This window comes from Heteronotia binoei, chromosome 14 (genome assembly GCF_032191835.1).
Source record: "Heteronotia binoei isolate CCM8104 ecotype False Entrance Well chromosome 14, APGP_CSIRO_Hbin_v1, whole genome shotgun sequence".
NCBI classification, from domain to species: Eukaryota; Metazoa; Chordata; class Lepidosauria; order Squamata; family Gekkonidae; genus Heteronotia; species Heteronotia binoei.
The window spans coordinates 34,903,976-34,964,923 of NC_083236.1; the positions used below are offsets into that span (position 1 = coordinate 34,903,976).

General features: G+C 44.7%; 2 protein-coding genes across 2 annotated transcripts in view; one reads left to right on the plus strand and one right to left on the minus strand.

The window, feature by feature from the left end:
- Positions 1–16,497, minus strand: part of LOC132582479 (dipeptidase 3-like) — a 21,114-nt gene extending 4,617 nt beyond the window's left edge. Inside the window, exons 1-8 of the mRNA XM_060254068.1 lie at positions 16,396–16,497; positions 15,618–15,744; positions 11,056–11,185; positions 8,282–8,429; positions 6,983–7,052; positions 4,532–4,708; positions 2,505–2,592; positions 1,757–1,832 (exon numbers count right to left, since the gene is read on the minus strand). Of these exons, the coding sequence (XP_060110051.1) occupies positions 1,757–1,832; positions 2,505–2,592; positions 4,532–4,708; positions 6,983–7,052; positions 8,282–8,429; positions 11,056–11,185; positions 15,618–15,744; positions 16,396–16,421 (842 nt within the window). The 5' untranslated portion in view covers positions 16,422–16,497. The remainder of the gene's footprint in view (positions 1–1,756; positions 1,833–2,504; positions 2,593–4,531; positions 4,709–6,982; positions 7,053–8,281; positions 8,430–11,055; positions 11,186–15,617; positions 15,745–16,395) is intronic.
- Positions 16,498–23,143: 6,646 nt separating this feature from the next.
- LOC132582643 (dipeptidase 3-like) lies at positions 23,144–58,493 on the plus strand. Its single transcript, XM_060254311.1, has 10 exons — positions 23,144–23,480; positions 25,635–25,761; positions 39,647–39,776; positions 41,321–41,468; positions 42,546–42,615; positions 42,809–42,985; positions 45,409–45,496; positions 46,818–46,893; positions 55,873–56,008; positions 58,257–58,493. The coding sequence occupies exons 1-10, from the start codon at positions 23,344–23,346 to the stop codon at positions 58,359–58,361; spliced, it is 1,194 nt and encodes a 397-aa protein (XP_060110294.1). The 5' UTR covers positions 23,144–23,343; the 3' UTR covers positions 58,362–58,493.
- The last annotated feature ends 2,455 nt before the right edge of the window (positions 58,494–60,948 follow it).

Consider the following 60,948-nt stretch of genomic DNA (forward strand, 5'->3'; position numbering starts at 1 on the left):
ACCCTATTGCTGACTGGAACATCATACTCAGCTCATATTATTCCAGGTCTGCAGCAGCTGAACTGGCTACCAGTTAGTCTCCAGATTAAATTCAAGGTGTTGTTGTTAACCTTTAAAGCCTTTAATGATCTGGGACCCTCATACCTATGGGACCGCCTCTCCTAGAGGCCTTTTGCAGGTGCCTGGCCCCAGGATGGCTCACTTAGCTGTGTCCAGGGGAAGGGCCTCTCAGTTGTGGCACCTACACTGTCGAATGCCAGACTTGTTCAGTTACCATAGGGCATGCAAAGCAGAATTGTTTAGGTTGGCTTTTGGAGAGTAACCACATGTTTGTGCTGCTTTAATAGGGGTATGGTGATAGTCACATATTTTAATATTTTAAAGTTAGTATTTTATATTTATTTGTTTTTATGTTATTTTTACCTTGTTGGTTTTAATATTGTAAGTTCTTACAACATGAGTGGTGACTAAAAAGAAATCAAATAAATGCCTTCCAAATTGGAAATTTTAATAAAATGGGGGGGGGGTCTTCTGATGAAACATTTGCTCTTTTAAAATGAGGAGTAAAAAGGCAAGATTTGAAAATATTGCTTTAGTTGCCCTTCACTCTGTCAAAATGTTTGCTAATCACTCTGTATGGCATTCTACAGTTTTTGATAATTACTACTAAAACGGTAATTACCGACCCTCTTGTCTGGTTCAAATTCCTCAATCCACTGCTGCATGAGAAGGAAATTGGTCTGGGTTTGGGAATAGACACAAATCCAGGAACATGCTAACAATTTAAAGTGCACTGAAAATTGCTTCAATGTGTGTAGTTCTCTAGATAAAAATAGAAATGCAGAACTAGATGTGTTATTGAGCTTTTAGAAACTGATTCTGGCATGGGAATAAACTCACTTTTGAAGCATGCATCGCATTGCACACATTTGTTGGTTTTACATTCACAGTTTGTTTTAAACCAAACTATTGTTTAAAAAGTGACATTTGTAGAGGGATGGGATCCTGGCCCTCCCTGCCCTTCCCATATCATGTCAGAGGGACAGAAACAAGAAGAAGAGAAAGAGATTCAATTTATACTCTGCCCTTTGCTACCCAAAGGAGTCTCAGAGTGGCTTACAAATCTCATTCCTTTCCCCTCCCCACAACAGACACCCTTGTAAGGTAAGAGGGGCTGAGAGAGCTTTCCCAGAACTGCCCCTGAGCAGAACAGCCTTAAAAGAACTTGTGGCTGACCCAAGGTCACATCAGCAGAGGTATGTGGAGGATTGGGGAATCAAACCCAGTTCTCCTAGATAAGAATCCACACACTTAACCACTATACCAAACTGCTCTCGGTGATATCTGGTTCTTCCTCCTTTCTCTGACATCCTTCCTGCACAGCCTGGAGTGGGTAGCCAGAAGACTCATCACTGGTCTCCTCCCAGATCCTCTTAAAATTAGTGCTATACGTCATGTGTCCCCCCCCCCCTTCCTGTTGTGAGGAACATGAGGGTTGAGGAGTTACCTCAGTGGCCAGTGCCCCCCCCCCCCGGATCTGCCCAGCTAAGCCCTGCTGGAAACTGCCAGCCAGCTGAAAGATGGGTGGTGGCTCTTTAAAAGGGCAGAGTCCTGTGGTGATCATTCCCTCACCCCATGGTCATTGTCCATTTTGGACCCTCCCCCCAAACACAACACAATTACTTTTTACCCATACCAGATCTCATATCAGGATAATGAGCAAAGGAATGAAGAACAATTCTAAATCATTACTAACGGAAGCTCTCCGTTGTAGCCGCCGCTAAGTCCTATGTTTTCTGAACCCACAGTGCTCCGGATGTAGTCAAGATTTTCTAAGGAACAAAACAGAATGAATGAATACGTTGCAGAGAAAGGGTATCATAAAAGTCAGGGGGGGGAATGGCATTATGTCAGATCAGTGTGGTATGTAAGCTCAGAGGACAGAGAGCAATATAAATTAAATCAATATATTGGTTTGGCTGGCACATTTATTACCAGTGGTGTTACGGGAGCCACAGCAACATGGTTGCTCTCACACCTCTCCTGGTAGCATCTGAAGGAGGTCAAAGACATGGGCCCAGTTTAGAATGCAGTTATTGCGATGTCACATCCCTACCAAGATCCACCCTCCGAAAAAAAAATATTCTGCCAGGCACTGCCCCCAAGTCTCCAGGAGTTTCCCACATGATCATCAGACAAAGGTATCTAGCAGCTCCACTCAGCATAGTATAAAGCCTTCCTTCAACTTAAAGTGGCTCTTCTTCATCAGGAGGAAGGAAATGGCTCTTGAAGGAAAAGCCACTTAAGCTGAAGGAAGTCTCCTCGGGGGGGGGTGGGGGGGAGGAAGGCTTCCCACTTTACTGGGCAGAGTGGTAGGCGAAAGGCCAGAGTTAGGAATGCCTGCTGCCCAAGTGGCAAGAAGATCTGAACTACAGGAATCCACAAGTCCCTAATCCTGCTCTCTCTTTCCCAACACTGGAGAAATGTACAGAGTAGCAACAAACCTATTACAGTGGAAATACCAACAGTTTTGCCTCCACAGTCTTCTGGCTTGCCATGAAATATGACCATCACAATTCCATTGTTTTGTCTCTACAAGGAAAAGGACAAAATGAATAGCTCCTGAACTCAGCAGTGACAGGTAATAGCGCAACCTGTTGTTGCTGTTACGGGCTGTCACAGGTCTTAGCACCTGCTCAGTCAAACCTAACATTAAAATGTCACAAGCTGGACCTCTTGCATTTAATCACCTTTTGATCCCATTGTTTACAATTCATATACCTATACATATCTCCTGGTTGAGAGGCATGGGCACACTGTGTATCAGATGAAGGAGGCTCTAATCTAATCCACAAAACTTCTGCCACGATAACTGTGCAATCCTGTGCAGAGTTATGCCGGTCTTAATCCATTAAAATTAATGGGTTTGCACTGGATCAATTGAATAAAACAAAAGTCCAGTGTAGGGATGCCAGCCTTTTAGTGGGACTTGAGGATCCCCTAAAATTACAGCTCATCTCCAGATAACAGAGATAAATTCCCCTTGAGAAAATGGATGCTTTGGAGGGTGGAATTTATGGTCTTGTACCCAGGGCTTTTTTTGGGCGGGAGCGCACAAGAGCAGAGCTCCACCTGGGCTGGCCAGGGCTCCAGTTTGGGGAAGACACGGGGAGGCATTTTTAAATGCCTCCCAGATGACTTCAGCCTTCCCCAGCATGCCCGCTGGGGAAGGCACAGAGGAGCTCTTGCTGGGCTTTTTCTACAAAAGAAGCCCTGCTTGTACCCACTGAGGTCCCTGTCCTCCCCAGGCTCCATCCCCAAATCTCCAGGAGTTTCCCAGCCTGGATCTAGCAAACTTACTGCCCATCCCCCACCAGGGGCCAGGGAACACCTGGCAACCCTAGTCCTGTGGCACCTTAAAGACAATAGTTATTGCAGCCTGAACTGGAACAGATATTGTCTTTAAGGTGGTATTGGACTTTTATTTCGCTACAATAGGCTAATTCAGCTGCATCTCTGGAATTATTACAGAAGTAATTGCAGGACTGCACTGACAGCTTTTCTGTTTTGCTGCAACAAAGCTAATACTCTGGGATTTGTCAAATATTAATAGGCCATTGTGTGCCTGATGCTAAATACTGAATACCATTATATGCAATTATCACATTGTCACATAGTGAATATGGAACTCAAATGTCACGAGATGTCAAAACATATTCAGCCGATATTTCAGCGTACCTTCAAGAGCAAATGTCATAGATAAGAATTATTTAGGAGCAAATTTCAGCTCTCAAATGATGTTGACTCATGTTTAGAAAAGGCTCTTTGAATCTGGGCAGGGCAGGCAGATCAAGAGGGGCACTGCAACTGGCGTCACCATTTGAGCTGTGCTTTTGTTGCTCTTCCTGCCTCAGGTATATATTTTGGGGGTGGCCAGGAAGCATGAGATGAAGACCCAAGAGCAAAAGGGCTCTTAGCGCTGGCTCTCCTAGCCTGTGGCTTGTGCCTGGTCAGGTAGGGTTGCCAGCTGTGGTTTGAAAAATTCCTGGAGAACTGAGGGCAGTGCTAGGGGAGAGACTTCCTAAACTCAATGGTATATCATACAGTCCAGCCTCCAAAGCTGCCATTTTACCCAGGGGATCTGATCTCAGCTGAAGATCAGTTGAAATTCCAGGAGAGCTTCCTCTCTGATCCGGAGGTTGGTTACCCTGAGCAGTGGCCTGAATTCCTGCCCTGTTAGATTCTAGACCATCCCTTGGATATTGCACATTTTTGTTTTGTTTCCTGTATACATTTTTTTAAAAATTAAACCCTCTGTATTTATTTGTTGTAAGCCATTATGGGCCCTCCTGTTACAAAGAAAACAGGCCAAGAAACATATTAACTCTGGGCACTCTTGGAATTGGCCCAAAGAGGGACCATTCCCTCCCACTGAATTTGCAAGGGAAGAGGGGAGTTCATAGCCTAGCCCTCTACCATGACCCTCTTTTGCACAGTTTCTCATAAGGTTAGAGAAATAAACAAGACCCACCAGGCGCTGCAAAATATCATCAGGAATGTTACGCGGGTGTTCGCAAACCGTAAGCGCTAGCGAATGGCTGAAAATGACTGGTGCTTTGGAGATTCCAAGGACATCCATGGCAGTTGCTTGACTGGCATGCGATAAATCTATCATCATTCCCAGGCGATTCATCTCTTTTACCACTTTCTAGCACAACATGGACAGAAAGGAAGATAAGAGTCCTATTGAAGCAGATCAGCCTAGTGTGCCATACAGTAGTCAACCAGTTGCCCTGGAGGGCCAACCAACAGGACACAAAGGCCAAGGCTATCCCCTGATGTCGCCTTCTAGTATTGCAATTCAGAGGTTTACTGCCTCTGAATTTGGAGATTCCATTTAGTCACCATAGCTGGTAGCCATTGATGGATCACTCTTCCATGAATCTGTCCTATCTTCTCTGAAAGCCATCCACATCCATAGTCACTGCATCCCCTGGCATAAATTTCATGATTTAATAGTTCATTGAGTAAGGAAGTATTCCACTTTATCCCAGGACTCCTTTTTTTGGGGTAGGAAAAACCCAGCAGGAGCTCCCCCATGCCTTCCCCAGTGCTCCTGCCACAGTGGGCACACTGGGGAAGGGTGCTGCATTGGGGAGGCATTTAAAGATGTCTCCCAGGGCCTTCCCAGTGTGCCAGCCAGAGCCATGGCCAACCCAGGTGGAGCTCCGCTCCTGTGCGTTCCCACCCCAAAGAAGCCCTGCTTTATCCCATCCTGAATTTATCACCCATGAGTGTCACTGGGTACCTCCCCCTACACATTGTAACATTATTGAATGGCCTCATCCATTTTGTTCCTCTGGCCAAACATCATGCTTAACATGTATTCCACTAAAACACCTTCTCAGGTATAGATATTTTTTTCAACTTGCAGCCTGAAAGTGCCTGCTGATGGGTGGAGCATCTACAGAAAAGAGATGTGCATCTTTGTAATAGAGAGCTGATCAGAGGCAGAAGCAAAACTCCCAGGATTGCATCTGCACTTTAGGAATCTCAGATTAGGACACATACATGTAAGAACAGCAATAGTGATCAGAGGCAGTTCACTTGTTACACAGACCTCATCCCTCCCAGACTCATGTTCATATTTTCTCCTCATGACTCAGGCACACAGGTAGAAGTGGCTTGAAGAGCAAATGTGTTCTTAGATGTAGTCAACACAGCCCCATTTACGGATATTTGCATCTGCAGTTTGGGGCTATGTTGACAGATCGGGAATTTTTCCCTCTGCAAACTTGGGGGACACCCCCAGGTTTGCAGAAAAATCTGAAAAGTTATAAGAAGGAAGAGGAGTTAAATCTCCCCAAAATAGTTTAGTGTTGTTTGTGCATGAGCAGAAAATGCTCCTCTGTTGGTTGCCAAGATAACTGGAGGACACAGAGCTGCCTTTGAACAGGGGAAGGAGAGCTGGCCCCCACAACTGGGCTGGGAAAGTAGTGGGAAAGGGAGCGGTGGGGAGCAGGGCAGAGCAACAGAAGAAGATGATGATGACGACAACAATGACATTGGATTTATATTCCACCCTCCACCCTGAATCAATGGGCGTTTTCACACTGACCTTAATCGGCAGCGACGCCCCTCTTCACCGCGCAGGATCTGCGCGGATTTCACACTAATTGCCGCGGAGCACCCGGAAGAGCCAGAAAGTCCCACGGCTTTTGCGGCGCAAATGGAAACTGGTTTTGGCGGTTTCCATTTGCGCCGCAAAAGCCGCGGGACTTTCCGGCTCTTCCGGGTGCTCCGCAGCAATTAGTGCGAAATCCGCGCAGATCCTGCGCGGTGAAGAGGGGCTTCGCTGCTGATTAAGGTCAGTGCGAAAACGCCCAGAGTCTCAGAGCGGCTCACAATCTCCTTTATCTCCCTCCCCCACAACAAACACACTGTGGGTTGGGTGGGGCCCTTTCAAGGACAACTCTGTGAGAGCTATGGCTGACCTAAGGCCATTCCAGAAGCTGCAAGTAGAGGAGTGGGGAATCTAACCCAGTTCTCCCAGATAAGAGTCAGTACACTTAACCACTACACCAAACTGGCTCCTGTGGACAGGGATGTGGACAGGAGGCCCCAGTGATGGGGAGGGGGTGGGCAAGTGGAGTGGCAGGGGAGGTGGCAAAGGGTGATCAGAGTATCAGAGAAGCAGATGGCTTGGAGGCCAGAGTTTGAGGGGGAGCAAAAAAAAGCAGAGGGGAAGAAGAAGTGTGATTCCTCCTCCATTACAATTTCTCTCAGGACCTTCTGAAGGATGAGTGAAAGACAAGACCAAAGTTGAAAGAGCTAGTGAGCTCTGGGGAGAAGGGTGGAACCCCTTCCCCCCAGTCTCCTGGGTCCTTGCTTGTATCAAGAAATATTTGATTGTTGCAGGAGGTAAGATACTTTGGATGCTAATCAGAGTTGACTATGTTGCAAAAGGTATATTTTTACTTACAATGCCAAAGGAGCTCAAGCCACTAGTGTCAGGATGCAAGTGGTTCTCTGATTGTACGGCTGATTGTGCCCTAAAAAAAGAAATATCCAATTATTCACACAGACAAGATCTAAGAAGAATCATAAGGTGGACTTTAGTGACCACTCTATGGCCTATTATGCATGGGTGTTTTCCCTTGCTTTTACTGTGATGCCCATTGGGTTTTCTTTCTCATTCTGCATTGATTTTCCTCCCTTCAGCACCAGTTAGTTTTCTGGTCGCTGTTTCCCTGGGGTTCCTGAAAGTGATTTTGTGCCGGTTTTCCCATTGTTTTGCTTCCAAGCTTAAGGTAATTCAAAAGTGTACAGATTCCTTCAGACTTCCCCCTGTTCTTTTGACACCCCTCAAAGATCACTCCCCCCACCAATATTGAAGTTGTTCCACCCACTCTGTACTATCCACCATCTTCCCCCTTCATCGGTGTAAAAGTTCTATTTCCACCTCTTTAGAAAAAAAATTTTTTTGCAAGAGCCATGAGTCTAGCAATAGGAGACTATTACTAGTCTTGGTTCTCTGAATTTAAAAAAAAATGATGGGGGAAAGTTTAAAAGGAGCTGCCCAAAGTTAAGTACCCTGCTGGTATTGACTTGAAAGGGGGATTGGAGAGGAGGCAAATAGCAGCATCCCAAGTGCAAAAAAAATGGATTTCAGTGCTGCATGCAAACAAAATAAAGAAAGGGATCATCAGACTGAAATGAAATTAATATGAGATGTAAAGAGAGAGAAAGAGAGACACTGGGATGGGAAGCCTAAACCTTCAAAAACATTTTCCCTTTAATGCTTTAGTGAACAAAGTTTGGGAGGGAACCATTTGGGAAGTCTCTGGAAGCCTAAGATTAAAATGGGGACCGAGCCACATGAACCTCCTGCAAACTGCCAAACTTAAGAATCGCTTGGGATCAATTCATTTGGAAGACAGAGGGCAACCTGCAGAGGACTGGCTCTAAAAAATTTGCCAAGATCATGACCTGTGTGCACGATCAAATTAGAGAATTACAAAAAGAAAACCAGGGGGTTTTTTGAGGGGGGGGGGAAGGAAATTGAGTTGTTTTAGTTCAGCTTTTGTAGATTCATGAAGCAGATGAGGGGAACAGGCTTTAGTCCCTTTCATGCTATTTTTCTAGGAAACTATTTGCTGCATTCAGCAAATTTGTTTACATTCAGTAAACCTAGGTGTGCCCCATAGATTCATGTGGAGCTCCCAAGGATATAGAAAGCTGATGGAGAAAAAAATGAGGACTATCTGCTTGAAGGAGTTACCAGGGTGTGTTGCAGGCATTTGTTAGTGCCATGTATCGGACGCCCAGTTCGTAATATATCCTCAGAGCTGCAAGACTGCTGTCGATGGAGTGACCCCCGTGGATGCCCATCAAGCAAGCTATCTTATCATTTGGAAGGTTTTCAATGCCTGGATTTAAAAAGTTCAGATGCAAGGTTCAAAAGGTACATTATGGCAGAAGAACATGAACGGAGCATCTAACTACCGTATATGGGTATGCGGTAACTATGGACATCTTGTTACATAGAATGAATATGGTTGCATGGCAGTCATTCCCTTTTAATAAGGTCCACGACAGTTAACACTCTGCAAAAGTGCTAAGGACCAACATTCTGAGCACCTTGCCAGCAGCAAATCTGAGAAAAGCTCCAGGTTTGCAGGAAAAAGTGAAATCAACACACACACGCACACAACCATCATAGAAGCAGCACCAGTACCCAAGAAGTGAATGTCCCTGAGATCTCAGTGGCTATTTTGAGGGGTTCTTAGGCAACTACTTATAAGAGCCCACTGGCGGAGAGTGGTAAGCTGCAATACTGCAGCCCAAGCTCTGCTCATGACCTGAGTGCAATCCCAGAAGAAACTGGGTTCATGTAGCCGGCTCATGGTTGACTCAGCCTTCCATCCTTCCGAGGTCGGTAAAATGTGTACCCAGCCTCCTGGAGGGAAAGTGTAGATGATTGGGGAAGGCAATGACAAACCACCCCTTAAAAAGTCTGCGGTGAAAACACTGTGAAAGCAACATCACCCCAGAGTTGGAAACAACTGGTGCTTGCACAGGGGACTATCTTTTTTATCTTTAGGCAACTACTACACTATTGCCAGTCTTCAAACCATGGTTTCTGTCAGTAAAAGACAGAGGTAGGGCCCTTTTCAGAGATATTTTGGCTTCCCAGTTCCTTTCTGACCTGGAAGGAGGACTCATCAGGGTCAACCCCAGCAGCAACCGTTGGGCAACTTGGGTTTGTGTGTGAAGTGCCATCAAGCCACAGATCACTTATGAGGATTCCAGCAAGGGGCTTTTGAGGCAAGTGAGAAGCAGAGGTGGTTTGCCACTGCCTGCCTCTGCAGAGTCTTCCTTGGAAATTTCCCTTCCAAGTACTGACCCAGCTTCACTTCCAAGACTGAACAAGATCAAACTATACCATGCCAACTTTCCTCCAGCTGGGAAATTTATTACCATGCAATTTTCATAATTCCCCCAGGTGTGGCAATGACTATGACTGGGAGAGCAGATCAAAGGAAAGGTGGTTGTGAGTGGGAATGAAAGAAGGAAGGAGGGAAAGGGGAGAGGCTATGGAGGCTGTCAGGAGGAGAGAAGGAGGAAAAAGCATGGGGAAGGTGACACAGAGAAAATGAAGTGACTCCCTCAGGCCCTTGCAGATTCCCCATTTGTCAAACCATATTTCCCAGGATTCTTTGGAGAATGAATTACAACTATAGCAGCATAAAGCCAATAAAAGCTGATAATGTTAACTCACCCTAACATGTTAAGGAATTCTTTCTTTCTGATGTAGGACCATAGGCTGTGCCCACTTGGTGAGGATTCTCTGTTTTGTAATCTTTGCTGCTGCAAATGCAGAACCATCTGCATTAGCAACAGAGCATCTGCTTAGGAGTGGACAGTCTGTCAGTTGCCATTTTCTCCGCTGCACAGCTGGAGGATTTTTTTAAGACCTCCGGTGGCACAGTGGGGAAATGGCAGCTGCACGTGGTTGACAGGGGGAAATGGTACCAATGTGGATGGAACCTGGACCTATTCCCAACCAGCCTTGTCCAGGTCTGTCAGTTGCCATTTTCTCCACTGCACAGCTGGAGGATTTTTTTTAAGACCTCCGGTGGCACAGTGGGGAAATGGCAGCTGTACGTGGTTGACAGGGGGAAATGGTACCAATGTGGATGGAACCTGGACCTATTCCCAACCAGCCTTGTCCAGGTCTCACACTCCTCTTCTCTATGGGGCTTCTGTCCAATTTTGCACAAGCTGCCCTGGGGCTGCAACTCACTCCACCTCTTTCATGCGGCAAGCAAGGTCCTCTAAAAACTGGTTTCTGCTTGCTGCACAAAAGAGGTGGAGCGAGTTGCAGCCCCTGGGGAGCTTGAGCAACAGAATTGAACAGAAGCTGAGTATGAGACGGGGACAAGGCTAGTGGGGAATCAGTCTTACAGTTGCAACAGCAGGCTGGGGAATTCCTGGAGATTGGAGGTGGAACCTATGAAGGCTGGGTTTTGAGATGGGGACAGACCTCAGCAGGGTACAATGCCACTGAATCAGCCCTCAGACAGCGCCATTTTCTCCAAGGGAACTGATCTTTGTAGCTTGGAGATCAACTGTAATTCCAGGAGATCCCCAGGCCCTGCCTTAAGGCTGGTAGCCCTAATGGAATTGTTGGAAACATGTCTTTCCATGCAGATGGTGTGCTAAAACACTTGGGCAGTGTTTCTTCTGAAAAGAACTAAACCCAATTGGAAAAGGAGCGTGTTGAAGACAGAGAAAACTTGGAGAGTGGATGATTAGAGGGCAGCATCATATGTCTGTCCCCCAAAACAGCACTCCAATCTGGAAGCAAAGACAGAGAAAAACAACTATGTGGAATCAGCCACAACAAAGACGTGTTATAAGTGGCAAGCTTAATTGAGTCAGATAATGGAAAACAGTGTTTCTGAGTATCTGTCTACCCAGAAATAGCCTTTTGCAGCTTACAGCATTACTCTAAAGGCACCATGAATATAAAGAGTGGTTAGGACTTGCTACCTTGGGACGATGTCACCATCTCAAATTCGTCATAGGTTTTACACAACCTATCGATGATGTCAATCTGCTCCAAGGTTAGACGAACGACATCTTTGTTCTGAGCACCACAGGGGACAAACACAGACCAAACCTGGTGTGGAGGGGTGGGGATGAAAAGTAATTTTCATTTATTTATTTGAGAAATGTACAGCCTGACTTTTTGCAGCAAATAGCCCTCTTGACGGGTTATGTATAAACTGAAAATAAAATCACAAAAACTCTTTGTGATAAAAAGAGGCTTTTTTAAAAAAAAATCACAAATATCCATAAAACAACTACAAGAGACAAGCATAGGAGCCTACAAAACCCTAATTAAAGTGTGCGTGAAACAAATTATTTATTTTTAAGGACATTTTTATGCCACCTCTTCAGGAAACACACCTGAGGCACTTTACAAAATAAAACATAATAAAAGCAAAGATTAAAAGTTATTAATTAAAATCCAGCATGAAAAAGCCACCCACAACATAAAAACATAGACAATTGAGTAGCTTAGAATATTAGTTTTCAGACTAAAAGCACATTCAAATGGTGTGAAAAGACCAACCTCTGAATTAAAAACTTGGGTGAACAGAAACATTTTGAATTGGCACAAAGGATGCATGAACCCAGGAAGATACCTTGTTCCAGCAGGACTCCCAAAGCTAGCGGGCTAGTTACTTTTGGGAAGGGTGGCAAGAGGAGACTGAGATGAGGCTGCCAATTTTTAAACTGGTCCCTTTAATATCAGTTTGATCTGTAAATACCTGGGGATTTTATTTACCTCTATGCCACGGGAATCTTCATTTCCAGACATGATGACTCTGTTAAAGGGACATAATTTTCTCCAGGCCTGCTGGCAACCTTAGACTGGGAGGCAGTGTTGCCAGCTACCAGGTGGGGCCTGGAGATCTCTAGAACATATGAACATATGAAGCTGCCTTACACTGAATCAGACCCTTGGTCCATCAAAGTCAGTATTGTCTTCTCGGACGGGCAGCGGCTCTCCAGGGTCTCAAGCTGAGGTTTTTCACACCTAGAATTACAACAGATCTCCAGACAATGGAGCCCATTCTCCTAGAGAAAAACGGCTGCTTTGAAGGGTGGGCTGTATAGTGTGATACTTCACTTAGGTCCCTCCCCAAACCCCACCCTCTCCAGACTCCACCCCCAAATCTGCAAAAATTCCCCAACCCAGTGTTGGCAGCACTATGCAGAAAGAGCATTCTGACTTCATTTATCAAATTAGGTATTTATTCTCTGCTTTTCTTTTCCATGGGGACCCGAAGTAGCTTCCAACGTGGTTCTTCCCTCCCCTATCTTGTCTGCAATCATCCTTGAAGTAGGCTAGGCTGATTGAGAGTGAATGGCTCAAGGTCACCAAGTTAGCTTCCATGATAGAAAGGGGATTCAAATCTAGGTTTCCCACTAATTTGTTAATTATTGCATGGCCCTGTGTGTGTGTAGAATAGCCAGGAGATCCTAAGATTGTCTGGAAGCCAGAAGTTCTAGTTATTTTAGCATTACACACCACTAGGTGGTGAGCTAGAGTTGTTCTTAAGGCAAGAGATGCTTCCGAGGTGGTTTGCTATAGCCTGGCTCATGACCCTGGTATCCCTTGGAGGTTGCCTTCCCAAATGCTAGCCAAGGCTGACACTGCTTAGCTTTCAAGATCTGATGGGATCAGGCTAGCCTGGGCTATCCAGATCAGGTTTTTCACATCCTAGCCTGATGCTCTAACCAGTATACACTTGTAGTCCTGAATACAGCTCAGAGACCCAAGGAACTTATTTTTCTCCAGGCCTGTTGGCAAACCTACTTGAGGGCTAATATGCCCTGTCCCTCTAATAGGAGTTTAACATGTGGAAGCAGCCAGTTGAATCTTTCCATGGCATGCAGATAAATTACATCACCTGGTAAATTACGTCCCAAAAGGGACAGGAAATTATTTCCTTCAGGCAGCCAGGAACCCTATAACCTCCTGCCCTGACCTTGGGAAGTGATTGGTGGACTTTTAAACCAGCGAGTCATTGTTGTTGGTGTTTCCAAAAATTAATCTGCCAAAGGGATACATAGTTGAGAGCTCCTTCTTGAGGGACACATCTTGATGACTCAGTTCAGGGACTGGGGCAGGTGTGAGGGGAATGGGCACCTGGGCTGGCTCACAGTATTTTGTTCTCCCAAGCAAAGTATATTGCCTGTTGGTCCTTCTCACGCAGCTGTTGGCTGGCTGCCCAACAAACCCCTGCAGCCACCATCCATGCGCTCAGTGTGGACCTGCCCAGTGGCAACATGGCTCTGAAAGGCAGGGCCCATTCCCCTTCCATGCTGCTGGTGTATAGGAACATTAGGTATCTAAACTGAAAACAGGTGCCTGGTTTCCTTCTTCCTGTTTGAAAAAGCCTTCTTCAGATCTACTAGCAAGTCGATATGTTGTCATTGCCTGAAAAGACTACAGTTAGCCATTAGCAAGGTAAAGATGCTTACAATTTTTTTTTGTAGGCCAAAAGATCCAAATCTAAGAATCTTTACCAACTTTAGAATTTGAAGACTTTGCTCCTCTGCTAATTTTTTTGAGTGGTGATTCCACTATCTCTTAACGTACAAAAACATAGGTAAGCACCTTTACATTGTGAACGGCTGACCATAGTCTTCACAGGCACTGACAACATATCAACTTGCTAACAGATCTGAAGGTGTACAGGATCAGGCCGTGTCCCCTTGGCGTGCTGCCTCAGTTAGTTGCTTGGGTGGCTCGGCTGGGGAAGCAAGCTGTCGGCGGCACCATTCCGTGTTTCTGAACACAGCTCAGAACACAGTTCAGAAGCGCTAACTGCTTCAGCCCACTCTGCTTTCCAATCACAATCTGCGCAGATGGTGGGGAATTACAGGAAAACAGCGGCACAGGCTGGTTTCCAGCCATGAGTGTGAAGGTATCATGCTGTTGGATCCAGATCCAGCCCAGAGGGAGTGGGGATCAAAGTCAAAGCAGATTCTTCCAAATAATGCCGAGTTATTTTTTTTAAAAAAACTGATAAAGCTTGAGATGGAACTATTTTAAGCTCAGCTGTGACTTTAGCAGAGCAGACTGAGGGAGTTTTCAGTTTGCAGCTGAAGAGGAAGGTTCAAATCCTCACCCTGAGCCAAACTAGATGTTACAGCATGCGCAGGTCTGACCTGTGGATACCAATGCTGTTTCAGAGATGGATTTGGCTATTTAAGAATGCCATGAGACCGTGGCACTGTGGCACCAGGCAATTCTGCTTCCCCTCTATATGCCTATGAAACAGCTGGTTCTAGTACTTGAAAAGGCATGTGGGGGGGGGGGACATCATCATCTGTTCCCTTCACACTGCGGGCCAAGAATTAGCATGAACTGGAGGCAGGGTTCTTATCTCACCACAGATGCTAAATAATCTGTCCCTAAACATTTCTCCTCTTCTCTGATCAAACTGATTATGATGCTAATTGTACCTCTGCACATAAAGACTTTGAAAAAATTAATAATATCCCAGATAGAAACTTCCTCAGAGTACTTTGTCTTAGCTCACTCTGTATGCCATGGAATCAGCTCCCGGAGGAAGTGCGGGCCCTGTGGAATCAGCTCCCGGAGGAAGTGCGGGCCCTGCGGAACCTTGACCAGTTCCGCGGGGCCTGCAAGACCGCTCTTTTTAGGCAAGCCTATGCTGATATCTGCTGAGTTGCTAAGAATAAGGAGCCGCCATCTACTATACGATTATGGAACCATCTAAACTGGCAGAACCAGCGCCAAACAAGTTTACTGCTGCCAGATTTATTCTATGTAATGAATTATGTATTTTAAATATTTTAACTTAATTAACTGGTTTTTATGTTTAATTTCTTTAATTGTTAAATTTTAAAGTTTTATCCTTTGTTAAATATGTGAAATGTTGTTAGCCGCCCTGAGCCGCCTAGGCGGGGAGGGCGGGATATAAATGTAAATATAAATAAATATAAAAATAAATAAATTAAAGGTTGGTTGGTTTGAGTGAAGATGAGATTTCCCCATACTTAGTCAGTTTGAATGATCATTAACGAGAGTCAACCTTTGATTAATTTGGCAGAAGTCTGTATTACTGAACCCAATAAATAAATCAATAAATAAATAAATTAAAGGTTGGTTGGTTTGAGTGAAGATGAGATTTCCCCATACTTAGTCAGTTTGAATGATCATTAACGAGAGTCAACCTTTGATTAATTTGGCAGAAGTCTGTATTACTGAACCCAATAAATAAATCAATGTACACTGGAGCACCCCTGAACAATAGTTTTAATGCACTGGTGTTATCTATGCATGGTTCTCATTTGCATTACTGACACTTGTGCACCTCCATCATTTGTCTTCCTGTAAAACATCTCTAAGGAACCCCTTTTGCCATTTCCTTCCTGCACTGGTTATTGTAGCATCTTATCTACCCTCCACTCCACTGTATCTTCACTTCCTTTTTTAAAGAGCCACATTTGGTTCTGGAGCCATCCATTGCCGACTGTGCACCCTTAATTTCAACCCCCACAGTGCCTACCTGAGCTCCAACCAGGCCAGCTTGGAGTTTCTGGATGTTTGTGTGTGTGGTGGTAAGGGTTCTTAGATCAATTTTGCTCAGCTTGTTTTGGTAGAGCTGCCTCAGCTTCAAGGGAAGATTATTGTGTCTGAACAATATAAAGACAGAACAAAATCACCACGTTGATAGGCGTCCTTTGACCCTGAGAGGTTGCCAGCCCCCAAGTGGAGATTGGAGACCTCCTGCTTTAAGAACTGATCTCCAGCTGGCAGAGATCAGTTCCTCTGGAGAAAATGGCTGCTTTGGAAGCTGGACTCTACGGCATTGGACCATGCTGAGGCCCCTTCCCTCTCCAACCTGCCCCCTCCTGGATCCACTTCCAAAGTCTCCAGGTATTTTCCAACTCAGACCTTGCCACCCTAGACCCTGATGAAAAGTTTCACCTCATCAAATGTCCTATTCTCAAGTCTGGATTTGATCCATTTTTTTTTTTGCACTACAGTAATTAATAATAATTAAGTGCCATCATGTTGCAATCAACTCATGCAAGGAGTGAGCAGAGATGGTTTGCAATTGCCTGTCTCTGCATAGCAACCTTGGGTCCCCTTGGTAGTCTCCCATTCAAGTACTAACAATAGCCTCCTGCTTTTTAGGGATTTCCTCCCCACCACACGCAAGTCTCAGGGGACTCCCACTTGTTTTGTTCTCTTTGTGGGCAGAGTTTGAATGCATTGGGGTTCAAAGTGGAGTGTTTTGATCCAGATGCATTTGTGAGACGAAGCAAGATATTTTTACATACCCGTCAATCATGCGGGCCTGCGTCATGAGCTCCCTCGCCCTCTCGTTCTCAGCCCTGCAACTCCGAAGAGCATCCAAAAGGAGGATCAAACACCACAGAAGCAACTTCAACAGAACCCTCTTGGAGTTCACAAGCATGTTAAGTCAGCAGATAGATGCTGGAGTTTAGTTACAGCTGGTGTTTTGATCTCCCATACAAGGTTAACGTTAGAAAATAATAAATTGTAGGGAAAGATGTATGCCTATCCCAGGTAGGGAAGTCTTGTCAATCTGTAGGCTTGTTTATAGACAAAAATGTTTGGCTGGATCCCAGAAACAGAAGGTGCTCCAGTAACTTTCATCTTATATCGCTTTTTCATCACCATGATGCTTTCTTCCCACATAGAAAGCACACCGAGATCCCATTTTAAAGAAGCACAATGAAGCCCCTTTTTAAAAAGACTCTATCTCCCTGTCAGAAAATAGCTGACATCCCACCAATTCTATTTATATAAATGCTCGGTGTTTACGTAGGAGGCCTCAAGTGAGCTTTCATCTCCAGGGAGGTAGTGATGAGAGAGGAGCCATTTCTGAAATGGATGAGGTAGTCTGGGCTAGGCTGCCATAACATTTTGTGCATCAGGCTTCCCTTGGAAACTTCTGGTTGTGCAGAACACCGTGGGGTTCATCTTCCATTTCTTTTAAAAATGTAATTCTCCTTGAATCTCATTGAGAATGATGGGCTGTGAATGATGTATGTAAGCAAATAAATTTTTAACAGCTTTTGATGATATGGCCCCAGTAACCTTCCAAAACGTGCACCTTGAAAGCACCATCAGTAATGATGCTGTATAATGAAAATGATATATTTTAAGGCACTTCCTCCACATTTTTTTTGCGTTGGATTCTCACAGATGTTTAGTAGGCACAAATAACAGCATGAAGCTCCATGTGTGCAGAGTGAGGAAATATATTTATCCTTGTTGTGACATGAGTGCAGAGTGCACAGCTGGGAAGCAGCTGGAATGCTGTCTGGAACATTTGTAAGACTGGGCTGGCATTCAAGAATTAGAATAAAGTTGGCATGAAGAAATTTAATTTGATTGGGTAATAACCATGATATCTCTAATGAGTGTCCAGCTTTATACTTTGAAAGTGATGTCTTGCTTCTTTGAAAAGTTGCTCACAGCAGGGCTTTTTTTGAGCAGCAACGCACAGGAACACAGTTCCAGTGTCAGGGGGTGTGACCTAACATTCAAATGAGTTCCTTCTGAGCTTTTTCTACAAAAAAGCCCTGTGTAAAAAAAATGGAGCCATCAGAGGGTGGGCCTAATATACAAATGAGCTCCTGCTGGGTTTTTTTCTACAAAAAACCCCTGTGTGAAACAATGGTGATGCCAGGGGGTGTGGCCTAATATGCAAATGAGTTTTGCTGGACTTTTTCTACAAAAAAAGCCCTGCTCACAAGGTACTTCCTTCTCTACTTCTGCACTCATTTGCCTTTGCAGGGGAGGGGTAATTATGTGTGAGTGTGCCTGGAAGTCATGGTGCGCTCTGGTGACTGACCCTTACAGAGGCCCTGGAGAATATTCAAGGAAATGTTTGAATAAAGCCTGCCTCTGCCTTCCAACTGCTGGTATTCCAAGGAGGTCTCCCATCTAAGTACTTGCCAGTGTCAGCCCCGCTTAGCTTCTGAGATCTGAAAAGATCGGGTTTTCCTGGGCTATCCAGGTCAGGGCCTCATTTACTTTTTTTTAATTGAAAGGATAAAGAGCAAACACGTTTTCCACTGCAGGAAAACTATCCCAGGCAGCAAGATTCCTTTCCCAGTTTCCTCTCTTATTTGAAGGCCACTTTTCTGAGTGTGGGATCAGGGCTAGGTTGGCATGTCCTGATGTATGTTCCCAGTAAATCACTGTGGCCCCGTTTTGCAGAGGGAATTTCTCCTCCCATGTATGGCAGTCCAGTCCCGGTCTGAACTGTAAGTTTCACAGGGAACTCCAGTTTGACAGGACCTGGGATGGACACAGAGTGGACTCAACCGTAACCAGGAAAAGATGTAGTTAGGCCTCAGAGGCCATACTACATAAGACAGAGCTGATTAGGGCTGCCAATTCCAGGTTGGGAAATTCCTGGCGATTTGGGGGTGGAGCCTGGAAAGGGTTTGGAGAGGGAAGGGACGGAGACATGTCATAGAGTCAAATCTCCAAAGCAGCCATTTTCTTCAGGGGGACTGATCTCTGTAGTTTGGAGATCAGTTGTAATTCCAGATCTCCAGGTGCCTCATGGAGGCTGGCAACCCTATCTCACTGGGGGAGGACATATGAATCAGGGTTTGCTTAGCCAGAGGAGGTGGAACTGTTCTTTCCTTGTTCGCAGATGTAGTGCAATGTTACACATAATACACAGAGTAATAAAACTGGGTTACAAAATTTGAGAATGTTGCGGAAAAACTCAGTGAAACTGCACAATATGCACAATGAATACTACTTTAAATTCCGCAGATGATAACTACAAGCTTATTCACTTGTTCATCCTCCTGAACAGTTCCATTTTACATATGCTGCAGAACAACAGGAGCATGTGATCCTTCCTGGCAGTAAACCCAGATGGAAACACATCTGTTGCAAAGTTCAAAGAATCACAGAGTTGGAAGGGAACTCCAGGGTCATCTAGTCCAACCCCTTGCACAATGCAGGAAATTCAGAAATATCTCCCCCCCCCCCCACACACACACACATATATCCCAAGTGACCTCTGCTCCATGCCCAGAAGATGGCAAAAACCTCCAGGATCCCTTGCCAAAATGGCCAGGAGAAAAATTGCTGACTGACCCCAAAGCGTCAATCAGCATTTCCCTGGGCTAGTAAGAAAAGGGCACAAGAACCAAGCACTGATGCAACCCTTCCTGCCTTCCTCATGATCTAATTCACAGAAATCAGCATTGCTGTCAGATGGCTATCAAGCCTCTGTTTAAAAACCTCCAAGGAAGGAGAGCCCACCACCTCCCAAGGAAGCCTGTTCCACAGAGGAACCGCTCTGTCAGGAATTTCTTCCTGACGTTTAGCCAGAAATTCTTTTAATTTAATTTCAATCTGGTCCAACCTTCTGGGGCAACAGAAAACAATTCTTCACCATCCTCTATATGATAGCCCTTCAAGTACTTGAAAATGGTGATCATATCACCTCTCAGTTGTCTCCTCTTCAGGCTAAACATACCCAGTTCCTTCAACCTTTCCTAATAGGACTTTGTCAGCAGACCCCTCTGGATATGTTCAAGCTTGTCTATATCCTTCTTAAATTGTGGTGCCCAAAGGTGAACACAATGCTCTAGGTGAGGTCTTACCATAGCAGAGTAAAGTGTGCCAACTAATCCTCTTTATGGGGCAATATCCCTTCACTCACCAGGCACAGGATATTCCACCTCTTCTTCTATAGCAGAGTCTGTAGATGAGTCAAATGTATAATCATATCATTTAGTACACGCATTTGCTTTAGTAACATTGAACATTGTTTATTAACTATATACAGTGAAGCAAAAATTAAGCTGAGAGAGAAAACACGTTCTGTGCGGCAAAAAGCAGCAGTTACTTCTCTCAACTGACAGAAAAGAATGTTCACCCACAGCAGGGAGGGGCCAGTTCAATAAGAAGAGATAAACACCATACAACGCATCAGCCCCCTTTCCACCTGCTGTCACTCTTTACTCTTTCTATTCAAATTAGGCCACAGTGAACTATTCCAACAGATACAGCCCAAAATTGAATTCATCTTTTTAGCTACCGCAAAACACAGCTGACCCATGTTCAGCGTATGGTTCACCTAGGCCATACTAAGATCATGGGATGGTATATCCTGACCTGGATATCCCAGGCTAGCCCAATCTTGTCAGATCTTGGGAACAAAGCAGGGTTGGCCTTGGCTAGTATTTGGAAGGGTGACTTCCAAGGAAAACCAGGGTCATGATACAGAGGCAGGCAATGGCAAACCAGCTCTGAAACTAACTCACCACCTAGTGGTACATAATGATAAAAGGGCTGGAACTTCTGGCTGCTAGACAATCTTAAGATCTCCTGGCTATATTACACACAATGCCATACAATAATCTTAAGATCTCCTGGCTATATTACACACAATGCCATACAATAATTAGTTAATTAATCATGGGTACAGTTTGGCAACTTTCCTCAGAACCAAACAATAAAAGAAAACCAGACAGGAAAAAGGGAAAAATAAGATCCCCACTCAGTTTCGAGAACAGGGGTAAATATAATTATTATAAAAACTGAGGAGGAGGAGTTTTCCTATCTTCTTAAACAGAAGCAAAGGGCTTTGGATTCTTTAAAATACTGCAAGTTGCAGATAGAATGCCCTCTTGTAACCTTTCATACCATTAAGCGACCCATGACAACCTGTGCTTGAGATAAAATTAACATTTTGAAAAGTTCATACTGAACTTTGCGGCAAGAGTTCTTAAGAGGGGCAGTGGAACAGGAGGGGTGGAGCACCTTGTAATTATGGAACTAATCCTCTATTCTGTTTCATGTCTCACATGTTTTTATTTATGCCTTTATTCATAAACTAAAATATTTAAACTCTAACTTTCTGTTGTGGTTCAAGGTATCTAACAGTACCAAGATTATTATTTTTTTAAGAAACCATACAAAATACCACCTTCTTTGGCTACACAACCCTGATTCATATGTCCTCTCCCAGTGGGGGGCTGGGAGGATTGCCAGCCTCAAGGTGGCATCTGGAGATCTGGAATTACAAGTGATCTCCAGATTACAGAGATCAGTCCCCGACCAGGATTGGCCTGGTCGAACCAAGGGGGCCATCCGGGGAATGTATATATGCGGGACCCCAGCCCGCGTGCACCATCCCTTGTAATGTGCTTCCATTAAAGTATGTTGCCTTCAAACCGTCTCGGTTCTCAGCACATTACAGTCCCCCTGGAGAAAATGGTTGCTTTGGAGGCTGGACTCTAGGGTATGTATCCTGATACTGAGGTCCCTTCCCTCCCCGAACCACATCCTCTCCAGGCTCCAGCCTCAAATCTCCAGGTATAGCCCAACCTGGAATTGAAATACCCCCCCCTCAAATGCATAACTCCCCCTCAAGAAAACATCAGTAGCTTAAGCCCCATTAAAAGCCCTCACAAATAAAATTACCTTCAGCACCTCCTAAAAACATCTGAAGAGGCCCCACCCTACCCCCTCAGGAAGTCCATTCCACAAGGTGAGAGTCACTGTAGAAAAGGCACAGGCTCACGTAAATGCCAAGCAGGTCACCTTAAAGCGGGAACAACTAGCAGGTGACAAATATAAAACCACAACAGCTGGTGCATGGGGACAGATGGTCCTGCAGGGCCATTAAAGGAGGGGATCCATAAATAACCCCAAGGAACTCACTCTCTTTCTGTGTTTCAGAGGGAAGTGGGCTCCTCTCCTGTATCAGTGGATATTTGTCTTATTGTTCTACTACACCAAAGGCATCCAACACATCACCTTCAGGCCAAATGTGGCCCATCTGAGGTTTTTAGCAACTTTTTTTAGCTGTTCAGGTTCATGATAAATACATAACAAAACTGGGCCATTATGGAGAATTACTGAGTAAAGGAAAGCTGGTATGAAGAAAACCTCCAGCTCACTTAACTCGCATTTGAGTCACGTCTAGCACTCATACACCAAGTGTGGATCCCACTTAACATGGTTGCTGTCATGTATGTTGGATCCTCCGGTTTCAAATTGAGGCTTTCCTTCAGTGCACTTTAGCAATTGTTTGCAAGTGGATTTTTGCACAATATTAAGTGCATTATCCAACAGGTGTGAAAGCAGCCATGTGACATTCAGTGGCAATGTTGCCCTGTGGTAATTATTGAGCATATAAGATTTGGGACAGATTAGTGGCAAAGTCCCATAGATTACATGACCTGCTACTGAAAAAGATTTGGATGCCCCTTTGGACTTGGAAGAGAGGAGTTCACATCTTGGTCTGGTCAGGTATTTGCTGGGGTGGGAAGTCCACTCTTGTTTGCCAATTCTATGCCCCCTATCTTTGCAGCACAATGCTAAGCAGAGGAGCACCCATCTAAGCTTCTTTTTTATTATTTCAAAATGTTTTTTAAAATTGATCTCATAAACAGCATATAATGAATAAAGTGGGCTTTGGAGAGAGTAACTCTGCACTCAATATCTGGCTTTTTGACTATTTTGAAACACTGATGGTGGAAGAAGGAGGAGGAGGCGGAAGAGGATAAGGAGAAGATTTTAGAAAAATGAAATAGGTTTGTTCATGGAATCCAGGACTAACATTACTACAGCTTCTTGGACTCAGGTACCGAAATGTGAAAGAGACCTTAATGCAACAGAGTGACTCCTTCTTCACCTTTTCTTCAGTTGCCAGTATACACAGCCACATGTTCTCCTGAGATAAACACAGCAACTGAATGAAGAGTAGATGCTTGTAAGGGCAGCACTGAGTTGAAGACACTGCAGTAGTCCAGTTTAATTCACCTCAAGCTTATCAGGGCTCTCTCCACTCTTCCTTGGAAGGACAGCTTATCTGAGGCCTCACATATGAACATGCCGTGCAACTTTTATATAAATAGATGATGAGCCGTATGCTGGTTCTGATAAGGGAGTAGGAGGGATGTTTTCAGAAGAGACTGAAAACAGGACCTCAATGTACCTTCTGTGTGGGAAGAACAAAGAGGCCTGATAGTGGTGAATAGAATATATAAGGCATCCAGTTCCAGGTGTCCTTGCTGTGCAAGCTTGTATGCTAAGAGCCAGCCTACAAATTTTGTCTACGAACAAGTCTGTGGACTGACAAGACATCCCTACTTTAGAGTTGGGGTATCCCCCTTGTATTATTTTTAATGTTAAACAAGCGAGAGGGATAAAGCCGGCAGCTGTGTCTAAACATCGGCCTCTGTTTGTCAATTTATCAGCATCTCCATCCTGTGAACATGCTTGTGACCTCCAAGAGGGTTCTGCTGACGTTTCTCCTGCAGCTGTTGGTGCTCCTTTTTGATGTTCTTCCGACGTGCAGATCTGACAACGAGAGGGCGATTGAGCTCATGACAGAAACCCGTTTAATTGATGGGTATGTACAAACAGCAGATCTCTAATACAGAAAAGCATCTTGCGACTGTGTTTTAGCTGCTGTGGCCATATCCCCACGTTGTGAGCCACACGCTAGCTCAGATGAGGAGTTCCCTAGGCCAGCCCTTGATATGGGCTTACACTGGAGTTACCAGGCAGTGCCTGGCAAACAGCAGGAGGTTTTGGAAAGGGCAGAATCCTGGGAGAATTTTTTTTTAAAAAGAAAAATAAGATCACACCTACTCACATGAAGATATTACAACAGAGTTTAATAGTGATTCCTAGAACTGCCAGGAACTCTGTGGTGAGAACTTAAAATGACCTCCTACCATGCAACAGGACCTGGGGTGTGTGGGATCCCCCACCCTCACCTGGGGCTTGTTAGCCCTAGCTTACCAACAGTCCCTGTCCAGGGAAGAACAGGTTTGGTGGAAGCAGAAATTCTGGACATGAACCCCAATGCTCTATGTTATGCAGCTGGAAACCTACAAGATAGGTTTGCCAATCCCCAGTTGGGAGCAGGGGATCCTCTGGTTTGGAGGCCCTTCTCCCACTTCAGGGTTAGCAGAAAGTGGAGGAAGGGGAGGACATATCCACTGGGCACTCCATTATATCCTATGGATACCAGTCCCCTTAGGATATAATGGAGAATCAATCTGTGAGTATCTGAGGCTCTGGGGAGCTGTTTTTTGAGGTCGATGCACCAAAATTTCAGCATAGCTTTTGGTGCCTCTCCTCAACTCCCCCCTCCCCAGTTTCAAAATGATTAGACCGGGGGTTCAGTTCTATGAGCCCCAAAATAAGGTGCCCCCATCCTCCATTATTTCCAATGAAGGGAAGGCATTTAAAAGGAGAACAGTCCCTTTAAATGTGATGGCCCATAATCTCTTTGGAGTTCACTTGTGATCGTCACAACCTTGCTCCTGGCTCCACTCCCACAGTCCCCAGATATTTCCTGAGTCAGACCTGACAGCCCAACTACAAGACCTGCCTTCGCAACGGCTTCCAAGGTCACTAGGACCAAGTCCCACTTGCCAGAGACCCAACAGAGGACTCAGGTGCTTATCAGATTCCATATGTGAGCAAGTATGGGCACTCTAAGAAACATTCCTTGCCCCCTGTGGGGAGGGAGTAGGGCCAGGCTGGATCTGTCTGAGCTTGTTCCTGTGTTTAAGAGTTCATTAAGAGTTCATGCTGTCTCTGTCCAGTGATGGAACAAGACGGAGCTATTCAAAGTTCTGCAGCCTGCCTGTAGCAGAGCGTGACTACCCACCCTTGCTGCTGATCATAATCCCATGAACATGACTGTGCCCCAGGGGCACTTAGCGGAGCCTGGGCATCATCTCCTTTCTATTTCACCCAGATATCTTCAGTCTCTGAATTGAAAGAAAAATACAAACCTTCTCTAGCTTTTCTATCTGCTTTCTGAATCCAGGTGTTCAGGTTTTGGCACACTTTTGGATTTGGGGCAGGGCAAGAAACAGCTAAAGAAAATTGCTAGAGGGGAGGTTGAATGAAAAACCTCTTTTGATGTCCCCTTTCCTGGAAAGGGAAGGTGGCCTGGAATAGCTCAGTCTCATCAGAACTCAGATGCAAAGCATGATCAGTACTTTATCGGAAACCTCCAAGGAAGACCCTATGGAAGAAGGTAATGGCAGACCACCTCTGTTTCTCATTTGCCTCAAAAGCCTCTTGCTGGGGTTGCTATAAGTGGGTTGCAACTTGAAATTGCTGAGCAGTCAAGTTAAAATGGATAAAAGGAGGTACTTCTTCACCCAAAGTGTGATTGACATGTGGAATTCACTGCCACAGGAGGTGGTGGCGGCTACAAGCATAGCCAGCTTCAAGAGGGGGTTAGATAAAAATATGGAGCAGAGGTCCATCAGTGGCTATTAGCCACAGTGTGTATATATAAATTTTTGGCCACTGTGTGATACAGAGTGTTGGACTGGATGGGCCATTGGCCTGATCCAACATGGCTTCTCTTATGTTATGTTCTTATGACAGCATCGAGAGACATAAATGATTTCTTCCCAGTATGGTTTCCTAGCAAAAAGATGATAGAGTGAAATCTCATATTGGGAACATGCTTCCATTTGGTGACATGCTTCCATTGTCCTCCATGATGAGGTTGTTCTATCTCTCTGCTCTCCAGTCACAATGATCTGCCACTGAAGCTGAGATGGCTGTACAACAACCAGCTGAAAAAGGTTGACCTCAGGACCCTTGATACCACTGTGACAAATATTGAGAAGCTTCAAGCCAGCCATGTTGGTGCTCAGGTAGGTGGTGTGGGATTGGAAACCCAGACTGCAAACCTGGGGTGCGGTCATACGTCACATTAAAAGCGGGTGTGTAGCGCTCAAATTTGAACCGCTGAATATTGATTTGATGCAGGGCTGATCAGACGAGCATCCAATAATGTGACTCATCCTGTTGTTGAGTGATCAGACATCCAATACATCCAAACAGGAGAGCCAGTTTGGTGTAGTGGTTAAGTGTGCGGACTCTTATCTGGGAGAACCGGGTTTGATTCTTCACTCCTCCACTTGCACCTGCTAGCATGGCCTTGGGTCAGCCATAGCTCTGGCAGAGGTTGTCCTTGAAATGGCAGCTGCTGTGAGAGCTCTCTCCAGCCCCACCCACCTCACAGGGTGTCGGTTGTGGGGGAGGAAGGTAAAGGAGATTGTGAGCTGCTCTGAGACTCTTTGGATTGGAGGGCGGGATATAAATCCAATATCTTCTTCTTCATCATCATCACACTCTTTTCTTGGCGCATGCGTGATCAGATGGTGATTCCTGGGAGGGGGGGGTCCATTGAACATGCGCCCAACTGTTTGGAGGTGGGAAATCAAACATTGCTTCAGAGGTGGGGGGGGGAAGGGGGAAAGGTTTCTGAAATTATTGTTGCCGATTCAAACCAGGGGACTGCCAGGAACTACTTTCCTAGAAATTGGCAGTGACAGTGATATCTGGAAATCCTCCACATTGAAAAAAAAGATTTTTTTTCCTGTTCTGAATAGTCGGATAACGTTTTCCCCTCCCCCCACCCTGATCCTGTGTTGATCGGAGAAGCAGAAGTGTCACCTCAGATTCCCGGATGATCTGGCAATGCGCATGTCTGCTGGGGCTTTTTTTTTTTTTTTAAAAAGGAGGGAGTGGCGGTAAACATTCCAAGGGGTAGTATCGCGCGTGAGCTGTCCAAACAGGAAAAAAATGATTGTGTGCCGCTTCTGTGAAAAAGGGCCAGACTTTCTGCGCTATCAAATTAACGCGGCATTGATCCGCAGCAAGCCGGGATGACCCCGGACGATGCTCAATTGCCAGATGTGGATGTCTGGATGAACATATTTAATTTGTCAGCGAGACGGAGCTGTGTCACCACTAATGGTACATCTGAATGCACCCCTGGATAGATTTTAAAGGGGAGGGAGGCATGGCGCACTGGTAGAGCATCTGCTTGGCATGCAGAAGGTCCCAGATGCCATCCCTGGCATCTCCAGTTGAAAAGTCCCAGTAACAGGTGATTTCCAGCCTGAGAACCTGGAAAGCCACTGCCAGTCTGGGTAGACAATATAGTCCTTGATGGGCTTTTTTTGTAGCAGGAACTCCTTTGCGTATTAGGCCACACACCCTTGATGTAGCCAATCCTCCAAGAGCTTACAGAGCTTTTAGTGCAGGGCCTACTGTAAGCTCCAGGAGGTTTACCCACATCAGAGAGGTGTGACCTAATATGCAAAGGAGTTCCTACTACAAAAGAAGTCCTTGGTCTCGTTCAATATAAGGCTGTTTCATGTTCAAACGGCTAATAAAGAAAACAAGGCTCAGTAAGCCAAAAAACCCCAAAGGCAACCTACCTGCTACAATTGTGGCTTATTGGGTGAATGCAAACATGTTCACTGCAGCAATAGAACTACTTGCAGAGTGATTTTCTCTGTGCTTTCTTTATCTGGCTCACAGCCCAAATGAATATATGAGCCAATTTTATAACTGTTACTGAAGTGGCAGGTTGATATGCCTTTGGTTTGGCCATGTGCCAAGAAAGGAATGCAGTTTGTATCCCATGGAGAGCAGATCTCAGTCCTACAATGGTTGTGGAGCCTAGCACCTGGGGGAGATTGGCAAAATCCCAACCCGTGTAACACCTCTGGACCAAGGATGGAACTACAGAGAAACCAGAAAGGGATACCTGCTAACAGTTGGCCCAAACATATGTTTACCCCAAATCTTCTGGTTCAGGATTTTTCTCAGCTTTCTGAAAAGCTAGATGAGTTTGATGCTGTATTTACTCTAACACAGTGACTCAGTTTTGCTACCCACTTAAGTGAAAATAAATAGGCAGTCTATCCAGTAAACTGGGCCTGACTGAGGAAGATTCTCTGGGCTTGCAAAGTCTCTCCTAGCAACTGGCAGGGGATGGGGGTGGGTAAGGTTGCAGATCCAGGTTAGGAAACTCATGGAGATTTGGAGATGGAGGCTGGGGAGGGTAGGGACCTCAGCAGGTACAAGGCCATACAGTCCATCCTCCAAAGCACCTATTTTCTCCAGGGAAATGATCCTTGTGTTCTGGAGAGGAGGTGTAATTCCAGGAGATCCCACCAGGAGGCTGGCATTCCTAATACCCTCATATTTGTTAAAGGAAGCTGGTCCATCAGCCATTGGGTTTGAAATGGGAAACCAGGGTGGACTGGAGAAGCTAGTGTTTCCGAACTGTGTCCTGGGATTGAAAATGCCCCTTGCCCCATCCTTGACCTGAGACCCATCAAGATGTACCCCTGGAAGAAGACAGGTTCTCTAGTTTTAATTGTTTTATATTTATATAAATATAATGGAGGCCCAGGTAGCAGCCACTACTAGATCCGCCTTTTTTCAACTTCGGCAGGTGCGGCAGTTGGCCCCTTTCCTGGAGCATGACGACTTAGCAATGGTGATCCATGCCACGGTCACCTCAAAAATAGATCGCTGTAATGCTCTCTACATGGGGCTACCCTTGACACTGACTCGGAAACTACAGCTAGTGCAGAACGCTGCGGCACGGCTGTTAATGGGGCTCCCCCCAATGGGAGCACATTCTGCCAATGCTGAAAGAGCTGCACTGGCTACCTATTGTGTTCCGAGTCCGTTTCAAGGTGTTGGTATTGACCTTTAAAGCCCTTTAAGCTCAGGGACCTGTCTATCTGTGGGACCGCCTTTCTCCACATGTTCCCCAGAGAGCACTGCATTCAGGGACAAAAAATCTATTGTCCATCCCTGGACCAAAGGAGGCTAGGTTGCATTTGACGCAAGCTAGGGCCTTCTCAATGGCAGCACCAGAATTGTGGAATGCTCTCCCAGAGGCCATAAGGGCCCTGCGGAATCTCTCAACTTTCCTCAGGGCCTGTAAGACCAAATTGTTTTGACAGGGCTTTGATATCTAACCGAGAGAGAACTGCCACCCGACATCATATAGAGTTCTAGGTGATCACCGTCAGGAAATAAGAACTCGCTTATATTGTAGTGACACAGCACCATGAAATGGTTTTTAAAAGTTTAAATTGTAATTATGTTTTATTGGTTTTAACGTGAGAATATGAATGTTGTCAGCCACCTTGAGTCTGCTTGCGCAGAGGGCCGGATAGAAATTTAAAGTAATAAATAAATAAATTATAGTGTATTAATTTTATGTTGTACACTGCCCTGAGCCCCACCTGGTGGGGGAGTGCTGTCTAAAATTGAATAAATAAATAGCAGATGAATGAATGAATACTCCCCCTCACTTGCCTGGCTTCCATCCTACTCTTTTTTTAGGTACCAGGCCAAAACAAGTCTTTTTACTCAGTTTTTTTGCTAAGGGTCTTTGACTTTCTATAATTGCTTTTGTTGCTCTGCTTCTAACCTGAGAACAGAAAGAATCTGATTGCATATTGCTGATTTCTTTAATATCCCCAGATGATTTATTTGGTGTCCCCAGATGTTCCATGCAGTAGTCTTCCTAGTTGTACTGCTGATCTGACTGCTTTTCACTGGAGCAGGATGTTTGCTAAAGGTGCTATTCCCAGGCAGCTGGGAATGGGTAGATATTGGTGGGGGGGAGCAGGGGGGTGAAAGTTGAATGGGGAGACATAACTGAGCTTGCTGTTAACCTAGTCTCCATTCCACCCTGAGAGATGCTTGTGCAAGGGTGTCTACTGCCTCCACTTCTTCGCTATTACTGTGCAGCAGCAAATTGGTGAGGGAAAAAGCTGTCTGAGTTGATGGAGAAGAAAATTGATCTGGCTTGTGTGACCAAGACCAGATTGTGATGTGTTGCATCTGTGATGTGTAATGCTGCCTGGTTATGTGACCTTTCATCAACCCCCCACTGGAGGTCAGGGAGGGTAGCTCTCATTCTCTAGGAGTCTTTCAGATTCCTGGTGCAAACTATACTTGGCAATTTGATTGTCTGTTCCTTATGTTAGGTTCCAGGGACAGACTGACATTCTGCTTATTCACCAGCTGTCTAGTTCTCTCCAGGCACCCTGTCTGACCTAACAGAAGTAATCTTGGGGTCGTTGCTTGAGATAGCCAAACAGATTGTTCTGGGATATTTTCAGCATTCATGCTAACAGTACCTTCGTCTGGGTCACCTCAGGATTTCACAGCCTTGCTGACCATGATGAACAACATAGGACATATAATCTATGTTTGCCAATCCCCAGTTGTGGGCAGGGGATCCCCCAGTTTGGAAGCCCTTCCCCCATTTCAGAGTCATCAAAAAGTAGGAAGGAAATGTGTGCTGGTCACTCCATTATAATCTATAGAGACTGATTCCCATAGGGTTTAATGGAGAATTGATCCATTTGTATCTGGGGCTCTGTGGGGGCTGTCTTTTGAGTTAGAGGCACCACCTCAAACCACCTTCCAAGTTTCAAAAAGATTGGACCAAGAGATCCAATTCTATGAGCCCCCCCAAAAGGTGTCCCTATCCTTAATTATTTCCAAATGGAGGGAAGGCATTTAAAAGGCTTGCGGTCCCTTTAAATGTGATGGCCAGAACTCCCTTTGGAGTTCAGTTGTGCTTGTCACAACCTTGCTCCTGGCTCCACCCCCAAAGTCTCCAGATATTCCTTAAATCAGAACTAGCAACCCTAGAGATATCTTAGGGGTTTTTTTTAACTAAATCTCTGAGGGGGCTGAAGCTGCCACCTGTGCCAAGGTCCAAGCATTGCCCCCTCAAGACATGTGGCACCAGCACTCTGCAGGAATATATGGTTGATTAAGATGCTCCTCCCATGGAGACCAATGGATCCAACTGGTTTCCAGAATGTTCTGGCAGATTTTAAGACTAACAATTCTGTTGAGGCCACAATAGGAGCCTGGAATGAGAGGCTTCTGGAAATTATCAACATGGCTGCCATCCCCCCAACTCTTCCCACCTTTGAGGTGGCATCTACCACCTTGGTTTATTATGGAGCTGGGTGAGTTGGAGACATCCAGAACAGCACTGATGGAAAACCCAAACCGAATCTGACAGAGCATGCTAAAGGGCTCCTTGTAGGGTTGCCAGCTCTGAGATGAGAAATACCTGCAGGTTTTGGGGGTGGAGCTTGAGGAAGGTGGGGTTTGATGAAGGGAGGGACTTCAGTGGGTGTAATAATACCAGTGTCCACCTTCCAAAGTGGCCATTTTCTCCAGGTCAAATGATCTCTGTTGCCTGGAGATCAGTTGTAATAATGGGAGATCTCCAGCTACCACCTGGATGTTGGTAACCCTAGCTCCCTGGCAGATTTGTGAAGCAGGGATGAGACTGAGCAGCAAAGAAATCCTATGTCACTGCTATCATGTCATCAGCAAGCGCACATTCAGCTGACTTGTTTGAAATACTTGTTGACTCCAAAGTCTGTCTTTAAATGCCTAGGGCAGGGGTGGCCAACGGTAGCTCTCCAGATGTTTTTTCCCTACAACTCCCATCAGCCCCAGCCAGCATGGCCAATGACTGGGGCTGATGGGAGTTGTAGGCAAAAAACATCTGGAGAGCTACCGTTGGCCACCCCTGGCCTAGGGACTTATGATTGGTTGAGACATTTTTGCTAAGAAAACCTCTCCTATACATTCTGATTTGGATACTGGATACAATACAGCTGATGTGCTAGAAATGTCCAATATACCCTCTGGTTCAGTTAGAGATCATTTTGATTCAGCTGCTGACAGGTTACTGGGATCTGCACTCTGAATCCTTGTCTGTCCTGATTATTGAATTGGTGCAAACTGGGATTTCACAGGGCTCAGTTTTAGCCTCCATGCTGTTTAGCCTCCATGCTGTTCAGTCTTAGGGGAAATCATTTGTGGTTTTGGACTAGGCTGACATCAGGAAGCTTATGACATACAGGCACTTTTATCATTTCACAGATTGTACAAAACAGAAAATGTTCAGTAGAGTATTTATAAAGGGAATAGAACTGCAGGACAGTGGAATGGCTTGGGGGGTAGCTTAGGTTTGCCAGAGTCCAGATGGGGCCTGGAGATCTCCCACTATTATACCTGATCTCCAGACAACAGAGATCAGTTCCCCTGGAGAAAATGGCTGCTTTGGACGATGGACCCTGTGGCATTGTAACTGCTGAGGTTCCTCCCCTCCTTTAACCTGCCCTCTCCAGTCTCCATTCCCAAAGTCTCCAGGTATTTCCCCACTCAGAACTGGCAACCCTAGGAACAAGTGGGCACCAGTGTTCCCTTTAAGCTGAGTTAGTGTGAGCTAGTTTAAAGTTTTTAGCCCCCGGATCACACTTTTTTGTCTTAGCTCAGGAAAAATAGCCCCAGAGCAAACAAATTTATGCAGTAGCTCACAATTTTAATGCCAGTAGGTCACAAAGTAGATTTTTTGCTCGCAAGACTCCAGAGCTTAAAGGAGTCTTTTGTGTCTTCCATTTCAGTCACGAAATTACAACACAGCGGATGCTACGGAGGTGACCAGTGGAAGTCCACTGGTCCCCGGATGTAGCTCCACAAATACGCTCCGCCAATCAAGATCTGTGGAGGAAGTTTAACTGGCCAGAATTGGACCTGGCCAGACTGAGGGTTGTTCCGGGGTATGTATATAATTGGGACCCGGCCTGCGTTGCCTCACCTTGTGATGTACTCACTAATAAAGCATGTTGCCTTCAACACGTCTCGTCACTCAGTACATTACAGTGGAGACGAAGGTGGGATTCTAGCCAGGTAACTCCCCAAGCGGAATGTTGCTGACCTGGCCGGAGACGAGGAAGGCATGCATTCAAGGGAGACGGAAGCACCCGCTGCCGCTGCCGCCATGGCTAACCCAAGTGGGACGACGGGCCACCTTGCAGAGTTCGACCCCGCCAATCCTGATAGGTGGGAGACCTACACTGAGCGGGTCGATTGCTACCTACGAGCGAACATGATTACAGATGACAGCCATAAGAGAGACGTGCTCCTGAGTGTCTGCGGGGAGGCCATATTCGAGATCGCAAAGGGTCTCTCGGCCCCCGCGAAGATCACAAAGAAAACGTACGAGGAGATAGTCAGACTCCTGACCGGGCTCTTCTTGCCCCAGCCTTCCATCATCGCCTGCCGATTCCTCTTCCACAAAAGGGATCAAGGGGCGGGAGAGACAGCCACTGTCTACCTGGCCGCCCTCCACCAAATCGCGGGGAACTGTAGCTTCGACAAGCTGGATGAAGCCCTGAGGGATCGCTTCATCTGGGGCCTCCGAGACAAAAGACTGCAGCAAAGGCTCTTCGCAAAGGAAGAGCTCACCCTCCAACTCGCCTTCAACGAAGCCACCGCGTTTGAGAGAGCAACCAAAGCTTACAACAACCCGCAAGTGGAAGCCGTCCACCAGGAGGAGATGGCACCGGGCAACCCAGAGGAGGAGAAGGCAAACCAGCTACGTCGCCAACCAGGAATGGGGCCGAGATCACCCATTCGGCCATGAGCGACAGAGAGACCAGCCAACACCAAGTGAGCCAGCTGTGGGGATCCACAAGAGCGCCGGGACTGCCCCTATCGCAACGTGGACTGCAGGAACTGTGGAAGAGTGGGCCACATAGCACAGGCTTGCCGAACCAAGGCCACCCGCAGACACCAGTCCACCAACCACGACTCGACCAATGCCTACTCGACCGCATCGACTAGCCTGCAGGTAATGAACTTGACCCTCACCACCCCACATAAGGTCAGGGTGTCGGTCCTAATCGAGGGTGCTCCATGCCTAATGGAGCTGGACTCGGTCTCCTCCATCTCCATAATTTTGGAAGCGTTTCTAAGAAAACTTTGTCCCCGTGGCCAGCCCCAGCTGTGACCGGCAGACTTCATACTGCAGGACTTCCAAAAAAACCCTGTACAGATTTTGGTTGGGCCACTGTAAGGGTAAAGTTTAAGAACTTTAAGGGCAAGCTGGACATTCTCGTGGTCAAACGCCAGCTCACCACATTACTGGGGCTGGCCTGGTTTTGACCTCTGGGTATTCAAATAGTGGGGGTGCAGCAGATGCGAACGCAAAATTTTGAGCATGTGTGCCGGGAATTCCCGGAAGTGTTTGATGGATTCCTGGGGTGCTACAAGGGGCCTCCCATCACCTTACCCCTTGATCCCCACGTGAGACCGATAAGGCTGAAGGCCAAGCGAGTTTTGTTCGTTCTTAAACCAAAAATAGAAGCGGAGCTGGACCTCCTCACAGCCCAGGGAGTGGCAGAACCAGCATCCTATGCTGCATGGGAAACACCCATAGTCACTTCAGTGAAGCCAAATGGAGATGTGCGCATATGCGCTGATTACAAGTGCACAATAAATAAGGCACTTCAGGACAACCCATACCCCATTCCGGTGGTCAGCCACGTACTGGCAGCCCTAGCAGGCTCTAAGGTTTTTGGGAAACTGGACTTGGCCCAGGCATACCAGCAACTCCCAGTGGACGCCAAGACAGCAGAAGCCCAGATCATTGTGACTCACAGGGGAGCTTTTCGGGTGTGGCGGTTGCAATTTGGGGTTAGTGTGGCTCCGGGGATTTTTCAGAGCATTATGGATTATCTTCTCAAAGGGATCCCCAAAGTGCAACCGTTTTTTGATGATGTTTTGATTGCCACCCCGGACGCTGAGGAATTCAGCAACCATCTGCGCGAGTATTCCACCATTTCCAGGCAGCAGGACTTAAAGTAAAGCGGGAGAAGTGTTCCCTCGGGGTGTCGAGGGTAGAGTTCTTGGAGTTTGCAGTAGACACCGCAGGAATCCACCCAACGGCCGACAAGACCAGGGCTATTGTCCATGCCCTGGCCCCCACGTGCAAGATGGAGTTACAAAGTTTCTTGGGATTATTAATTGTTACCATTCATTTTTGCCCCACAAAGCGGCCATCGCAGAACCCCTTCTTAGGCTCCTCGATAAAAATGCCCCATGGGTCTGGGAAAAGAAACAGGCCGCTGCTTTTCAGGCAGTCAAGGACCTCCTAGTTTCCAATGATGTGCTCCACCATTTTGACGAATCCTTACCAGTGATTCTGGCTTGCGATGCTTCCCTGTACGGGGTGGGTGCCATTCTGGGGCACCAACTCCCGGACAGGAGGGAGGTTCCCGTGGCCTATTATTCGAGGACCCTGACCCCCGCGGAGCACAGCTATACCCAGATAGACAAGGAGGCCTTGGCAATAGTGGCGGGTGTGCATAAATTCAATGACTACCTGTACAGTAGGCGTTTCACGATCGCCACGGACCATAAGCCGCTACTGGGCCTCCTTGCTCCAGACTGCCAGACACCGCAAATTCTATCACAGCGCGTCCTGCGGTGGAACCAGTTCCTCAACTCGTACACATATGCCCTAGTCCACCGCCCCGGCAAAGCTATGGGACACACGGACGTCCTCAGCTGCCTGCCGCTGCCCTCTATGGACCCGGATCCCGCCCCCGCCCACCATGTGATGCTTATAGAGACTCTACCAGAGAGGCCCCTCCACTCTGCTGAGGTAGCTAGGGCCACGGGTAGAAACTGCATCCTCGCACGCATTTTAGTCTAAGTGGGAAGGGGGTGGCCCGCGGGCAAACTGGACGCAGAATTCAGGGCATTCGCATCACACAGAGAAGAACTGTCCATGCACAAGGGGTGCCTTCTCTGGGGTAGCAGGGTGGTGGTCCCCCCCACACTATTGCAGAAGCAAGTGCTGGAAGCCCAACACGAAACACACTCGGGGATAGTGCGCATGAAGGCCCTGACACGTAGCTATGTATGGTGGCCGGGGATGGACGAGGAGATAGAAGGGTGGGTTCAAAGGTGCCAACCCTGCCAAGAGTCCCGACCTGATCCGCCCAGTGCCCCTATCCACCACTGGGAGTCCAACAGGAGGCCGTGGTCCCGGTTACACCTAGACTTTGTGGGGCCATACCAGGGCCAAATATTCTTTATCTTAGTCGATACATACACCAAGTGGTTGGAAGTGATTCCCGTAGCTTCAACCTCCACTGCGGCAGCGGTCAGAGCCTTGCAAAGGGTCTTTTGCACTTATGGGATTCCTGAGACCCTCGTCACAGACAATGGGACCGCTTTCACCTCCCGGGAATTCCAGGAGTTCTTGAATCAGTACCTCATCCAGCACATTCGGTCCGCCCCTTTCGATCCAGCCACCAATGGCCAAGCAGAGCGTATGGTGCACACCACTAAAGAGGCCCTTGGTCGCATTGTACAGGGAGATTGGTATCCGCTTGGCAGCTTTCCTATTTGATAACAGAATCACCCCCAACCCCGTCACCGGGTTAAGCCCTGCCGAGTTACTAATGGGGAGGAAGTTGATCACGAGGCTAGACAGGTTGCATCCTGACCGGGCTATGGACCTCTGCAGTTCCCCTGAAACCAGGGAAGCTGCTAGGGGATTCTTTCCAGGGGATCCGGTATACGCAAAGAACTTTGCAAGCTGGCCAGAGTGGTTAGCCGCCCGGGTGCTGCGAGTCACCGGGTCCCGCTCCTACGAGGTCTCGTCGGAGAAGGGCCAGATCCTAAGGAGGCATACTGACCAACTGCACCGTTGCACATTGCTGGAAGAACCGACAGCGATCGGGGGAGCGGGAAGCGGGGGAGTATTAACAGCAACACCCCCGGAAGCTGCCCAGCCTATGCTGGCCGCACCGACTATGCGGGCGGAAGAGCACCACAGCGGAGGGAGCGGCAGGAAGTTTAACGGGCCAGGATTGGACCTGGCCAGACTGAGGGTTGTTCCGGGGTATGTATATAATCGGGACCCGGCCCGCGTTGCCTCGCCTTGTGATGTACTCACTAATAAAGCATGTTGCCTTCAACACGTCTTGTCACTCAGTACATTACAGAGTCATTAGTAGGCACCTGCAAGGATTTGCAAGTGACATCTTATTTCCCCCCATATCTTCTCCCTCATGATGGCTTTTTTTTTTTTTAGCAGGAACACACAGGAATGCAGTTCTGGCTGGCTTGGTGTCAGGGGGTGAGCCCTATTATGCAAATGAGCTCATACTGGGCTTTTTCTTTTTAAAAAAGCCCTGTGCAAAACAAAGGTAATGTCAGGGGTTGTGGCCTAATATGCAAATGATTTCCTGCTGGTCTTTTTCTACAAAAAAAAAGCCCTGCCCCTCACTGTTTTCTTTTTCCCTTCCTTGGCAATCCCCATAGGCTTTTTCCTTTTCTCTCTTTTCCTTCCCACTTACCAGGCAACCTACCCTTTTCTGGTCCCTGTCTTTATCACTCCCTCTTTCCCTACCCAAGGCAGCAGCTTCCCAGGAAAAAGTTGGGTGAATTGCTCTCCAGCCTGCAGCACTGGGCTGGCCCCAGCTGCATGGTGGCATGGCTGTCACTGCTGGGTCTACTTCCTTCTCTAACTTGGAAGCAGCAGTGGGTAGTTCTAGGAATCACCAGACGCTCAATGGTAAAACCTTAGACAAGTTTTTTTGTTTGTCTTCACTGTTTTTCAGTTCTGTAATCTTAATCCAACTACACTTTTATACAGATGCCAGGTTCCTCTGAGTCCCCTTCAGGGGACTTTGGGGGCAGTCTAGGAAGGGGCGGGGAAAGCCCCAATGTGATGACATCACACAGAAGTGACATCATTGTGTTGGGGACTGGCAGCAGTGCTCCAAACTGCAGACACGCACTGTCCCTCACCCCACTTCTTCCCCAAAGCATTTAAAAGACCCCTTTAAATGCTTTGGGGGGAAAATGAGGGAGGTGTATGTTTGTACTCCAAGCTGTGAATTCGTGGCTTGGAGTGCAAAGGTACATGCCATCTCCCCACTTCTTCCCTAAAACATTTAAAAGTGGCTTGGTTCCAAATGCACCTGGCCCCTCTACCTCTCTCCAGCAAGGTTTAAAGAGCCCTCCAGGTGATCTGTGGTCCACCTGCTCCCCGCGATCAAATGAAGGGGCCTTTAAATCTTCAGGGAGGGAAAGGGGTGGCTGCCTGAGGTTGGGCTTGGGGGCAGGGCTTTACCCCATTGGCCAGCTGGCCACCCACAGATTGGAGCCCCCAAACCTGGGGGGAAACCTACCGGGACCTGGGAGATGGCAACCTTTCTGATTGTCTTTTATGTTTTGTAATAATCATCCTTGAGTCTTAATGAGAAAAACAGGCTATGAACAAAGTAAAGAAGGTAAAATGTTTTATGCTGTTTCTAATGGTTGGCTTTTAGTTTTGTTAATTTTGTTAATATGTTTGACTTTGTGAGTTGCCTGGATTAGGTCATCCAGAGAGGCAGCACATACATTTTCTCAGTAAATAAACATAAAGAGAGCAGATGCATTCAATCATGTTAATTAACCAGCCTGTCTCTGTATTAAAAAATAATTACAATTAGCACTTGGGCGTCTCCAGGTATAACTGCAGCAAGCCAGCCAAAGTGATCTCTTTGGCCATTCAAGCAATGGTTAACCTTCATCTCACCTCCTCTTGTTGTGTTGTAGCCTTCATCTGAATCCCGTGCCCCAAACAGCTTTGCTAACCTCCAGGTGGGGCCTGGAGGTCTCTTTGCATCCAATGCGATGGGTCATTAAACTTTAAACTCGTGAAGCATTTTAAAAACAAATGAGCAGACTTTCCAACCAAGAAAAAATGTGCTCATTAAAGCCTCCAGTCCCTGTTTCTCCCACTCCTTTGAAGGAACTGATTAGGAATACATTCAGCTATGCTGGGGCACCAAGTGTGAAAAGGAACCCTGGAGACTTGCAGGCTGTTTTTTTCAAATAACAAAGCCAAAGAGAATCTAGTAGAGGAAGAACAGCCAGACTACCAATGAATAGAATACTAGTGGGAGGAGAAGCTGGCTGAAGGGGCTGGGTGGGAAAAGCATGTCATTTTGACTTTCCCCACTTCTGAAACTCCCACCCACTGACCCACCTCATGTCCAAATAGGAATATTGTACAGGTCCTCCAAGTACAGCCTAGAGTTGTCCCAGAATTGCAACAGATATCCACAGGGGTATAGCAAGAAAAATTGGGTGGTGGAGCCTTGGGAAATCCTATGCAGCAGAGAAGCTGGGTGGGGGGGAGAGAGGGGGGGTGCTCTCACTGCGCCTGCACCAGCCCAGTCACGTGACCAGCCATCATGTGAGGCCATCAATGCCATAGGGTTGCCAGCCTCCAGGTGGGGGCCTGGAGATCTCCCACTTTCACAACTGATCTCCAGCTGGCAGAGATCAGCTCCCCTGCTTTGGAAGGTGGACTCTATGAGACATTGTACAATGCTGAGGTCCCTCCCTTCCCCAAACCCTGCCCTCTCCTGGATTCACCCCCAAAGCCTCCAGATGTTTTCCAACATAGACCTGGCAACCCTACTGCCAAGCTGAGTCCTCTTCCTCTGTTAGGAGCTACAGAAATCAGAGGAAATGGCTGCAAAGGGTGAATACTATGGCATTATACCGCACTGAGGGCCCTGCCAGGTTTCACTCCAAATCTCCAGGAATTCCCCTACCCCTGAATGTTATTTATCAATACAGATTACTTAATCTGCATTTGAATTCTGGGTTTTACCAGGCTTTTAACAGTGATTAAATTATTTTGGGTCATTACTGATTTCATATTTTCCTGCTCTTTTATGTGTCACTCTTAGCTTTTTTTATTATTGAAGTTTATTTTTAAGATGCATTTGTAAGTTGCTTTGAAAACTTTTTATAGTGGAAAGTAAGGCATAAGATCCTGTAATGAAACAAACAATGGATAATTTTTACCAATGTTTCCTTCAGTTTTGGACCCTGTACATCCTCTGCGGTGCCCAGAACAAAGATGCAGTGCGTCTCACCCTGGAACAGATCGATGTTGTCAAACGGATGTGTCAAAACTACGATGAGCTTGAATTGGTAACATCCGCTCAAGGTGATCAGAAGATTTTTTAAAAAATATTTCTTCTGCTTTCAAAACATGGGCTCCAGAAATTTTATACATACATACATATACAGAGAGAGAGAGAGAGAGAGTCTGGCTGCATCAGGTGTTATAGTCAGGGCTTTTTTGCAGCAGGAATTTCTTTGCATATTATGCCACAGCCCCATGATGCAGCCAATCCTCCTGGAGCTTACATTAGGCCCTGTATTAAGAGCTCTGTAAGCGCTTGGTGAATTGGCTACATCAGAGGTGTGTGGCCTAATATGCAAAGGAGTTCCTGCTACAAAAAAAGCCCTGGTTATAGTAAATCTTAGTTCATAAACCTTACTTATTAAGGGGATAAGTCATAGTTTGGTAGTAGATCATCCACTCTGCGTGCAGAAAGTCCCAGGTTTAGTTTTTGGCATCTCCAGTTGAAATGGTCAGGTGGCAGGTAATAGGAAAGACTTCCATCTAAGACCATGGAGAGTGCTGTAATATTTTGGAGGAAATTTGGGGAGGAAATCTAAGTCAGTTACCCTTGTTTTGAAGGTTCTTTAGATCTGGTCTTAGCCCACAGCTACCATTTCCTGCTGCCCCTCAAAGCAGTAACAAGAGAAGAATAAAACAAAAATGGCTGTTCAGGCCTATGGCATGATGTCATTTCTGGGGGAAATCCAGAAGAGATGTCATACCTCTCTAGGAATTGGCAGAAACTTTATGTAAAACCAGAGAGTTTTCAGCATTCCTGGGGAAGAATGAGAAGTTTTACTATAGAGTTTCTGCCAATTCCTAGAATGGTGTGAAGTCACTTTCAGGTAACCCAGGCCAGAACACTTTCTTTGTTTGCTTTAAAACGAGAGAAATTGTAGACAGAGGAAAGCAGAGTATGAGTGGTCTCCAAAGAGGGACAGAAGGACAAACAGTGAGAATGAAAGACTTGTGCAGAATAAAGCATTGAGAAACACACAGACATACTCTTTATTGCATGGTAGCAGGACTATTTCTGTCACCAAGCTACACAAGCAAGCACTTGGAAGGTACCACTCAACTGAACTACAAGCATTCTGGTTTTGAAGCAGCTATGATGTTTTCTCCCTGCCCTTGCATGTCTTTACAGGCACTGCACTTACATGATAACTGCTGAAGTCCAGAACAGACAGCATCAACAATTGTCTTACCAAGCTGCTACATGTGTGTGGATAGACAGACAGATGGATGGACAGACAGGCAGACAGGCAGATGGATGGATGCAGACTAAAGAGATAGCTGATGGCACCTTTAAAGATTACAAATGTTGGATTCCTCCAGCTATATAAGTTATCACTGATGATAGTTTCAGAGGGTAGCCATATTGCCGTTCAGAGCTAGATTTGAGTCCAGTGGCATCTTGGAAACCCTGGAGCTTTGACTTGAAAGCTGAGACCCTAAAACTCTTGTCCTGTATCAGGATCTCACTGAATGGCTTGTAATAGTTAAGGAGCAGCTCCTGTAGCAAGAGTGGCTGGCCATTCAGGTTTAACTGCCCTTGTTGTTGTTTTTCTGCTTGTGTCCAGGCATTGCTGATGTTGAAAGTAACAAGATAGCATGTCTGATTGGTCTCGAAGGGGGTCACGCCATTGACAGCAGCCTTGCAACTCTGAGGATGTATTATAAGTTGGGTGTTCGCTACCTGACCCTCTCAGCCTTCTGCAACACACCCTGGTAACTTACAACAGCCATTCCTTCAAAAATCTTACTTTTCAGATAAGCGGGTGGTTGAGGATTAAAAGGAGGGAAGGTGACATGTTATAGGCCAGTGGCATCAGATCTCAGACCCTAAGCAGGATTGGTATTTTGATGGAAGACCACCAGGGAAGGCCCTGCAGAGGAAAGCCATGGAAACAACCTCTGTTCCTGAATTGCTGGTTAAGGTAGTACTAGTGCAATAGAAAGATCCCCTGACTAGGGAGGTATGATGCAGCTAACACAAAACCATTAATAAAAGTGAATACATTCTTAACATCTTCAAGGTAATCCTCTTCAGTATCAGGGAAATGCAGTGCTGCAGGACATCCTAGGTTGAGTCCCTTCCAGATGAAGAATAACAGAATCATAGAGTTGGAAGGGGCCATACAGGCCATCTAGTCCAACCCCTGGCTCAGTGCAGGGTCAACCTACAGCATCCCAGACAAGTGTTTGTCCAGCTGCTGCTTAAAGATGGCCAGTGAGGGGGAGTTCAGCACCTCATAAGGTAGCTGATTCCACTGTTCAACAATTCTGTTAAAAAGTTTTTCCTAATATCCAGCCAGTACCTACTTGCCTTTAAACCCATTATTGTGAGTCCTGTCCTTTGCTGCCAACAGGAACAGCTCCCTGCCCTCCTCAAAGTGACAGCCCTTCAAATACTTAAAGAGGGCAGTCATGTCCCCCCTCAAGCTTCTGTTCTCCAGACTGAACATCCACAAATATTTCAGCCTTTCTTCATAGGGCTATCCCCATGAAACATTGTGGGAGAAGTCCAGGGGCTGGCTCATGACGGCTTGTTTGCATTTTTTCTGTCTTTTCGGAGTCACAGCAAGAAAGATACTCCAGTATTAATTGCTGAGTTGAGTACCTTTGAACAATATAAAAATTGCTACACATTTGAATTGGTGTGCTCTCTTGGGCAGCAGCTTGGGTTTTTGTATACCTGTTTCACCTTAAATGTCTGTGTCCACCTTTGTGATTCTTGTCAGACCTGCCCTTGTGTATAATGGGATTCCCTCCCCCCCCCGCCCCACATTCTTGTTTCATTTTTAGGGCACAAACAGCTACACATTTGGAACACAAGTTTTACTTGGATGCTGAACCTTTGGCAGCTTTCGGTGCAGTAAGTGAGCACATAGTTTTCTATAATGTGTGTCCTTTTTCAAATGTGGTTTGAAAAAACTTATGAGAGAAAAGAAATAACATGGCTCCTGAGAGTGGGCTAAAGTGGTCACGGTGTTAGTCAATTATCTCTTGAGCTGAATGTTTGGCCAGAGTTGCAAAATTGATAAAGCCATCTGTCCATATTCTGCTAGGAAGTGGTGAAAGAGATGAATCGTCTGGGCATGATAATAGACTTATCTCATGCATCTCACGCAACTGCCATGGCTGTTTTAGAAGCCTCCAAAGCGCCAGTCATATTCAGCCATTCGGGAGCCCATGCCATTTGCGACAACTCCAGGAATGTTCCTGATGATGTTTTGCAACGTCTGGTAAGTGTGAATTTTCTCTTTTACTTGATGAAAAATATGGAGAGCGAGACTAGGGCAAAGGTCCCTATTGTTTTTGAGCCGGTGGGCTTGTTTGGAATTCTGAGAAAAGTGCAGTGGGCACAATCACAAAATGGCTGCCACAGGAGGTGGAGCCAGTCACAAAACAGCTGCCACAGGAGACAACCACAAAATGTCAGGGAGCAAGATTATGCATAACTAGAATGGAAACTCCTCAACAGAAGTTCTTTAACATGGTGCCTGCCAATTGGAACCCCTACTGAAAAAAAGCTCCACCTAACCTTGTCCACTTTCCAAAAGCAATTAGTGGGCACTGGAAAAAGTGTTGGTGGATACCGTGGCACCCATCCACACTGAGGATCTCTGGACTAGGGGGTATGCTCCCGTCTTGGCGGGGGACATGATTACTTTAGAACAGAATGGAAGCTAGTCCCGTCTCTCCATAAATTCATAGTACAGGGAGCTGATCCCTATAGTTTGGAGAGCAGTTGTAATTCTGAAAGATGTCCAGGCCACACCTAGAGGATGGCACCCCTACAGTCACTGATATGATGTCACTGCATTCATTGGTTGCCAAGAAGATTCATGCAAAGCATTCACACTGACGTTCAACATGCTGTAGCTGTATTCTATGTTATGTCCTGATAATTTTAACATTGTTTTTAACCTTATTGTGTTTTTACTGTAACATTCAGGCCTCAGATTCAGCAAGAGCTCACAGGAGTGCAGTCCCTGAATCTTTCTGAGGGTTCCCCCTCTTCCTCCCCACCTACCTTGTCCATTGAATAGTAGGTGCAGCTTCATAACATTGCCTGGATTAGGAGAGCAGGCAGGCAGCCAGCCAGCCACTAGGGGCTTTGCCATGCCCCCAACAGCCCTCATTAACCTGCAGAGAAGCCCACGCCACTCTTTCTCCACTTCTTATGTGATTTGGGTGGCAGGTGGCTTGCTGGCTTTTTGACTGAGGGGGATGGCCCAGGAGAGCCCCAGGCGAGCAAGGTCTGCTTGGGCTGGCTGGATCTCTAGCTAGCCCAAGCAGGCTTCGCTCGCCCAGGGTTCTCCTTTCTTGCATCGGGTTGCTTTTGGCTGAGGGGGGGGGGGGGGGAGAACCGCTAATGCCGTTTAGAGAAATTGACTAACTGGAGAGAACTGCTAATGCCATTTGGAGAAATTGACTAACTGCTTGTATATTGCGTTTGAGCATTGGTTCCAGATTTCTGAAGTATATTGGTAAGAGGAAGCTGGATTGAAACATGTAAATTCTACCTAGGATACGTGTTATCGGTTGTACTTCTCTTTCACAATTGAATCCACGTTTGAATAATCTTAGCAAAAAATTGTTTTGAATTAATTTTCTGGACATTTATTTGATTTCTATAAGAAACAGTTGGCATGTCAACATTAATACTACTTTTGACTATTATTACTATTACTTTTTGGACTCTCATGTGACTGACGTGTCTTGGTATCTGTCCTATAAAGGTGTCTGTTGTGACAATGTTAAATGTGTCTGAACATGCGATGTCTTAATGGTTTGTTTGTTAATGCTTTCATTAGAATGTTGTCAAGTAATTAGTAAATTTACTTTGAGAAATTAGTGCACTTCTTGTGAATATTCTGAGAGCTTCTAAATTTTGTTGTTATTGTTACTTCAAGAACACGTTTCTCTCTTGTTTTTTAACCTCCCAGTGTTCTTTCCCTATTGGTACTTAGTCCCCAGGTGGGGGCAGGGGATCCCGCTCCCCCTGCTTCAGGTCATCAGAAAGCAGGAAACCGATTCCACATAGGGTATAATGGAGAATTGATCTGCGGGTATCTGGGGCTCGGGAGGGGGGGGCTGCTTTTTGAGATAGTGGCACCAGATGTTCAGCATAGTGTCCGATACCTCTCCTCAAAAGACCCTCCAAGTTTCAAAAGGATTGGACCAGGGGATCCAGTTCTGTGAGCCCCAAAAGAAGGTGCCCTTATCCTTCATTATTTCCAATGGAGGGAAGGCATTTAAAAGGTGTGTGGTCCCATTAACTGTGCTGGCCAGAATTCACTTTGGAGTTCAATCATGCTTGTCACAATCTTGCTCCTGGCTCCACCTCCAAAGTCCCCAGATATTTCTTGAATTGGACCTTGCAGCCCTAAATGACTTTGATAGATGGGTGGTCTGACTCAGGATAAGGGCTCTTTTGTGTGTTCACAGAAGGTGAAGGATTTTATGTCTGAAACACTCAAGTGTTTTTTGGCAGTGTGATGTCTTCCATCGGCACCTGGGATGGTACAGCTCATTCTACCACTTCGTTCTTCAATTTCTCCCTCTTCCAAAACACACTTGTTTAGGAAAACACAATCAGTGTGTCTCTGGCTTAGGGAGAACTGAGGAACAGGGAGATCCATATTTGTCCTTCTCTTTGCAGAAAGAAAACGGAGGAATTCTGATGATGTCCTTTGAGACCAAGATCTTAGCCTGTGGAGATAACACAGCGACCATTTCAGCTTTGGCAGGTTTGTGGCTACTCCAATGCTGTATTCTGTTCATTCCTCTAGAGTTGGGGGAAAGGACAAGCTTAGATACCTGTGGGATTGTGTACTGAAGAATACAGCCTGGACTGTCATTGCATTCTGGTTTTTGTGCAGGAGTTATCCAAGCAATTGCTAGGTGAGAACAGGTGGCAAGAAAACGGTCAGGGTTAAGAATTGGCAACACTACCACTGAGGTCTCTCCCCACCCAAACCCCTCCCTCCACAGGCTCCACCCAGGGCCAGTGCCAGGCTTGCTGGCACCCTAGGCTGGGAGGGCAGGGGCCACCCCCTGACTCCCGGAGATTTAAATTGCGTAGGAGGGCACCCAGGAGCAGCCTCTGCCCTTCCTGCGCTCATGAAAGGTCCTGGCAATCAGCTGATTGGTGGGGCCTTTAAATTGCCTAGGAGGCCGGCTCCTGCTCCTGGCCACTCCCCCAATCACACAGGAGCTCTGGAAGCAGCTGGGCCGGCCTCCCCCTCCATTTAAAGAGCCTGCCAACCAGCTGGTCAACTGGGTCTTTAAATCATGTGGGAAGGGCAGTGGCTGCTCCTGCTTCCTGTGCGGTTTGAATCACCGGCAGAGTAGCCCTCAAGCCTCCCCGCCCCCCAAAAATCTCTAGGTATTTCCCAACCCACAGCTGGTTACTGTATTCAGGTGGGGCCTGGTATTCAAGTTTGCAGTACACTGGGCAGGGGAAGGCCAGTTCTTTCTGGGCTTTGAGGGATGGGAGAGCTCCCTCGATCCCTTAAAGCCCAGAAAGAACACTTGGCGCCTTCCCCTGCCCAGCGTGCTCTGAGTTTGGAGTGTGCTGGGCAGGGGAAGCTACATTTTTTCTCAGCTCTGAGGGATCGGGAGAGCTCCTCCCACCCCTCAGAGCCAAGAAAGGGTCAGGGACGGCACGAGCGGCGATGCTGTGAGCTGGCATCCAAGGCGGTTGCCTAGTTCATCGACTCCCGTGCGCCGGCCCTGATCACGTCCTTGCTAAGCTTTCTTCCCTCTACAAAATCCATCATCCCAGGCACTGGCCCCAAATCTTCAGAAATTTGCAAAGCAGAGTTGGCAACCTACATTGGAAGTCTGACTGGAGAACAGGCCAATGCAGTGTTTTCATTGACGTACAGCCCTCGCTCCTGGCAACATGCGTAAAATTTTAATCATTGTGAGCTGCTTTTGAGGATAGTTTTTTTTTTTAATCTATAAAGCAGGATGAAAATGCAATAAACTGGAAGGACTTAATAAGCTACCCTTTCTTCTTCTACCACATACTAATTTCATTTCATTTCTTTTTTCCCTCCCATTTAGATCATTTTGACCATATAAAGACAACGATAGGTGCAGAATACATAGGGATTGGTGCTGAATACGATGGAGTGAATGAGTTAGTAATTTTTTTAAAATGTCTTTATGTATTCATTTGGGGCCAAAGTACATGAGGTGTGGGGGGTACAAAAATGACTTTGTAGTGTTGGACTTTGTAAATTTAAAGGGCAGTGCTAAAAAGTGGAAAGGAATTTATTGTTTGGTCTACTTGCGGTTTTGAAAAAAGAGCACCATTGTCACAGACCTGCAGCATATTCAAGCAAAACAGGAAGTACGTCAAGTATCGTGAGATCTCCTTACTAGTGTGAATGAGACTTCATGGCAAGTAAACCAGAAAGTAGTGGATGGAAAACCTACTCTAGGAATGTAACACCACTGAGAAATAGCTGCGGCCATTGCTTGGAGGTCAAAATTAAAATAAGGTTTTTAAAGTGTTTGGGACATTAAAAATTGTTGGAATTAACTCAGAAGAGGACAAGAAGATAAGTATTATTGGACATATTATGTGTGTAGACTTTAGAAGGTTTTAAAAGGGAACAAAAATTGTAAGGAGCAGCAAAAAGTCGTGACCTCCATTTTGAAACATTTAAAGACTTTAAAAATAAATATCTTGATTTTGGAAGCTTGGAGGATGGCGAAATCAGGCTTATTATAAAAGGCAAGTCCTATTCTTTTGAATCTGATAGTTGAATTTGAATTTGGTGAGGTCTAAATTTTTGCTGTTTTTTAAATGTCAGAACACAAGCAACCCCATACAAGGGCTACTTCATTAGAAAAAATGCAGGACCAATTAGAAGCAATGGAGGCCAGAATGATGAGAGGTATGAGAGAGATGATAACTGAATCGAAAAAAGAAATTATTGAAGAGATTAAATAAGATATGGAGGATCTCAGAAAGGAAACCGAGGAAACATCTAAGAAAGTGCAGGAGGTAGAAGGCAGAATGAAAGTATATGATTCCACCTTGTTGAAAATGCAAGAAAAAGTGACAATCCATGACTGCAAACTGATGGAGACTCAGATACGTCTGAGAGGAGTACCCAAAAAGGAAGATGGTGATCTAAAAGAATATATAATAAAAATAATTGCAGAATTTTTAGAGGAAGATCCTGAAGATACTAAAAACATGTATGACTATATGTATAGAGTGAACTCACTTTATGCCAAGAAAAACAACTTACCAAGAGATGTTATTATAAGATTTATGACAAAGGAAATGGTGGGAAGGATCATGAATAAAAACTTTGAAAAGACATTGATAGTGGGAGGTAGTAGAGTAAGAATTATGAAGGAGTTGCCAAGGCACGTGTTAAATGATAGAAGAACATATAAAAAATTGACAGAAAAATTAAGAGATAATGGAATAAGATTTAGATGGATAATACCTGAAGGTCTGAGCTTTGAACTTCAGGGGAAAATTTCAAATGCACAGGAAATGTGTAGATTTTATGAAGAAAATAAAGAATTTGCATCATGATGGATTACAAATTATTGTCTTGGAATGTAAATGGACTAAATTCACCTCAAAAAAGAAGGGCAACATTTCATTGGATTAAGAAACAAAATTAATATAATTTGTTTACAAGAAGTGCATATTAAACAAAAGGATTACAAATTTTTATGGAATAAACAATTGGGACTAGAATTTTTTTCATTGGCTGAACAGAAGAAAAGGGGAGTGATTTTTTATATTAAACAAGAATTGGACCCAAAATTAGTGTTTAAAGATAAAGCTGGGAGATTTGTAGCAGTAGAAACAATATTAAATGGAAAGAAAACGTTGCTATTGGGATTGTATGCACCTAATGGTGCAAAGGATGCTTTTTAAAAGACATTATACAACAGCTTGATGAACTGACCTATGATCAAGTTCTGATAATGGGAGATTTTAATGGAACAGTTAAGAACTCATTGGACAGGTCTGGAGGGGGAAAAAAACAGTAAAGAAGGAAAACTGCCAAAGTCTTTTTTTTTAATTGGTTAAACAAGAAAATCTAGAAGATATATGGAGGAAATTTAACCCTGAAGTTCGGGACTATACTTTTTTTTCAGGAAGACATAAAACTTTTTCTAGAACTGACTTGTTGTGGGGAACTAAAGATTTAGGTCTTATAACAAGGAAAATAGAGATTTTACCTAAGATTGAGGCTGACCATAACCCAATAATGTGGATTACAAAATTGTCCAAGAAGTTGAGAAGACGGGGATTGAATGAAGATTTGCTACAGAATAAAGAAACAGTGACATACCTAGAAAATGAAACTAAAGCCTTTTTCCAAATGAATGACAAAGAGGACATAGATTTCCAGATGGTCTGGGATGCTTACAAAGCAGTAATGAGAGGACTGTTGATTACTTAGAATAATAAGGACAAAAGAGTAAAAGAGAAACAGATGTTGGACATTCAAAATGAGATAAAAAAAAGAAGGGGTGTTGAGAAGAAGGCCAGGGGAAAAAAATTATAAGGGAAATTACAATATTACAAACTCAAATGAGACATTTGTTAAATAAAGAAGTGGAATGGAGTTTGAAAAAATTGTAGCAGAAAACCTTTGAGGGAGAAAATAAACTGGGAAAGTATTTGGCTTGGCAATTGAAAAAAGAGAGGGAAAGTAAAATTATTAATAAAATTGTGGTAGATGGAAGAGAAGTGGTTACCCAAGAGGGAATAAAAAGATAATTTTTTAAGTGTTATGCCAAATTATTTAAAGGTGTTAAAATAAAGAAGGCGAAGATAGATGAATATTTACAAAAGGTAAAAATAGAGCCCTTAACTGAAAATATGCGAAAAGTTTTGAATTATCCAATTGAAAAAATAGAAATTGAAGCAGCAATCAATGCAATGAAAAATGGAAAAGCACCTGGGCCATATGGATATACAACTAAATTTTTTAAAATCTTCAAAGAGGAATTAATACCAAACTTGCAGAAGTTGATGAATACGATAAGAATGAAAGGGAAAATACCAAACACATGGAAGGAAGCTGTTATTTCGTTGATACCTAAGGAAGACAGAGATGTCACGAATGTAAAAAATTATAGACCAATTTCGCTATTAAATAATGACTATAAAATTTATACAAGAATCCTGGCAGAATGGCTTAAACAGCATTTGATAAATTTTATAAAGGAAGATCAAGCAGGTTTTCTTCCCAAAAGACAAATAAGAGACAATATTAGAACTGTTGTAAATATTGTAGAATATTATGAAAGACATCCAGAAAAAGAAGTAGCATTATTCTTTGCAGATGCAGAGAAAGCATTTGACAATTTAAACTGGGACTTTATGTTTGCAATAATGGAAAAAATGGAGCTTGGAGAAAGCTTTATAAGAATGATAAAAGCAATATATTCTGAATAAAGCACAAGGTTATGTATAAATGCAGATCTTACAGAAGATATGAAAATCTGCAAAGGTACAAGACAAGGTTGTCCACTTTCACGATTGTTGTTTATAATGACTCTTGAAATATTATTGATGCAGATACAAGAAGAAAAAGCTATAGAAGGATTAAGAATAAAAGGATTTACTTATAAATACAGAACTTTTGCTGATGATATAATATTTATAAATGAAAACCCCATACAAGTTACACCTTTGTTGTTAGCTAAAATACAAGAATATGGGGAGTTGGCAAGACTTTGTATTAATAGAGAAAAATCAAAAATTCTGTGTAAAAATATGCAGATAAATAAACAACAAGAATTGCAGAAACTAACGGGCTGCGAAGTCACCTCCAAGGTAAAATATCTGGGGGGTGGAGATAACAATGAAGAATATTGATCTGTTCAAAAATAATTATGAGAAGTTATGGCGTAAAATGGATGAAGACAAGTTAAAATGGAACAAGCATAATTTGTCGTTGTTGGGTAGAATAACTGCAATTAAGATGAATATTCTACTAAGAATAATGTATTGTTTCAAACTATTCCTATTGTGAAGGATAGTAAACAATCTGATAAATGGCGAAGAAAAATTTCAGAATTTGTGTGGGCCGGGAAGAAACCAAGGATTAAAATGAAAATTTTGACAGATGCAAAAGAGAGAGGTGGATTTCAACTACCAAATTTAAGATTATATCAGGAAGCAGTTTGCTTAGTGTGGATAAAAGAATGGATAATGCTGTTAAACAGAAAACTTTTAGTGTTGGAAGGCCATGGAAATAAATTTGGCTGGCACGCATATTTGTATTATGGAAAAAAGAAGATGGACATTTTTTTCTATCATCATTATATATGAAATAATTTTTTAAGAACATGGATGAAATATAAGAAGTATGGAGATGAGAGAAGACCATTATGGATAGTACCGGCGGAAGTAATAAAAATAACAGCTGAGATAGGGGAAGAAAAGTGGTTGTCATACTATTAAAAATACAAAGTGGCAAAATAGAACTGAAAACTGCTGAAGAGTTGAATAATAAATATGATTGGTTTCAAATGCAACAAATAAAGAGCTTGGTGGAGAATGATATTAAAACTGAAGGAATAAGGAAGAAGCAAACAGAAATGGAAAAGTTCTGCTTGGAGACAATGATAAATTAATTTCAAAAGTCTATAAATTACTTTTACAATGGTCTACAGAAGATGAAGTAGTAAAATCTCAAATGATTAAATGGGCAATTAATGTAAATAAAGAAATACAGATGGAAACTTGGGAATATTTGTGGAAGAACTCTATGAAACTCTCAACATGCCAGAATATCAAAGAAAATTGTTTTAAGATGATGTACTGATGGTATATAACTCCTAAAAAATTGGCAAAGATGAATAACAAGATGCCAGACAGATGTTGGAAATGTAAAAAGCATGAAGGTTCTTTCTACCATATGTGGTGGACTTGTGAAAGAGCTAAAATGTTTTGGCAGATGATTCAGCAAGAGATTTCTAAGATCTTGGGATATGAATTTAACAAAGTTGCAGAGACTTTTCTGTTAGGATTACAAATGGAAAAATTTCCAAAAGAAGACAGAACTTTAATCTGGTATTTGCTCTCAGCTGCTAGGACATTGTATGCGCAGTTGTGGAAGCAAGAAAAAATACCAGAGAAATGGGATTGGATTGTTAAAGTTATGACATGGAGTGAAATGGATAAGTTAACAAGAACTTTAAGAGACTATGATTTAGAAGTATTTAAGATGGAGTGGAAGAAGTTCAGAAGATACACAGAAAAAGAATGGAAAATAAAAGGACATTGGAAAATCTTTGATAATGGTTAAGTATAAGTGGGGGGAAGATATGAACTTTGGTTCTTATTAATTAGGGGTACCTTTTAAAATTATGTTTTGGATTTAGTACACTGGCGGGGGTCAAGTAAAGGGGGGAGGGGTAGGTAGAAAGTAATATATGGGATTAAAAAAAGTAGTTATTAATGATATAAGACATTGAATATATTGCCATATGTTACTAATAAAAATTGTTTGAAACCAACACTTTCAAAATTGTTTGAAAGTGCAGGTTTTCCTATGGATCAATTTGTCAGTTAAAGCAACCCCAGACAGATTTCACAAACCAATATGGCTTCCCTCTGGGATGCTGATTGCTCGCACTAGGCACACGGGTGAAAAAATCCTCCTGAACTTCAGTGTAGGAGCATATCAGACCTTCTTTGGTAAGCATTTTTTGTGCACTTGTCTTCCTTACTAATAGGTTGTTTCTGAAAAAGTTGGAATGATGATAAAGCAGAATGGGTACAGGCTGTTGATTTTTTTTAAAAAAATGGCAATCAATGATTTTTGTATTAAAAACTGGATTTTTTTTTAATTTAAAAATTTGTTATAACATTTATTTTCTATAGCCAAAGGCCATTACAATCGATCACAGAAAGGCAAAACAAGTCATTAAAAACTTCATTACAATAGCCAAATATCAAATGTAATATTTGCTGCAATTCTAGGAACACGTTCCTGGGAGTAAACACCATTAAAGAAAGCGGTATTTCCCAATAGACATGTTTAGGATTGCTCCCTCTAAGTTTCACTGTTGAAAGTGGTCTCGTTTAAATCAGATTGTGAATTTAAAGCAAACTTGTTCTCTTAAAATTCATTGTACGTCTCTGTCTAACACACTGAAGGAAATCCTGCTCAACAGTGACTTGATGTAAATGACGCAGGCATCATGAGGACATTTCTCTTTTCATAGGACATTAGTTTATTCAGTAGACTTGTCATGTGCATTTGCCACTTTGGGAATTTTGTGTTAGTTTTGATGAACGATCAAAACCCCACAAACTTTTTTTATCTACAGCAATTAGATTGCTTGCATGATACTTCCATGAAAGGAGGTTGTCATTACTGACTGGCCATACATTCTTGATTCCAAACCAACTGAACAAATAGGAATGGTGTCTGTGGTCCTCTTTTCAATGTAATGGATTCTACAGCTTCCTTTAGAAAGTTGGCAGTGGCTTTTGGGACAAATCCTCCAAAGTTTGGAGAATATTTACAAAGAAATATTCCTTGCAATGCAATTATTGTTTTTAACAATCAATACAGATGGCAACCATTTTTGCCAGATGTATCACCAGCCAGGAACACTGTGTGTGTACATTCAAGCCTTAGGCTTAGCCAATATGAAAGAAGAAAAAAAATGAAGAAAAATATTTTGTACATACCATACAAGCTGAAATCAAGAGTTTGCCCTCCATCAGTGGCTATTAGCCACAAGGTATAGATGGAACTCTCCGTCTGGGGCAAGTGATGCTCTGTATTCTGGGTGCTTGTTGGGGAGCAACAGTGGGAGGGTTTCTAGTGTCCTGACCCCACTGCTGAACCTCCTGATGGCAACTGGGTTTTGTTTTGGGTTTTTTGGCCAGTGTGGCAGAGTGTTGGACTGGATGGACCATTGGCTCGATCCAACATGGCTTCTCTTATGTTCTTATGTCATATGTAAAAGCTTTTCTATATATGGGTATTGTTTGTTTGTTTATAGTATTTGCCCTGCTTTTCTCTCTGAAGAGATCTAAAGGGGCTTGGTGGTAGTAAAAAGTCGCAATCAACTTTTGGTGACCCTATAGGCTTTTCAAGGCAAGAGATGTTCAGAAGTGGTTTGCCATTGCCTGCATCTGTGTAGCAACCCTGAACTTCCTTGGTAGTCTCCAGTGTTCCCTCTAAGCAGAGTCAGTGTGAGCTAGCTCACAGTTTTTTTAGCCTCCGGCTCACACATTTTTGTTTTAGCTCAAGAAAATTGGCCCCAGAGCAAACTAAATTATGCATGAGCTCACAACTTTAATGACAGTAGCTCATGAAGTAGAATTTTTGCTTACAAGACTCCACAGCTTAGAGGGACCATTGGTGGTCCCCCATGCAAATACTAACCAGGGCCAACTCTTCTTAGCTTCCAAGATCTGACGTCCCTGGGCCATCCAGGTCAGGGCCCAAAGGGATGTACAGTATAATAAACACCATATACATAAATCACTAAACCAAGCTAACAGAGAAGACACACAGGCTGTGAGCCAGTAGCTTATAGCCAAAGAGGTTATGTCTGATTTAGACCAGTGCCAAGGACATTTTGCAGCCAGGGACTGCAATGCTGATTTATGTAGCCAACACATTTGACCTGCCCAGCACTTCTCTCATTTTTGGCAATGGGAACCTCAGTGCAGAGAACACGTATCTAGTGTCAGTTGTGAAGAGTGCACTGCAGCTCTTCCTCCCCAGCAGAAGAGAAAGGATCTAGCCCAGAGGTGTCAAACATGTGGCCCGGGGGCCAGATCAGGCCCCTGGAGGGCTCCTATCAGGCCTCTGAACAACTGTCTTTCATCTGTTTCCTTCTCTCTTTCTTCCTTCTGCATGACAGTTTGCTTTGTAAGGCTTGCTCAATTGCACAGGAGCTACAGAGCAAAGCCTCTATTTTCTCTATTGGCTGAGGCTCCTCCCTTTAACACGCCCCCCCTTTGATTGTGTTTGTGTCCTTTATAAAGTTTATACCCGTTCTACCTAATAGGTACATGCATGGCCCGGCTCAACATGTCCTGACCTTACAAGGTCTCATTTATGTCAGATCCGGCCCTCATAGCAAATGAGTTTGTCACCCCTGATCTAGCCCATTCTCCATGTAGATGTTGGTGCTTTTGTTGGCAAATACACAAAGCAAGAGGAGTCTTTTTCCAGTTAGTTCTTCAGATGCTTTTGTAGAGAGAACAGTCAGTTCAAATGCAAGTGAGGCTTGCAAATGTTATTGTCTTCTGACTTTTGGAGCTGGAGACCCAGCGCAAAGAATTAAGGAAACATCCATTGCTTTCTTGATGAGGGATGGTTACTGCCTTATATGGTTTTTCAAACATAGGACTTGTGCCAGAAAATGCAAACCTATTCTCAGGATTTTTGTACTTGGGATCTGTAGCCAAATAAAATGAGGAACAGCTGTGAGCCTTTTGAAGAGATGTTTTTTTGAATTTCACCAGGCCCAGATTGCTGGAAATGATGCTAAGTTCATGCACTTTAAATGGCTTCTTTTCTATCCCTGAGGGAGGTGGGGAGAAACAACACCAAATAAACTCATCAGCAGAGAGTATCATTTCAACAGCTTTAGCTGTGCTAGTTGGCTGCAACAAAATAAAGCACAAGTCGAAGACAAGCCAAGTTTATTCTAGCATTCCATCAGATGCATACAGAGTATAGCAAGAGGTAACTTTCTAGTGTCAGCTCCCCAATCAGTATGCAGAAACAAGCTATAAAGCTCACCCTCCCACACACACACACACAGTTCTTTTTAGTTAATTAAGCCCTTACTTACTTTACTTTAGTTAATTAAGCCCTAACTCTAACCTAGACAGCCCAGGGTAGCCTGCATTTGTCAGATCTCAATAGCTAAGTAGGGTGCACCCTGGTTAGTACTTGGATGGGAGACCACCAAGGAAAGTCAGGGTTACTATAGAGGCAGGCAATTGCAAACCACTTTTGTTCATCTCTTGTCTTGAAAACCCTACAAGAGTCACCTGTGCCATCAGCACTTTCCACCACCACCATTTGCTATGAGGTGCCCTGTGAAAGGGGATGAGATTGCAGTGATTGTTTTCTTTTGCTTTCAACAGGCACCCTGAAGGCCTGGAGGATGTTTCCAAATACCCGACATTGATCCAAACCCTGTTGGACAGAGGCTGGAGTGATGATGAAGTACGAGGTGTCTTGAGAGAGAATTTCCTTCGTGTTTTCCGGCAGGTTGAAAAAGTAAGGCGAAAAAAAATATGATGAGCCATGCTTTGTTTTTTCCCCTAGACCCTCTTTTTCTTAAGTGTGATTTGGTCAACAAGCATGAATGTTAATGAATGTAGAATCAGAACAAGTGAGGGATCACTAAGATCATCTGGATAGATAGCTTGCTCATCTCTGGAGTGGGAGAAGGCTGTGAGCTCTTTCGTCACCGTGTGTAGCACAGCGAGTCCTCGTAGGGTACCTGTGGGCTCCATGGAGCCTACTGCTGTGTTTCCTGGGGCCTTCTCACTTTGTCCCCAAAGCAGAGCCTGTTCTGACTTTCCTGTATCCCACTGGAGTTAGGAGATGCTGCAGAAGAGGAGGCATCATCTTGATGTCTAGAGGAAGCAGCCATTTTGGAAAGCAGCCATTTTGAAAATCCTCCATCATAGGAGGATACTTCTTTTTGGAATCTCCAAGCATGTTATGATTGCCTTGGTTAGGTTTACCAGCAAAGGCTGGTAACTCACCAGGAGAGTTCAGGACAGAGGAGGGGGAAGAGAATCTTTTCAACATGACACCAATGTGTGACATCACTTCCAGTGAAAGGTGATATCATTATGGTGGGAGTGATGCTTTAGAATTCACCCAAACCTTTGTTTTTTAAATCTTAGAGTGTCCCTCATCACAATGGCATCACTTATGGTAGTTCACTAAAAGTGATGTCCCATGATGCTGAGGAGCGTCCTTAACTTTCCCAAGGGGGTAGCCAAGAAAGCTCCTGCTACAGCAGGAGACCTGGGCCTGTAGCCCCATTTCACATGGCAGTCATTTTATGATTGACTTTGCCCCTGTGGCTGCCATTTTGTGGTAGTGCCCAATACCCTTTCTTAAATTAAAAGTGACCAGAGGCTCAACAAGATTGGGGGGACCCACAGGACAAGCTTAAAACCACAGTCTGTTTTGAATAGAGGAACATAGAAGCTGGAAGATCTTCAGAATACTCACCATAGCAAAGGCCCAACTGCTGACACCCTTTCTCCAAATCAAGAAAAAAGTCAAGTGTTTCATGACCACTGTCTTGCCCATTTGTTAGAGAAGTAAGAAGCTAGTGGCAGCATATTTTGAAGTATATAAAAAGAAATTATTGGATGTGACATACTAAATGAAATACAGCATCTTCAATCCACTGGTAATTGCCATTAATGGAAACTATTTCCATCCCCAAGAGGGCAACTTCCTCATTTTCTGCTCCTGGCTGCATCCCAGAATACCTTTCCATATGATGGCTGCATTTTATAACATCGCAACTAAACACACACAAAAATTGATTTTAGGAAGGGAAATTGGTCTATAACTTTGAATGGGATCTAAAGTCTTATTGCTAGCAAAACAATTTATCTGTATCACTCTGAGAATATTCAGAGCAGTTAGCAATCTTGGGTTGTCAGAGCCATCACAAGGCTTCTCCAAAGAAAAAAATCACAAATTTACCCAATGGAATGAATCAGCATCATTAAAGCAGCCTCCCCTCCCCCCCCCCAAAAAAGGCTTTGTATAAAGAGCTGGATGTGTTTTGACTGAAGTATTTTTTCAGTAATCATTTTAAATTATGGCAATACACATGGCTGATCACTTATCTTAACTGTTATGTACCAACCTCTTTCTTCCTTTCTCCCCCCTTCCCATATTACATGCAGCCCAGACCTTTTTTTCTCATAGCATCAATAGAATGGGAAGGTTTTTACTATAGGATGAGTTCAACAAGTTAAATGTGTGTCATGGGTGCTTCTGAGCAAAACTCAACTGGTATAAACATAACCTTCTGTACTATCCCAGGCTTTGCATAAATGCTACTTAGTGGTTCAGTACTTTGCATGTAGAAGGTGGTAACTTCAAGCCCTGGCAGCACCAATTAAAGAATCTTGGAGGGCAAGATTTGGGAAAGACTTTTTCTTTGCCAGAGAGCCTCTGCCAGTCAGAGCGGACAATACTACTGAGCTAGGTGATAAAATGACCTAACTTAATACAGGAGCGATTCATATGGCCAATGGGTCTTACCTTCCAGTCAGGGCTGGATCTAGGCGGGGGCAAAGGGGGGTGCTTGCCCCGGACGCCAACGGAGAGGGGGTGCCAAATTGAGTATGGAGTCCATTCTATTCTGTGGGCCCATAAGATAGAATGGGCCCATAAGGGGGCATAATTTTTTAATTTTGCGCCCCCCGCCCTCAAAAAACATGTAGATCTGGTCCTGCTTTCAGTTAGCTCTGAATTTGAATTGTAGGTGCGGGATGACCAGGCTTCTGAGCCAGAAAATGAAGAAGAAATTAACCTGGAACTGGTAGCAAATGAGTGCCGCCTAGAACTGAATCCTAGACCTGGTGGTTAGTACACAATTGCTAAAGCTGCCATTTTGTACTGAGAGACCCAACAGTCTAATCTTTAACTGCTGTTGTGCCTATGTGGCAGCCATGTTAGGAAAAAAAAAAGAATTAATAAATCTGCTATGAAAACACACAAACTGATGGTATCTGATCTTTGAAGGTGATAAAGTATTAAGGAAATTCCTGAAGGACTGGGGACAGAACCTGGGGAGGGTAGAATTTGGAGAGAAGAGGGAGCTCTCCCACAGCGTCCATCCAGTAGCTGACATTTTCTCCACAGGGACTGATCTCTGTATTCTTAAAATCAGTTTTAATACTGGGGGTACTCCAGGCCTCACAAGGTTGGCAATCCTATCAAGTTTGTATGGGAGGGGGGGAAGTATGGGCCCAGGGTGAGATTTGTAGGGGGACCTGGGAAGGTGATAGTGGAGGACCTCTTTCGCATTGGGAGTAACTTGGGATATAAAACAAATCACTTCAGTCACTTTTCTGAATTTTCAAAACAGTTTGGAGAACTTTGGCAATTCTAAGAAACCCGGCAGGGATTTCTTAGTATCAGTGTTGATGGAGAAGCTTCCATGGGATTCATTCCATTAGCTACTGACAATGTTCCCTTGTAGTGCTTTGCTTCAGGGAAATGTATGGTGTGTTTTGGAGAGGATTGCCAGCTCTGGATTGGGAAATTCCTGGAGATTTGGGGGTGGAGCCTTGGGGAGGGTGGGGTTTGGGGATGGGATCTTAATAGGGGAAGCAGCCATTTTCTCCAGGGGAACTGATCTCTGCCCTCTGGAGATTGGCAGCCTAGTTGTACAGCATGCTGTCTCTTCATGCGGGGCAAGGGTAAAGGTTCACAGGCCTAGTGCAAGTCCAGCTTGAACTGTGTAGAAGATTCCATAGAGTCTTCCTCAGTGAGCAGAATTCCATGGCTGACGAGTCCATGAAAGTTCTCCAAGCCAAAGTCAGATGACAGGCTTAGGACATATACGCATTTTGGCCACGCTTCTAATTTGATCTTTATTTTTCTTGTTCTGGAGTACAACCTGTAATCTACTGCACAACGCACTCACCCTACGGTTGACAGGATATTATTGCTGCACAATAACCATGGCGCGGGCAGCCAGCACCATTTTTGTTTGTTTGTTTTTCACACATGCACATAAGTGCATATTTGAAGCACTGGCTCCTTTTTGACAGCTCTGCAGTCTCTCTGCCAAGTACTGTGATCTCGGTTTCTATTCAATTGTATTTCTCCAACAGAAATCACTCCCTTTCCCACTCATTTTATAGGACTCTATATATTTCTGTGGCATTGTCCGAGTGCATCCTGCACCTTTTTCTCTCCCCACAATATTATAAAGTGGCTTGGATTAAAGTTCCGGGGACAGAATCCAAGCCACCTAGGGACTATTTCCAGCACTGTCCCACCCCAAGAAACAGCAGAATGGGTAATTTTTCTTGAATTTGTCACTCAAAGACAACTCCCCCCCCCCCCCCCGTGGACTCCCAATCACAACAAAACATTGCGATGAAGAAGCGCACAAGCAGTGATTCACAGCATTTGCACAAAGATGCAATGATTCATATATGGATAACAGCTTTTTTTAAAAAGAGTGAAAATGGAATGGAAGATTCAGACTTCCCAAATGGCTTGAGTTCGCAACAGAAGACTTCAGACATCCAGAAATGCAGGGTGAAACCACTTATATCTGTAAACCCTGGACTTTCTCTGGTGTCAGAAAACTTGCATTTGGGAATGGGTGACACCAGAGAGGGGGTAGGACGACTGGGGAACAAGAAACTGATTATTCTGTTTTAGCAGCATCACTGGCAATTTTTGAGCAGCAGATGAGCAAGCACTTGTCAGGGATGCTGTAAGTAAGGGGTGTCAAATGTGTGGCCTGCGGGACACATCCATCCCACACAGGGATCAAATCCACACACACACACCCAGCAACATTGTTCTGCTTCTTCTCCAGAGCTGCTGCTGCACCATACCTTGCTTTCCTCCCAGCTCTTTGCTTCCTGTTTCCTGCCTCTTCCCCTCCTTTCTTGTGCACACCTGGCACACAGAGAGCTCTGTGGCTGCTTTGTGGTATCTCCATACCTTGCTTTCCTCCCAGCTCTTTGCTTCCTATTTTCTGCCTCTTCCCCTCCTCTCTTGTGCACACATGCACACAGAGAGCTCTGTGGCTGCTTTGTGAGGGAGAGACACAAAGACAAGCCTCTCTCTCTCTCTGCCTCTCCCTCTCTCACACACACTCACCCTTCTGCCCGCTTCTCTGGGGCTGCTTCTCCTCTTTTAGGGATGAAGGGGGAGGAAAGAAATGGCAGATTTAAGACCAACAACATTTTATTCCAGGTATAAGTTTTTGTGTGCAAGCACACTTTTTCTTTGGAGAAAGGGAGGGAGGGAAGCTGGGTAGGTAGAAGGATGGATTCATCTAACAAGTATAATGTGCAGTGAGAAAATTGTTTTGGCTTATTCAGAAAATGTTTTGGGGTTGTTGTTGTTTTTTTAGAAAAATTTATTTCTCTGTTCCTATCTGGATTCATTTTCTTCCAAAAAGATCCTGATTAGGAATTAGAACACTT

Bases quoted from the DNA above. Each gene is read 5' to 3' on its own strand.
- LOC132582643 (XM_060254311.1), top strand. From the start codon at position 23,344: ATGCTTGTGACCTCCAAGAGGGTTCTGCTGACGTTTCTCCTGCAGCTG. The intron at 39,777-41,320 runs GTGATCAGAAGA...GCTTGTGTCCAG, and splicing joins ATTGGTAACATCCGCTCAAG to GCATTGCTGATGTTGAAAGT. The intron at 42,986-45,408 runs GTAAGTGTGAAT...TTCTCTTTGCAG, and splicing joins ATGATGTTTTGCAACGTCTG to AAAGAAAACGGAGGAATTCT.